The following is a 72,089-nucleotide window of genomic DNA, read 5'->3' as shown; positions in this document are numbered from 1 at the left end:
GGCGAATAACTAATCAAATAATATCCCACGATTTTAGGGGATTTATAGTAATAAATGTAAACCGCGTCTTGCTATTGATGATTTATCAGGATATTCAAAGTTATTATCCTATATAACCAAGGCCTTACTCTCCCAGGTCTCACATCAACTTTCGAGCTAATAACATCTCCCGAGGTCACATGGCTTCGAGCTCGTACGCGCATCAGATTCGGAGCCCCTGATCCGAGATCATCCAAGAGAACAGACATACCTTGGGCTTATCCCTTCAAGCTCGTGAATATTTCGAGGCTACCATCTCCGAAGTCGTCTCTGTTTCGTAGGCTCGTTGTTTAGTCTTGGAACATACTTCAGACTTTACGAGTTCATTCGCTGCGAATCCAGCTTTCGAGGTCACATTTATCATGGCTCGAAATCTGGGTATAACATCTTGCCCCCTCAAAAGTATTTGTTCGAATCCTAAGAGAAGGAAACTTTTGAACTACTTTCTTCGGGAACCGTACCATCACACTCGTGAGAATGGACACGCGTCAGTTGGATATTGCTCATTTATGGTACTTGAGTACCTTGGAAACCTGCCCACGAGCATTCGTCCGCCACCTTTTCGGTACCATCATGTCATCGACCCCTGACCGTTGGATTTCATGAGGATTCTGGCCAATGGCCCTAATTAATCCTTTTTATCACTTTTTTCCCTCTATGTATATAAGGTCTTCTTCTTCCTCTTATTTTACACGCATCAGAAGTGAAATAGAGGGGACAAAACCAGAGGCCATCCCAGAGAACTTATTGCTTGTGCATGTTCTCCCAGCCGAAGAAACAGAAGACCACCAGTTTGTTCGAGACTGTGTGCTCATACCTGCAGCCTCTCCTTCAATCGAAGATTTCTCTGCAATCGCCAACCTTGTGTAAGTGGCCGACTGTCTTTTTATTTTCCCTCATACCCGTTTCTATTCATATTGTTCTTGTTATTTCTGTGAATGTACTAGTTTGTTTTCTTAGTACGATACGTTAGGGAATTTTTTGACTGATAGGCTCTCACGTTTTAAGTCTCCGTACTGGGATTATATCACTGATTCCATACCCAGTTTTGGTGCTTGAGCAAGACCTCTTTTTTCTGGGTTTTAAAATTTTAAGAGACGTATCTTGCATATCAAGATATTTGGGTGCAAAACCTTGGTTTTGAAAAGTGCACGATACCCAATGTTACCTTTTCTGAATAACCGCCAATTCTTTTCCCAGATAATTCGGGATTTTCAAAATGTTATGCTCACTCTCCTCCTTTTTCCCGTAAGATACACGTTCTGACTCTTTAATAAGGGTTTTAATTTCGAACTCGCTTCGTCCATAAGACCCAAGCTTGTCCTGTCAAGCTCGTAACCTTTGAACTCTTGCATGCATGGCCCTCACTATTTTTTCTTTCTCGCTAGATGTCACAGAATCTGGAAAGACGGTGGGGGTCATTGCTGGCAATCCCTTACTCGCCAAAAACCCTGAGCCCGGAGTCGCTGTTTTCTCGGAATCAACATCGGATTCGTGATTACGAGCTTGCGCGCGAGCAGGAGGATATTTGAGCTCATTATCGCCGCCAAATAGACGAGGTCATAGAGAAGAAGAGAAGAACTCTTTGAGAGGCCCTTTATCCAGAGTCCAATTCAGGGCCTAGGCCGATCCCCCTCGACCCTGCATTAAAGGTCACCGTCGCGTATAGTTCAGGAGAACTCCAATTTTCATTGATGGGGGAGCCTTCTTCCTCGCTGCCGAGGAAAGAATTCTTTGAGGTCGAGCACTACTGGAGCTCGGTAACCTCAATAATCCAGGTAACTCCTGGCATTACATGGCCTGAGGCTGTCAAGCTCCTTGAGATGTCGAGCTCCGACCTCTAATGAACAAAGCTGCCATGCTCCAGGGGCTGGAAACCCTGACAATAAGCTGAGGTATGTGGCCTGGAGCCAGGAACACATGAAGGCAGGAGCTCTACTGCCTTTGAAGTCTTTCTTCAAGGACTTCACGGACTTTGTTGGGTTGGCCCCATTCCAGCTCAACACCAATTATTACAGGGTCCTGTCAGCCCTAAGGTCGTTATACCAAGAGCTGAAGTGGGAAGGACCTTCACCTCAGGAGATTTTATACCTCTTTTGTCTGAAAAGCAACCCCTCCCGAGCTCGGGGAGGAGATGGTTTTTACTACCTTTCGAGCTATCCCAAAGATAAAAAGGTCTTTGAAGATCTCCCTAATCTTCCACCTGATTTCAAAAAAGCCTTCTCCTGGACAGACGGCCTGTCCCCGTCTCGATGTTACTCATTCAGGCGGATTCGTAAGTATTCCAGTTTTCTTTATCTCTGTGCTCGGGCTTTTGTTTGTAGGTCTATACTTAGTTAAAAGGTGTCTTATTTTCCAGCCAATTTTCAACGTCCTACCCCCGACGTCGCGATGAAGGAGCATAGAGAGACCCTGCTCCAACTTCCTTACGGTCGGAGGTCTCTCTCATACCTCTTACATGAAAGTAAGCTCCGAGCTTGCGAACTCTTGGGAGATGGCCAGTCCACCTCAGACTGGTCCAACAAGAAGTATGATCATTGGGAGCAGGTGCCTTTGCCCACAGGTATCCTCCCCCCGAGGAGAGAAGTGAGGCCTCCACCCCCAGCTCGCCGAAGGAGTCCACCATCAGGGAATGAAGCTAATGACGAAGCCTCGAGTTCAGACTCGGATGAAGGTAAGGCCATCCTTACCTCAAGAATGTGGTCCCCCACCTTATTAAAGCATAAACTCGATAGGTTAGTTTCATGCCCGTATGATAGATACCACTTCTACATATGGACTTGGGTAGACGATCGAGTTCATAGGTTTGATAGTTGGCTCGGGAAAGTATGACACCATGTATACTTCAGACGAGGTGTGGAACGGGATAGCCGTCCAATATGGGACAAGCGACTATAGGGACCTTTCGAGGTTGACGTCCACCTATAGGGAAGGTACTCCCCCCGCTTCTTCTGAAGATGGGGGAATTTCATGGTCCCCGAGTTCTAGTTCGGGGGAGAGTTCCAGTTAGGTCTTTCTTTACTTGTTTTTTTTTTTCAAGTCTATCAGAATGATGTCTAACTTCGATTGGGACTGTGCAGTTGCCATGGACTCCGACCTCAACAACATCATCGAGAGTGGTGGCGCCAAAAGGAGCAAGCGTCCCAGGGCAGGGTCACGAAAGGTGGATCGGCCTACTAAAGTCCCCAAGAGGACCGAGAAGACACCTCCCCCACCCCCCCAGCTCCACCTATTTCCGGTTCCATACGGCGCCGTCTTCGCAAGTCGGTGCCTCAACCGTGGCACCGACTTCGCAGGTCGATGCCTCTATCGTGACCGGGCCCCAACTTCCTGTAGTGGTTCGGCCTACACTTGGTCCACTTCCTAGAAATCCTTCTACTTCTCGAACTCAGAAGCTGTCAGTTTCTACTCACATGGAGGAGTATGTAATTGACAATGCAGCTGGATCCCATGGGTCTACGCTGGGCTCGGATGTTATGTCCCGAATCGGACAGAGCTTTAGTAGTCTCGAAGCTCCTCAGTGGCAATACTTGAACAATGCCCGAGACTGAACTGCCCTATACGAGAAGAGTATCGAGCACACTGTTGCGGTAAGTTTTCTTCTACTTCTTAATTATAATCACACAGTCCTAGCGCTAATGACGATTTCTTCTTTTGTCAGTCTCTTGCCTTTACTGCCCAGCTCAACTATAAGTTGAACAATGAGATCCATTCGAGCAAGTCTTATGCTCAGGAGGCGAAGGATCTCCACCTCAAAGCGAGTGATGATCTGAAGGCAGCAAATGCAAAGCTTGAGGCAGGAGCTAAGGAGCTTGAGGCCAAGGCATCCGAGCTTGGGAAGCTGAAAGCTAGGCTCGAGGAGCTTGAGAAGGCCAACAAAAAGCTCAAAGAAGATAAGGTCGCCACCTTCGATATTATTGAGGGTGAAAAGGCCCATCTCCTTGCTGAGTATAAAGAGAAGAAGGACCAGGCGGTTGATTCGGCCATGTACAGAATGTGGGCCAACAACGAAGACCTGGATACCAGCTTCTTAGGCCCCCTCGAGGCGAAGCTTCTTGATAAGTAGAATGCTTGGCTTGAGAAGGAAGAGGCTTCTCGGGAGGCCGCCTCTGAGGGAGCCCAGAAGGATAATCATGCTATTCGTCCTGAGGGGTCCGGTGCTGCAGATGCTGAGAAGGCCAAGGAGACTCCTCCTTCTTGAACTTGATCTCGAGGAAATCTTATTTTGGGGCTGCGTCCCCTCATTTTTTTTTAATTACTTTAATTTATGCCCATAGGGCTGATACAGTTTCTTTTTATATTGACTTTTATATATGCTTTACACTTCTTGGCTCAAAATTTTTTTTTAATTACTTTAATTTATGCCCATAGGGCTGATACAGTTTCTTTTTATATTGACTTTTATATATGCTTTACACTTCTTGGCTCGAAATATTTTGCACATTTTATATTGATGAATCATTTATGTTTATTTATTCATACAAACATAGTGTGGATTTAGGCTCGAGACTCGATGCATTCATGCATCGCTTGCTCGAATTATCCGCTTCCGATCTCGTTATTCATCAAAGTCGGATATTACTTTAACCATGAACCCAAAAGTACTTATATGGTATGTAATGTGAATGTTTTAGTTATATCTTTTTTCTTAGTTGCTTTTTCTCGTCCTCGGTTTTTACTCCGAGGTTAAGAGTTCGAAACTATTTTCATTTAAGATATTCCAGCCTCGATCTCCACTTATCTCGAAGTAGGTTTAGGTTCCTACTTATCGTCGATTAGTTTTGGCTGGTTTGCTCCAAACCACATCTGGTTAAATCCAAACGTTATTATCTTTTGATAATTTGGTTGTCCAAACTATCTAAGCTCGCGTATTTGGTTACATCCAAATACTTTTATGTTTTTGATAATTCGGTTATGTCCAAATTATCTAAGCTCGCGTATCTGGTTATATCCAAATACTTTTATGTTTTATTTTTTATTTATTAAGCTGATGGTATATATACCAATGATGCCCCCTTAATATCCTATGAGTGTGACCATAGGTTATTAAATTAAGAAAGGTTGCAAAAATAAAAAGAGATAACATATTGCACGAAATAGATCTTTATTAGATGGAATTCAGAAGCAAACAAATTAGTACATATAATTAATCATGGTTATCAGCAACACACTTCCTATACCACTGATAGTAAGGTCTCAGGTGTTCGCCATTCCATGCTCGCGGTATCAGGCTCCCATCCAATCTCGCCAGCTTGTAAACACCAGTCTGGATGACTGACTCTATCTGGTATGGTCCTTCCCAATTCGGTCCGAGCACACCAGCTGCTGGATGTCGTGTTGCCAAAAATACGCGTCTTAACACCAGATCTCCCACACCAAATTTTCGATCTCGAACCCGTTTGTTGAAATATCTAGTAGCTCGTTGCTGGTAGGCAGCGTTCCTTAGCTGAGCCTCGTTTCTCTTTTCTTCAATCAAGTCTAAGGTTTCTTCAAGATGGGTGTGGTTCGAGTCTTGGTCATAAATTTGAGCTCGGACTGTTGGGATTTCGACCTCAATAGGCAACATAGCCTCACATCCGTATGCTAGAGAGAACGGGGTGTGCCCCGTTGATGTTCGAGCCGTGGTTCTATAACCCCATAGGACTTGAGGCAATTCTTCGGGCCAACGTCCCTTTGCTTCCTCCAACTTTTTCTTCAATGAACTCTTGAGAGTTTTGTTTACAGCCTCGACCTGGCCATTTGCCTGAGGATGAGCTACTAACGAAAAACTCTTTATTATTCCATTCTATTCACAAAAGTTGGTAAACAAATCGCTTTCGAACTTGGTTCCGTTGTCGGATAGAATCTTCCTTGGCACCCCATATCGGCATACAATGTTCTTTACCACGAAGTCAAGGACTTTTTTGGAAGTTATTGTTGCCAACGGTTCAGCTTTCGTCCACTATGTGAAGTAATCCACCGCGACTACAGCATATTTTACACCACCTTTGCCAGTTGGGAGAGAGCCAATGAGGTCGATTCCCCGTACCGCGAAGGGCCATAGGGATGTCAACATGGTCAGCTCGGATGGTGGAGCTCGAGGAATCGTGGAGAATCTCTGGCATTTGTCGCATTTCTTTACATATTCGAAAGAATCTGACTTAATGGTGGGCCAAAAATATCATTGGCGTATGATTTTCTTGGAGAGGCTATGCCCCCCAGTATGATCTCCACAGAACCATTCGTGAATTTCTTCGATGATCCTCTTGGCTTCGGGTGGAGTTACGCACCGTAGTAATGGCATGGAATACCCCCTTCTATATAGCTTTCCGTCCATCATGGTGTATCGTGGAAGCTGATACATTAACTTTCGAGCCTGGTTTCGGTCTTTTGGAAGGATGCCAGTCTCGAGATACTCTACTATTGGGGTCATCCACGTAGGCTCGGATTCAATCATACATACGTCTTCCTCCTCCAGCTCGTTAATGCTAGGTGTCGAGAGGTGTTCTATGGGGACAACGTTTAGTTCATCATTCTCAGCGGATGTGGCGAGCCGAGCTAAGGCATCTGCATTTGAGTTCCGCTCGCGGGGAACCTGTTTGATTGTGTAAAATTCGAAACACTCCAATGCAGATTTTTCCTTCTCCAAATACGCTGCCATTCTCGTGCCGCGAGCCTGGTATTCTCCCAAGATTTTATTAACCACGAGCTGTGTAACACCCCAACTCCAGGGACCGCTACAGTGTACATTGCAAACAGTGCTAAGCTCGCTAATCGAGTCGTTTGGCCATAAACGTGTAACTAAGCATGATTAGCGGTTTAGGGGTTAAAAACTTTGGTTAAGATATAACGTTTCACTAGAACGTTTACTATATACATGGGGATCCCAAAAATATAATTTCAGAGTCTATTACAAGAAAATGTTTACAACAGGCCGTTCTAAGCGGCAAAACAGGGTTCGGCCCTAGTTCCACTTTCAAACCTCGCCCAAGTATTGGTCGAGCAGCTGCATATGTACACTTTATCACCTAAGCTCTCCAACTCAAGGATGGTCCAGTTTCCTTTTGCCTTTACCTGCACCACAGAGCACCCGTCAGCCGAAGCCCAGCAAGAAAACTCATATGCTCATAAACAGTCATATTATGATATCAAATCATCTCTGGCATGCCTAGCAATCATAGCTCTACTCAGCATGCAAATGAATTCAAACAGATGCTGGGGTATCCGGAACAAGAAGTCCTGGCCTTATGATTGGAGGACTATCAAGTCAATCCTTCGTAACACTAGAGGTTCCAATAAACCATGCTGAGTGACCAACAAGCAAGTCACTAGGGGCCTCAGTGCCCAAGCCATGCATATGATGATCAAAACAATCATACAGAGCCCATAGCCCTGATCAGACAAGTGAATATCACTTGAGGTTCTAGTAAACCATACTGAGTGACTGACAACCAAGTCACTAGGGGCCCAGTGCCCATTTCCCGCAATGGCTCTACATGGCTAGCCCTTGGCTAGATAAATGCTGGTTTATATTCATCGAACTTGAGGTCGGTCCTGCATTAATGCTCTTTGAGTCATTCAATGCAGAGGGTCGATTAGGTCCAATCGACATAGCTTGCACTACACACTAGGGTTGTCATGACTAGTGAGTTAGCACAGTGTGACCAGTGCCCAGTACCACTGCCGAACCTGACTAGTGAGTCACGGCTTCACAGTTGATACTAACACCTTTGCCAATTCTGACTAGTGAGTCAGCCCTGTGTGACCAGTGCCCAGTACCACTGCCGAACCTGACTAGTGAGTCACGGCTTCACAGTTGATACTAGCACCTTTGCCAGATCTGACTAATTAGTCAGTGCGTAACCAGTGCCCAGCACCACTGCCGAACCTGACTAGTGAGTCACGGCTTCACAGTTGATACTAACACCTTCGCCAAATCTGACTAATTAGTTAGTGCGTGACCAGTGTCCAGCACCACTGCCGAACCTGACTAGTGAGTCACGACTTCACAGTTGATGCTAGCACCTTTGCCAAATCTGACTAATTAGTCAGTACCATGCACAAGTAAGCAATGCTATCAATGTGTATCATATGCCAATTATCCAAGAACAGGGCATTCAACATGCTTACTAAACAGTTGTTAGCATAATTATGATCATGCACAAACACAGAGACACAAGCTGTGACCAATCTCATATTCATCATTCATGGCATGCCCTAATCACATGTTTCTCGTGCATCACATGCATCACACTTAACCATCCAGCATGCCTCAACAATAATCATATGCAAATGGGCAAGATTGCCAAGCATTCATTATGCTTTCAATGTTTACATTTAAACATCCAACATGCATCCATCATATCCATGCATGTCACACATGGGGTGCAGTTTTCTTACCTTGGGTTCGAGCGAGAATTAATAAAAGAAACGACCTTTGAGAACGATCAGCTTTTAGTCCTTTAGCGGTCACCTAGTCATAATCAAACATATAGGATACCATTAATAAAAATGACCAACATAGGTCCTCAAACCAATATCTAGCCTCCGGGACATCAATCCCCACTTAACCGGGTACTAGGATCAACTTCGAGGCCTATGGCAAGCATCCCTAAGTCAAAAACCCCATTTTGGCCAAATCTGCCTTGATGAGTCGCGGCTCACCATAGCCATGTCGCAGCTCATCCCCCTGACAGAGGCATAATTGCCTCAGAAACACACTTAGGCTGCGGCACGCCATAGCCAGGCCGCGGCACATTACCCTGATCAGCTCAAAAACCAGCAACGCACCAACCAGCAAACTCCTCTGTGTTTTTCCCTTGGAACCAGCCCTTCAAACCAACTGAAAACCTCTCCCAAACACTCATTTAAACCTCCAAACATCACTCATAACTCACCCACATCAAAACCCAAGTTTCCAAACTCAAGAACTCCCATTAATTCACAACTAACACATCAAAATCACAAGCTGAAACTTAAAAGAAAACAGAGTATAACCAGACTTTCATGGCTGAGTTTCCTTACCTCAAGCTCGGTTTTCAAACCCCTTCAATGGCTGAATCAAGTCCCTAAGCCCAAACCTTGATTTTCCTAGCTTGTTCCATCAAATTGGCTTCAAAATTCCAAAAGGAGAAAAAAGAGAAATGGTGTACTGTAACGACCCACTACTCTAGACTTTTTGGACCATTAACGAAACTATACATAAAACTTACATTTTTGCGAAAATACCATAATTTATCAGAAACTTGTAGAAACAAAGTTTACTTTCATAAAATAAGTAGGATATGGGTACCCATTGTCTTTAAAACAAAAATAACTTAAAAAACTAAAATGAGTTACATAGAAAATGCGGAAAGTACATTTAAAACCATAAAAACATAAATAAGACTACATCCTCGAATCGAATAACACTCGGCTCCTTGACTCCATTCACCATCGATACACATCCTCTAAGCGTCACGAATCTTTCCGCCTCTAAAGCTTATTTCCTGCACATAAACAGAAAGGAATGAGCCTAATGCCCAGCAAGGAAAATCTAACACATAGTCATAAACATAAACATAACTTCATAATAACGTAAAGACATATCATAACACATAATTCACTTATTATAATGGCCATTATTACTTGGGGTCCCATAGACTAAACAAGCATATGCCCATGGAGTTAGTGGGGTCCTACTAGCTAAGTAGGTCATATGCCCATAACCCATTTGGGGTCTTGTTAGCCATATGGGTCATATGCCCAAGCCTACAAACATACATACATATCATAACACATTTAATAACATAAAACATATAGATAACATAAGCACATAACATATTGATTCTAGCCTATTTTCCTTACCAAAGTTACTGGGATTATGGACTGAGTTGGGACTTTTGGAACACTCCTAAAACCATAAGAAAGAGTGAGTCTAAGAAAGGAGATGAAATGAAAGAGATGGAAAGACTAAACCATAAAAAAAACATACTTACCGACTTATATGCTTAAGAGCTTGGATTCCCTAACCAAAATAAGAATAAGGTTAGGGGACTGAGTAGAAGGTTTTGAGAAAGGAAATAATATAAAATACAGAAAGGAACTAGAGTTTTGGGTTTACCTCAAAGATTACAAGATCAATCTAACCTTCACCGAAATACTATAGAACTCACTTCCCAAAGTGTTTGATAAGCTTATGATGTTTAAGCTAATAGTTTTTCCCCAAACCAAGTGTTTACACTCTCACACTCACTTAACACTAGCAGCTTCTGAACTTAGAGCAAATGGTGAATAATGGCTGGGTACTAGGTCCTATTTATAGAGTTTGGGAATGAAAATATCTTGATTTTACTTGAATAAAAATAATGGCTTTTTAGGTGAAAATCATTTGAATAATCGTTCAGCAGAGGCTGAAGACTCGTTCACAAGATGCTGGACTGTTGAAGAAGTTTGAATGGCTGAAAGGAAATGAATTCAAAAGAGTTTGAATCCATGCTGAAGGAGGCGATATATCGCCCCCTGTAGGCGATATATCGCCTGGGCCAGTATGCCCGAGGCGACCGTGCATCGTTTCGTGTTTTCCGTATCTACGTGATGCGACATATCGCCCCCTATAGCTGCGATATATCGGCACACGCTGAATATTTAAACACGAAATTACACATTTTTAGCTAAGTTTGAATGGAGTAAACAGCCTTGACTAAGCCCTCAACGTACACAAAGCTGCTGACTGACCCTATAACATTCAAACTTTACTCCTTATTATATTTAATCCTCAAAAATCTTTAATCCTTAATCACCATTCATAACATGTGCTTAAAATCCTATTGGTTGATGTCTAAACCTTATAATATAGTAAATATAATCCTTAATATCAGTCACATTAATCAAACCTTAGGTTAACTTAATATTCTTAAACTATAGATTAAACTTAGAAAATCTATAAGTACTACTATGAGTGTCCAATTAATTCCCAGTCTGAACCAAAAATCCATAGTAACAAAGATAATGCTATAAATACTATCATACTACTATCTATCTTAGCTAAGTAAAGTTCTTGGACTCTACATGTACGGGTGAGGAGAGAGAGAAGGTTGATGTCTCTGTTTTGGCTCTGTTTCTACAGCCTTCCAAACCCCAAAGTTGATATAAATCCTTAAGGTCAAAAGACCATAATGCCCCTAGGCCAATTTAAATATTCTAAACACTCCCAAGGGTAAATTCGTCATTTCCAACCTATACCGTTAATTATAATTAATGCTCTCCAATTACCGCTATTCTCAATATTCTCAAATGCCAATAAATCATACCCCATTATCGTTTAATTCCCGGTAATGCTCTAATCATCAAAATGACCCCGAAACTCACCCCGAGCCCCGAACTTAATCCTATTATGACTAGACCGAAAACTTGCATTCCCATGATCGTCTCATGTCGAATGGCTCGAACCAATCCACATATAATGTGGTAAAATTATAATTCACCCATATGCATAAAATTACACAATCACGCCCCCCCACGACCAAATTACCAAAATGCCCTTGCATTTAGAATATGAGCCCACATGCATGCATTCACCATCATATAATAATATAATTCACATAAACATGCATATAATCATTAAATACCATAATAAATCAATTATGGCCCTCCCAGCCTCCTAATCAAGGTCCTAAACCTTATTAGGAAATTTGGGGCATTACAAGCTGGGAGTCACTGTAGCAATGTATAGCTCTAGCTTTGAGCTCTTTTGCTATACGAAGTCCCGCGAGTAAAGCCTCGTATTCGGCCTCATTATTCGACGCTTTGAAGCCAAATCTTAAGGCCGAATGAAATCTGCTTCTTGCGGGGGTAACCAAAATGATCCCTACCCCCGCCCCATTTTCATTTGATGAGCCGTCAACGTAAAGTTTCCACAGCTCGTGGGCCAGGGTTATTACCTCGTCGTCGGCTATGCCAGTACATTCCATTATAAAGTCTGCCAACGCCTGTGCCTTAATGGTCGTTCTCGGGTGGTAGGTGATCTCGAACTGTCCGAGCTCAATAGCCCATTTAAGAAGTCGACCTAAAGCTTCTGGTTTAAACAAGACTTGCCTAAGTAGTTGATCAGTCAGCACATGGATGGGATACGCCTGAAAGTAGGGGCGGAGTTTACGAGATGAATGAATTAAACTGAGCGCGAGTTTCTCCATCAATGGGTATCTTGACTCTGCCCCCAGTAATCTTTTACTGATGTAGTAAACGGGTCTTTGCACCTTCTCTTCTTCTCGAACGAGCACTGCGCTTATTGCGTGTTCGGTGGTTGAAAGGTATAGGTACAGTATTTCCCCCGTTTCAGGTTTTGACAGGATGGGTGGTTTCGCAAGGTGCTTTTTGAGCTCCTGAAAGGCCAGCTCACATTCCTCCGTCCATTCAAATTTCTTACCTCCTCTCAATAGGTTGAAAAATGGAAGTCCACGGTCCGTAGATTTCGAGATGAATCTGCTTAGAACTGCCATCCTACTGGTCAAACTCTGGACATCTTTGTGCCTTCGAGGTGAGGGCATGTCAATCAGGGCCTTAATCTTGTCGGGGTTGGCCTCAATTCCACGAGAGTTCACGATAAAGCCCAGAAATTTTCCCGAAGATACCCCAAAAGTACACTTCTGAGGGTTTAGCTTCATGTTATACTTTCGGAGCACGCCGAAGCATTCTTCGAGGTCATCAACATGGTTCTTGTTGAGTTGAGACTTGACAAGCATGTCGTCAACATAAACTTCCATGTTGTTCCCTATTTGTTCTGAAAACATCATGTTCACGAGCCGCTGGTATGTGGCCCCAGCATTCTTGAGCCCGAATGGCATGACATTATAGCAGTATAGCCCCTTATCCATTATGAAGCTCGTATGTTCTTGGTCGGGGGCATGCATGGGAATCTGGTTATATCCAGAATATGCATCCATGAAGGACATCAGGCCATGCCCCGCCGTGGCGTCCACGAGCTGGTCAATCCTTGGTAACGGAAAACAGGCTTTCGGGCAAGCTTTGTTGAGGTCTGAATAGTCAATACAAGTTCGCCACGTCCCATTGGGTTTTGGGACTAACACCGGATTGGCTACCCAATCAGGGTAAAAGGCATCCTGAATGAATTGGTTTGCCTACAACCTATCAACCTCCTCCTTTAGTGCCTTCTTTCTATCTTCGTTCAGTTGTCTTCGCTTTTGTTGCTTCGGGGGGAAGCTTTTGTCTATATTCAGCGCGTGGTTAGCTACATTCGGACTTATTCCCACCATGTCCGAATGCGACCACGCGAAGACATCCTGGTTCTTCTTTAGAAAGCAAATTAGTTGTTATTTTGTCTCATCTGGGAGGTGTTTCCCAACCTTCACCTTTTTCGGGGGATCAGCTTCTTCGAGCTGAATTTCCTCGAGCTCCTCTAAGGGTTCGAGATCAGCTTTCTCCTCAACCCTTGGATCGATTTCTTCATCAATTTCTAATATTGTTCCGTCTTTATTTTGGATAATGACGAGTGTTTTTGCGCTCGTCTGTTTCTTTCCTCTTAGGGATATGCTGTAGCATTCCCTCCCAACCAATTGATCTCCCTTTAATGTTCCAACGCCGCTAGGGGTCGGGAACTTAAGGGCCAGATGCCTTACTGATGAGACTGCCCCCAGCCCGACCAGGGCGGGTCTCCCAAGCAGCACATTGTAGGCTGATGGTAAGTCTACTACCACGAACTCCATCATCTTGGTTGCCGAGTGGGTAGTCTCCCAAGGTCACGGGGAGCTCGATGGATCCCATGCAGGCGGTCCCTTCTCCTGAAAAGACGTACAAAGTAGTTGCACATGCCTTCGGGTCACGAAGGGAGAGTCCCATCTTTTCGAGGGTTGCTTTATAGAGGATGTTAACCGAGCTCCCATTGTCTATAAGAACCCCGTGGACCCTTTTATTGGCCAGCTGGAGAGTGATGACCAGCGGATCATGGTGAGGAAACTGGACATGAGACGCGTCTTCTTCAGTGAAGGTTATCGGTTGAGTTTCAATTCTCTGGCTTTTTGGAGCTCTAGGTTCGGGTTCGTAGGGAGTTTCTTTTGGGAATTTCTGCCCGTTCCTGCGGGGTGAGGCCCTCCCGAGATGGTTATCACATCCTCTCCATCAATCGGCGGGGGTCTGTCCTCTTACCGAGCTCAAGAATTATTGTTAGGTGCGGGCTGCGATGCGGCGACTCTCTGGTTTGCGGTCGCCTGATTAGTACTCTGGTTCTTGACATATTGTCTAAAGTACCCTCTCGAGATCAATCCTTCGATCTCGTCTTTCAGCTGTCGACATTCATCGGTAGTATGCCCGGTGTCTCTGTGAAATCGGCAATACTTGCTTGAATCCCTCTTGGACTTTTGATTTCTCATCGGGTCCGGACGCCTAAAGGGGACCTGGTTCTCATTAGCCAGGTATATGTTCTCCCGAGACTCGTTGAGCTCGGTGTATACTCTATACACGGAGAAATATCTCTCCCCCTTCTTTTTCTTTCCTCCTTCGGCCTCGGGATTACTTCCTTCATTCTTTTTTCTCTTGGAAGGATTTTCCACAGCAGGCTTTGAGGCTATTGGGTCCGCTGAGGTTGAGGCAGAGTTTACGATTATCGTTGTAATTTCGGGTTAGGAAGTCACATTAAGTGTCGACCTCGCTTCCTCTACATTGACAAACCTCTGCGCTCGTCTATTAAACTCGGTTAGGGACCTCACCGATTTTCTTTGCATATCGTCCCAGAGGGCGCTGCCTGGCATTACTCCGGCCTGGACAGCCATTAAGTGTCCACTGTCATCCACGTTTTGAGCTCGGGCGACTTCCAAATTAAACCTTGTAAGGTAACTTTTTAATGTTTCGCCTGGTTGTTGCCGAACATTAGTTAGGGTTGACACCTCAGGTCGAACCCCCATCATGACTTTGAACTGCTTTTTAAAGTCTTTAGACAGCTGCTCCCAAGAGGTTATTGAATGTCTCTTATATTTTTTGAACCAACTTTTAGCTGGTCCTGTCAATGATGCTGGGAATAACATGCATCTGAGCTCGTAACCCACGTTGCTTGCTCTCATTATGGTGTTGAACGTACTCAGATGACTATATGGGTCGGTCTTTCCCTCGAACGTCGGGACGTGAGGGATCCGAAACCCTTATGGAAATGGAGTATTGGAAATATGAGGAGCAAACGGTTCAAGCTCCTCATCAGAATCTTCATATCGATCATGCTCTTGCTCTTTTTTCAAAAGCCTAAAGGCCTTTTCGAGCTTATCAATTCTTTCTTGGACTGGGTCCGCAAGAGGTACTGTCTGGGGTCGGTTGTCATCGATCACAATTCCAGGCTCGTGCCTTCGTAAGGGATCTCTGCGCCTATTCAAGTGATCCCTCAAGTCCAGATTTATCGGGTCGGCATTACGCCGACTCTGATCCAGGTGTTCTCGCAGGTCAGGGTGATTTCTGCGGCTTCCAGTGTTCTTACGACCTCGGTCATGCTTGCTGACCGACCTGGTATCTCCAGAGTCATCGCTGGTAAAACTCGTCGCATAATTCTTTCGAGATGGATTTTGTAACGCCCCAAACTCCAGGGACCGTTACGGTGTGCCTTGTAAACAGTGCTAAACTCGCTAATCGAGTCATTTGGCCAAAACGTGTAACTAAGTATGATTAGCGGTTTAGGGATTAAACATATTGGTTAGGGTGTAATGTTTCACTAGAACGTTTAATATATACATTGGGATCCCGAAAATATAATTTCAGAGTTTATTACAGAAAATATTTACAACAGGCTGTTCTACGCGGCAAAACAGGGTTCAACCCTAATTCCACTTTAAACCTCGGCCGTGGCGGTCGAGCAGCTGCATATGTACACATCATCACCTAAGCTCTTCAACTCAAGGATAGTCTAGCTTCCTCTTGCCTTTACTTGCACCACATAGCACCCGTGAGCCGAAGCCCAGCAAGAAAACATAACACTGTACACAAACATTATCAAATGATCATCATTATAATCACACTGAGTGTAAAACTTTCAAACCAATGAGTGAACATCACATGATTCAAGAGGGAGAGTGGCTGCTAGGTAAGCCACTAGCCTCCAAGCACTTATTTCATTCATCGACCCTCGGGGTCGGTCTGGCATTAATGCTCCTTGAGTCATTCAATGCTAATAGTCGATTAGATCTAATCTTTGTTGGCTTGCGTGATCCACGCTAAGGCCGTTCTGACTAATGAGTCAGCGCTATGTGACCAGTGTCCAGTATCACTGCCGAACCTGACTTATAAGTCACAGCTTCACAGCTGATACTAACACCTTTGCCAATTCTGACTGATGAGCCAGTGCAACGTGACCAGTGCCCAGTACCACTGCCGAACTTGACTAATGAGTCACAACTTCACAGTTGATACTAGTACCTTTGCCAAATCTGACTAATTAGTCAGTACCATGCACAAGTAAGCAATGCTATCAATATGTATCATATGTCAGTTATCCAAGAATAGGGCATTCAGCATGCTTACCAAACAGTTGCTAGCATAACCATGATCATGCACAAACCCAGAGACTCAAGCTCTGACCAATCTCGTATTCATCATTCATGGCATGCGCTAATCATATGTTTCTCGTGCATCACATGCATCACACTTAATCACCCAGCACGCCTCAGTAATAATCATATGCAAATGGGCAAGATTGCCAAGTATTCATTATGCTATCAATGTTTACATTTAAACATCCAACATGCATCAGGAATAGCCATGCATGTCACACATAATAATCAACCGACATGCATCAATAATAACCATGCATGTCACACTCAATAATCAACCAACATGCATCAATAATAGCCATGCATGCCATACTCAATGATCAACCAACATGCATCATTAATAGCCATGCAGGCCATACTCAATAATCAACCAACATGCATCATTAATAGCCATGCATGTCACATATACACAGGGTGCAGTTTTCTTACCTCAAAGTCGAGCTAGAATGATTTAAAGAACGACCCTTGAGAACGATCAACCTTTAAGCCCTTAGCGGTCACCTAGTCATAACCAAATATAAAACCTCATCAAAATGGGTAATTAAATACTTCCAAACCCAACCCAAGCCTCCGAAACATCGAATCTCACTCAACTAAGTAGTAGGATCGATCCTAGGCCCTTAGAGTTAAGTTTCCATCACAAAAACACACTTTTGGGAAATTTTTCCCTTAAGGGCCACAGCCCTACATGGACCATGCCGCGGCCCGCCCCCCTGGCAGAGCCACCTCCACCTTCCTCAAGCTAGGGCCGCGGCGCCCAAGAACAGGGCCGTGACCCAACCTCGCACCAGCCATTTTTCTTCATTTTTCCACTTCTAAAACCTTCCAAAAACCCATCCAAACATCTCCAAATCATTAAATCAAAGTTCCCAAACTTCGCAATGGTCTAAAACCACCAAAACCTGAAGCTCAAACCAACTAAAAACTCAACAATTCACAAAGTCCAACTCTAAGCTTAAAAACTTTAGAAACTAAAAACTTCAAACTTAGATTTCCTTTGATTGGGTTGTTTTCCGTTAAATCCTTCGGTTAAGAAGCTTCTAATATTTCCTAGGATCGCTTTGCCTCGACCCTCGCTTGATTCTGACTCCTAGAACTCGAGATTCCTTCAAAAAGGCTTCGAACAGTAAAATAAGCTATCGGGAAGGAAGAGAGAGATTTTCTAACGTACGTTCTTATCTGACAAGCTACTTCAAGCTTAAGTAACCTCAAATAAAACCTAAGGCTCGGGGTCACGAAAACACCCTCGGGGACATTATAGTCAAAACTTCCAGAATTCCATCCTGATCTAGAATATTCTCAATTTATCATCAAATAAACATTTCTATTACCCCAAAATTGACCCCGTTATGACAAAACCGCTAACTCATAATCTAGGATCGTCTCATGCCGAATAGCTCAAATATATCTCCATAATAATCAAATCTCATTCACAAATTACAATATGCACCCAATTTACAAATATGCCCTCAACAGGCCAAATTACCAAAATGCTCTGATACCAAGTTACAACGCCCCAAACTCCAGGGACCGTTACGGTGTGCCTTATAAACGGTGCTAAACTCGCTAACCGAGTCATTTGGCCAAAATCGTGAACTAAGTATGATTAGCAGTTTAGGGATTAAAAACTTTGGTTAAGATGTAACGTTTCACTAGAACGTTTAATATATACACTGGGATCCCGAAAATATAATTTCAGAGTCTATTACATAAAATATTTACAACAGGCCGTTCTAAGCGGCAAAACAGGGTTCAACCCTAGTTCCACTTTAAACCTCAGCCGTGGCGGATGAGCAGCTGCATATGTACACGTCATCACCTAAGCTCTCCAACTCAAGGATGGTCCAGCTTCCTCTTGCCTTTACCTGCACCACGTAGCACCCGTGAGCCGAAGCCCAACAAGAAAACACAATCCAACATGATATAATATCAACGGATAACATGACGTAATATCATCAGGTAACATGACATAATATCAACAGATAACATGGTATAATACCAACAGATAACAAGATATAATATCAACAGATAACATGGTATAATACCAACAGATAACATGATATAATATCAACAGATAACATAACGTAATATCATCAGGTAACATGACATAATATCAACAGATAATATGGTATAATACCAACAGATAACATGATATAATATCAACAGATAACATGGTATAATACCAACAGATAACATGATATAATATCAACAGATAACATGGTATAATACCAACAGATAACATGATATAATATCAACAATAATTGTAACAGCCATTCAGGACCAACGGTCCAAAACAGATAGGTGACAATAGCCAAAAGTCAAAATAGTGAGTACAGCTTCCTCTAGCCATGTGACAATAGAATCACCAGGGCTTAATTGATAGGTGGTTCCTTCATAAGCTTGATTAGGAAAGGTGCATGTTGAATGGTCACCAACATAACCTTCCTCCTGACTCTAGAGTCGTGCTATGGACAGCGTCCCTTAGCCATGTGACAAACAGTCACCGAGGTCATATACCTTGGCTATAAACATCTGGTCATAGACCAGGCAAGCGCTTATAAATTTTTCGACCTTAGGGTCGGTCTAGCATTAATGCCATAGAGCCATTCAATGCGTGATTCTCGACTTTAGAGTCGGTCCCTGACTAGTCAGTGCCATACACAAGCAAGTCATGCCACCAATCATATACCACATGTTCAATATCCGTAAACAAGGTACTTAGCATGCTTACTAAACAGATACCAGTACAATTAGGACCATGCATAAACACAGAGGCTCAAGCTTTGAACGAAATCATACTCAGTATACAAAGCATGTCCTAGTCACATGTTTCTCATGCATTATATGCAATATATCCAGCAATCCAACATGCACCAATAACAGCCATGCATGTCACGTTTAATAATCAGCCAACATTCATCAAGAATAGCCATGCATGTCATACATAATAATCAACCGACATGCATCAATAATAACCACGCATGTCATACTCAGTAATCAACCAACATCCATCATAATAGCCATGCATGTCACATATACACAAGGTGCAGTTTTCTTACCTCAAAGTCGAGCTAGAATGATTTAAACAACGACCCTTGAGAACGATCAACTTTTAGTCCTTTAACGGTCACCTAGTCATAACCAAATATAGGATACCATCAATAAAAATGATCAACACAAGTTCCCAAACCATTATCTAGCCTCCGGGACATCAATCCCCACTTAACCGGGTAATAGGACCAACCCCGAGGCCCATGGTAAGCATCCCTAAGCTAAAAACACAATTCTGGCCAAATCTGCCTTGATGGGTCGCGGCTCACCATAGCCATGCCGCGGCTCATCCCCCTGACAAAGGCATAATTGCCTCAGAAACCACCGTAGGCCGCGACACACAGAATTTTGTGACATCTCACGTCACTATGGCTGCTTTCTGGAATGACGACTAGCCCTACAAACCAAGACAAGTCTTTCCAGTGTGCTTTGTCCTCACTCGCACACTTCCTGGGAAAACTTCCCAGGAGGTCACCCATCCCTAGATTACTCCAGGCCAAGCACGCTTAACCATGGAGTTCTCAAGTGATGGGCTACCAAAAAGAAGATGCACCTTCGTGATATAGGCAGTACCTATCAATCTATTTAAGCCATCTTCAATTGTGTAGTCCCATACCTACACAGTCTTAGAATCATTACACTTGACCTTCCCCAGGCGGTGTGGGATTGCACAGCTTACCCGGTCTTTCCCCTTACGGATCACGGGATTCTGACTGTCACAGATTTCTTCCATGCCGCCTCGTTTCTATCGTGCGAGACCGGGATGTTTGACTTTTTTCTAATGGGGCGCCTCTCCGCTCCTGGAAAGCTGTAATGACCCAACTATTCTAGACTCTTGGACCATTAATGAAACTATACATACAAATTCTTACTAAAACTTACATTTGCGAAAATACCATAATTATATCGAAAACTTGTAAAATAAGAGTTACTTACAAAAATATTAAGAAGGATATGGGATCCCATTGTCTTAAAAACAAAACATAATTTAAAATAAAGGAGTTACATAGAAAGTGCGGAAAAATTACACATAAACCCATAAATAAAAGACTACATCCTCGAAATCGAACTCTCGACTTCTTGAATCCATTCACCATCGATACACAATCCCAAGCATCCACGAACCTTACCGCCACTAAAGCTTTTTCCTGCACATAAAACAAAAAGGAATGAGCCTAATGCCCAGCAAGGAAAATCTAACACATAGTTCATATACATAATTTCATAAGAAGCAAAGAACATAACACTACATAATGTAACATAACATAACATAACATAACACTTACATCATACACTTATTATAATGGCCATTATTACTTGGGGTCCCATAGACTAAACAAGTCATATGCCCATGAGATTAGTGGGGTCCTACTAGCTAAGTAGGTCATATGCCCATAATCTATTTGGGGTCTTGTTAGTCATATGGGTCATATGCCCAAGCCTACAAACATACATATCATAACACTTATCATAACATAAGAAACATAAGATAACATATAACATATGCATTTCTATCCTATTTTCCTTACCAAAGTTACCGAGATAAGAGGACAGCGTTGCGACTTTTGGAACACTCCTAAAACCATATATATAACAGGGTGAGTAGATTTGAAGAAAAAGAAATGAAAGGAATGGAAGGACTAAACCTTGAGAAAAATGCTTACCAAAACCTTTTTGCTTAAGAACTTAGATTGCCTAACCAAAATAAAGATTAAGGTTAGAGGCTGAGTAGAAGACTATGAGAACTTAAAAGAACAAGTACAGAAATGAACTAGAGTTTGGGTTACCTTGGAGACTTGTAAGACCAATCTACACCTCAAACCGAAATACTATAAAACCTTACTTCCCAAAGTGTTTGATAAGCTTATGATGATCAAGCTTATGATTCCCCAACCCAGGTGTTTACACTTTCACACTCACTTAGCACTTGCAGCCTCTGAACTTAGAGCAAAAGATGAATAATGGCTGGGTACTAGGTCCTATTTATAGAGTTTAGGAATGAAAGGATCTTAATTTTACTTGAATAAAAATAATAGCTTTTTAGGTGAAAATAATTTGAATTATCGTTCAGCAGAGGCTGAAGACTCGTTCAAAAAGATGCTGGACTTATCAAGAGGTTGAATGACTGAATGGAAAACGATTTCAAAATGTTCCAAAATATGCTGAAGGAGGCGATATATCGCCCCCTGTAGGCGATATATCGCCTGGGCCAGTATGCCCGAGGCTGTCGTGCATCGTCTCGTGTTTTCCCTATCTACGTGCTGCGATATATCGCCCCCTATAGCTGCAATATATCGGCACACGCTGATTATTTAAACACGAAATTACACATTTTTAGCTAAGTTTAAATGGAGTAAACAGCCTTGACTAAGCCCTCAACGTATTCAAAGCTGCTGACTGACCTTATAGCATTCAAACTTTTACCCTTATTAAATTTAATCCTCAAAATACTTAATCCTTAATCATCCATACATAACATGTGCTTAAAATCCTATTGGTTGTTATCTAAACCTTATAGTATAATAAATATTATCCTTAATATCAGTCATATAATCAAACCTTAGGTTAACATTAATATTCTTAAACTATAGGTTAAACTTAAAAAATCTATAAGTACTACTATGAGTGTCCAACTAATTCCCGGTCTGAACCAAAAATCCACAGTTACAAAGATAATACTATTACTACTATAATACTACTATCTAACTTAGCTAAGTAAAGTTCTTGGACTCTACAAAAGCCTCCTCGTCTTCCTCTCTCACGTCTTTCGCCCTGACCTTGAACTGGTTGAGCATTCCTGCGAGGGGGCGAAGGATATCTTATTGGTGATGGCGGGAACCGTATGGGCGACGGTGGCTGCCACCCATTTCTCGGCCTAGATGGTCCGGAGTTTGCCCGAGATGGGTTGGTTGCGTGTGGTGCATTCCCAGGGGCTTGAGTCCGAGCCTCTGTAGGGGCTCGGTTGTTCTCAGTTCCCCCAGGCGCTTCCATAGATGGATTAACCGAGGCCCGTGCCTAAGTACTCCTCTGGGGCCTAAGTGGAGCGGATGGCTCCGCGGGTGCCGGAGGTTGAGCCGGCCTCCTCGTGGTAGCATCTTTTCGTGGACGCCCACGGGGTCTACGGGGAGGAACTTGTACGTCCCTTGGAGGAGGGGCTTGGTTTTCACGCGGAGGCGGGGGCTGAGCAACCTGCGCCTCTGCGGCTATCCTTGCCAACTCCTCATTCCGTTTGTTGGCCTCCGCCAACTGCTGTTTCAGTTGCCAGTTCTCGAGTTCCACTATAGGAACATATCGCTCAGGATTGTAGTACATATCCTCATCCCTTGGTGGAGGAGATGGTCCCCTAGAATCGGAGGATCCACTCCTTTCTTCGGCCTCTGGGTTTTCCATCGGCTGTTTCCCAGGACGTCTTGGATAATTCTCTTCAGGTGTATTCTGATTATTAGCGGTCGTGACTTTTTCAGGAATGAATGCTTAAGGCTCTCAATGAAAGCCCAAACTGTTGACGCCGTTTCTCGCCAAAAGTGAAAGAAGAGCACGTAAACAATAATCAGTAATGGCCAACTTAAATATTATAACGCAAAACACGATTTTTTACGTGGTTCAGCAGTTAAATCTGCCTAGTCCACGAGTCTTTCTTATTGAGTTTTAAGAATATCTCTGAAAATCCTTTAAGAATGAATTCTCCAGAGTTTCTCCTTCAGATTACAAAAATTCAGTCCCTTGTAATGGTGCATGACTTCTCTATTTATAGAAGAGGATGCTGAATACTATCCCACATATTTCGGGTAGTTACTCTATATTTGCAAATAGATTAAATGGCATTAAATGCCTGAAATCTGATGTAAAAGGAAACGTTCCCTGAAGACTAGGGGCGAATAACTAATCAAATAATATCCCATGATTTTAGGGGATTTATAGTAATAAATGTAAACCGCGTCTTGCTATTGATGATTTATCAGGATATTCAAAGTTATTATCCTATATCACCAAGGCCTTACTCTCCCAGGTCTCACATCAACTTTCGAGCTAATAACATCTCCCGAGGTCACATGGCTTCGAGCTCGTACGCGCATCAGATTCGGAGCCCCTGATCTGAGATCATCCCAGAGAACAGACATACCTCGGGCTTATCCCTTCGAGCTCGTGAATATTTCGAGGCTACCATCTTCGAAGTCGTCTCTGTTTCGTAGGCTCGTTGTTTAGTCTTGGAACATACTTCAGACTTTACGAGTTCATTCGCTGCGAATCCAACTTTCGATGTCACATTTATCATGGCTCGAAATCTGGGTATAACACAAAGAATAGGTGCCAACAATTCTCTATTTTGGGTTTACAAATTACAAAAATAAAAAGCATATTCATATGACATAAAATGAAGATTTTTTTTTTATTATTATTTATGTGCTCTCTAAGTTAGTAAAGTGAATTGATGTAGGATTCTCTATTTAATTTAAGACACCAACCATTGTTAGCATTGTTAGCCATATCTATAATTCTCTTAAAATCATATTAATTACAATCAAAGTTCTAATTACAGACTAATTACTTTCAACTCAACAATTTTTAACTTAATCTAACAAAAAATATTAAGTAGAATACGACCGTTATTTATTAATAATAGCTTGTCTTATTTATTAATATTATATATATAAATATAAATTATTCAAGATTATACTCTGTGTCCGTATACAAAGAAAATCACTCAAACTCACAGCACAGGAAATTTGTCTCAGGAAACAAAGGAAAAGCACTTGTACAAACCAAACTATCTGTTCATATTTAACAAACTTGATGCCATCATCTCCTATGTAAAAGCATATATATATATATATATATATATATATATGTGGTGAACTGATCATGGTGAACAGTTTCTGAATCCTAATATCAGGCTTGAATGAGATTTTATTCTCTTAGAAGCAAAATTAAGCCATTAAATTATTGCATCCGCACAAAGAAATGGTGCCAACAATTCTCTATTATGGTATGGGATTACAAATTATAAAACTATATTCACATCACATACATATATCTCTTTTATTATATGTAGATAACATAAATTTTTTGTTTTAACGGTTTTTTACTTTTGTAAGGTTAACTTTAACGGAATATTCTTATATTTAACAGAATATTCTTATAGCTAAGGGTAGTTTGTAAATGCTTAAACTTAAATAAAATAAAATAAAAAATTAAAATAAGATATTTTTGAAAAATTTTACAATGATAATTTTTTTTAAATAATAAATAATTAAACAAATTAAAATATGATATTTTTTAGATATTTTACAATGATAATTATTTAAAAATAAAAAAATTATTTTAAAAATTTAAATAAAATTTAATTAAACTTAAACTCACTTATTAGAGTAATATCATATTAAATATATAATATAACCTACTGTCAATTAGTAACAAATTGATTTTTTTTTTAAAAATTAGGAAGAAACTTAAATTTAAAATACATGTATAAAATTTAATATTACATTAAACATATAATATATAATTATCACTCCCAAATTCAAAAATTAGAACAAACATAAACTTAAAACAAAAATAAATAAATTATTTAATTAAAATATGATATTTATTTGAAATGTATATGACATTAATATAAATTTAATAAAAATAATTAATAATTTTTATAAATAAAACTAAGCAAACGTGTATACACGTTGCTTGTATCTAGTATTTATATAATAAGTGTGTAGATAGTGGAAATTCTTGATTTTAACAGTTTTTTATTTTTTTAAGGTTAACTTTAACGAAATATTCTTATATTTAAGAGAATATTCTTATATTTAACAGTAGTTTCTAAATACTTAAACTTAAATAAAATAAAATAAATAATAAAAAAATTAAAATATGATATTTTTGAGATATTTTGCAATGATAATTATTTAAAAATAATTAATAATTAAACAAATTAAAAATAAGATATTTTTTTAGATATTTTACAATAATAATTTTTAAATAATAAATAATTAAACAAATTAAAATATGATATTTTTGAGATGTTTTACAATGATAATTATTTAAAAATAATAAAATCATATATTTTATAACTTAAATAAAAATTTAATTAAACTTAAACACATTCATTAAAATAATATCATATTAAACATATAATATAATCTACTGTAAATAGCACCAAATTGTTTTTTTTTTAACTTAGAAAGAAACTTAAATTTAAAATCCGCGTATAATATTTAATATTACATTAAACATATAATATATAATCTTTTGTTGTCAATCCCAAATTCATAAACTATAACAAACATAAACTTAAACAAAATAAATAAATTATTTAATTAAAATACAATATTTATTTCAAAATTTATATAACATTAATATAAATTTAATAAAAATAATTAATAAATTCTATAAATAAAGCTAAGCAAATATACTAAGTATATTCTCTCTCGTTTAGTACACTTTACATAGCCTCAGTGGAGGTATATATGACATTTGTAGATATAACAAACTTAAAAGATAATTATGTTTAGATTTCATGCAAATGAGTTTTAAAGCATTGATTGTATACTTACGAACATTGTTGAACTCATTCGATTGAAGTCTAGTCTTCAGATCCACCAGGTCTAACCATTAATAAAATTAATTGAAGAAAACCATATCATCATAAACATCAATAAATTGAACAAAAATAAAAAACTTATGATGTGAAGATCTTCACTAATTTCTCTGTCTCCACAGATTTCCATCGATAAGGAAACCGTTTATATTTTCTTATACACTTTTCCAACTCCGAACAACCTTCAACTCTAGAAGTGGTACTTTTAGTTTAAGACAACCATCAAAGTACAAAGATTGGAGGCATGACATTATTCAACAACTATTATGTAAATTTCCACTGTTCCAGTTCAAGAATTTTATGAAGCGCAATCGTTTCAATTTTGGGAATGATTCAGCTGTCATCTCCATTGTGATTGTGGTGTCTTCTATTCTCAAAAATTCATTGCCCACAGTTGTCAAATAATCTAAAAAACCTTTGAGAGTAAGCGATTCGAGGAATGGAAGTTTTCCAAAAGGCTCCAACTGATTTGTGCTAATATTGCATTCTACCTAAGATAGTAATAAGGAATCAATTGAGATTGATTAAAATTGGATATACCTAAGCAATAGAGAATAAAATCCTCTAGGATAGTATATAATATCTAAGTTGGGTTGGGTTACAAAGTTATTCTTGTAATAATAATTAAGGCGCTCTTAGTTCAGTTTGGTAGAACGTGGGTCTCCAAAACCCGATGTCGTAGGTTCAAATCCTACATAGCGTGCTTCGATTCTTCTTATTTGTTAGGTCGAAAATAACACTAAAATAATTTAATAGCAATCTGAATTTGACCTCCACCTTAAGTTTGTTCAAAGTGATCAGTGTGTGTGATGTCAAGAATGCAGTACTAAGATACAAATGCAATACTAAGATCATATTTTTTTTTTAAAATATGATTGTTTATTTTTAAGTGATTTTTTTTTGCATATATTTGATTTTTTTGCATATATTAAGATCTATGACAATTCTCAAATGATCACATGAATCGGATAATATATGTCTATACTATCCTAATTCAAGCTTTCTTTAATGGGTGTCGAGCAATTGAATTATAAGCTTTCTTTTACAAAACTGATGATCAATAGGAAACTTTACATCTCTTGATATTAAAACAAACAAAAACACAAAAACAAAAAACCACTCATAAGCCTTGTAATATAAAACTTTACAAAACTAATAATATGATCAAAATAGTTAATATGCTGGTAATAAAAGCAAAACATATGGTGAGTCAGGAAAAGTAAGGAATTTTTATTGATAGGATTTGAATTTTTTTTCTTGTATATTTTTCACAAATGATAGCATATTATTCAATGCTCACTTTGCTCAGGCTTTCTTTTCAGATGGGCAGGGACCTCCCCCATAGCTACCTTCCAAGGTCCAGAATAGAACTTTGGCTTCATTATAGGCACAACCTCTCCAGGATGATCTTCCCAATATTTCTCCTGCAACGAAACAAATCAGAGATACTTGAATAAACAAGAACCAAGTCTACTCTTGTTTACTATTGAGACTTTGGAAAACCAAACTATATATGACATGTTATATAGGTATAGCCAAATTAATATAAGGAAAATAACAATATAGTTTCATCTTCTAAATATTTTTCCCAAAATATCATGGACTAAGTTTGAAAGATCAGACTATATCAGCATCTCTTAAAAAGGCATCAATGCCAAGAGTTGGACACAAGGGGAGGTGAGCTACAGAACACAGTAAGATTGAAATCACTGTAGTAATCTAACCAAGTAAAATTCTACTCCTACAAGCCATGCACAGAAGCTACTGTAGTAATCTCTTCAAAACAGTTGCAGTTTAATCAAAAAGCACACTACATAAGCAAAACATAATTTTCTCTCATAATAAGAGCCAAGCATAGAAATCTTGGATACAAAATATTGTTAGAAATATCGGTCCAACATCCAAAGGGTATGAACTATTGGCACCTTGGGTTTTATTATTTTATCTTATTGTAACTCTATCAGAACTTCTGTTTCACAACCAATCCTCTAAGGCAGTGATCAACAAGAATTTCCAAATCAAATAGATAGGTTACAACAATAATAAGAGTATCAAGGAGTTGCCACTGTCAATAGTATACTGAAGAGAATTAAACATGATGTATGTAATAGAATCTTGTAGGTAATACCTAAAGGAACTAGTCAAAAGGATAGAGATTGCTTTATGTCTTTGCATTGTATTTGAGGGAAATTGTATACGAGTGATTTTGTTTGGCGCTTGCTGGTTTGAACCACAAGTGTCTTGTTTTGTATTCTTTAAGGAGTTAATGCAATGGCTTATTACCAAAAAATAATAATACGAGTCTTTGTTGTTGAGTTAGCTGATTGCCGAAATAGAATAAAACTTATAATCTTATGAAGTCTACCTCTAAATTATCAATCCTAAATTCTACAAGTGCGACTATATCATAGATTATAACCCAGTAAGCTAAGATACAAAACCAGTGCACAGAATGCAATAACTTATCCATATTGGCTAAAAAAAAAGTAAAGACAGAGAAGAGAGGTACCTTGTAGAGCTGCTCAGTAATGGCAGCCCCAACAACCCCAGTGTAAAAAGCAGCAACATAGATAGTAACCACAGGTGTGAACGACTTGGGCCTTGTATATGGCTCGACCATATTCCAGAGGAGAAATCTTTCCCACTTGGTATATACGTAGTCTGCGTATTTTCTCCATATATACGTAGACACTTTTTCTAATTTGCCCATTCTGGACGCTTTTATAGCTTTCTGTTAAGAGATGGCTGTAATACGATGTTTGGCAACCAATAGAGAAATGAAAACTGAATTATATTACATCAATGAAAAAAGAACAAACTCAAAGTGCACTATTTTTCACGTAGAATGCCTAAGTCCTTTATGAGCAAACAAAAGAATGCTATGGGAACTGAAAGTAGAAAAATAATAAACTTTTCTCAATAAATTCAGCAACAATGGAATCAAAGACTAGAAATATCACCGACCATTACAAAGCACCCAAACAAGGAAAATATTGTTATCAAAGAACAAGCAGCAGTACACAGCAACATATAGAAGAATAACACAAAGTTGCAAGCTAATTTCACAGCAGTAGTCCACTGAGGCATTTTCACAAACACATGGTTTGCAACACAAATTAAAGAAGAACCCCCCAACAAATACATTAGGATATAACACACAGCCCGGCTGCCCATTCATTATTGTTTTATGTGTGTTTATTACAATGGTTTTTGTTGGAATTTTGGCCCCAATAATCCCAGCATATAACAAAGAATAAAGACATGATTGGGTTGAGAATGAAGATTGGGTGAGTAAAAGTAAAAGATACAAACTTGAAAGTCAAAGCTTAGTGTTAGTGATACCTTGGGTGATGGCAACGAACACAAGAGGAGGAGAGGGAGACGAAGATGGTCTGTCTTGTGAGCTCAGAGCTGTCTTTCCATGGCCTCAATGCTCTGTTCGTTCGACGTTTAAAAATATTTATATATGTGAAAATAAAGTCCAATTTTACACCACACACTAGAAATGATTAATTATTTAAGGGTCTATGGGTAAAATAGTTTTTTTTTTTAAAAAGTGATTTAGTATTTTAGTCTAGTTTTAATAATTTTTTTACAAAATAACTTCCTATAATTTAGATAGCTAGTTGAAAATTTAGATATGTGATCGAAAAATTTAGACAACGGATCAAATTTTAGACAGATACTATTTTGTAAAAAAATTATCAAAAATAAATAAAATTGCAAAATCATTTAAAAAAATATAAGCTATTTTCACCAATTTCTTATTATTTAAATATAATTACTTTAATACTATAAAAATAATTTATAGTAGGTAATTTACGTGATAACTGGACCAATACGTATCACTTCGGTACATCTTAACACGTGCCACGTGTCACCTCTTTCATCTCAACAACAGAGATGGCATCTTCTCCTTCTTATTGTTGAAATTTATTCTTCCAATGCTCTTGAATTTAATTTATGATTTCCAAATTTAAATTAGGGTAGACTTGTCCCACTTGGTTGTTGTTCGTCATGTATCGTTATTTTTTTTTATTTCATTTCAAATAAGAAGATTTGTTGATAATTTTATTGGTAAAATTAGGGCCTTTTTGGCATACAGTCTGAAATTCAACTTTTTTCTTCTTTGTTTGTGCATTTGTTGTTGTATGATGATGTTTTAATCTTTGTTTTCATATTGCTCGTTCTCTTCATAAGAAGTTTTTTAATACCAAATTTATCAACTGTAAAAATAGTATCCCATACATACATATTTATTTATATATATATATATAGCTGGTAGTATAATCATTGTATTAATTATTGAGTAATCAAAATATTATTCATTGTTATTATTTTGATTTGTAGACATTTTAGGCATATTTGTTGTATTTTCATGAGTTTTGATACGTACCCATCATACGTTTGTAATAATGTTCTAATGAAAATATAAGTTTATTATTGTAGTTTTATAATTCTATTTACATGATCTCTTTGTTCGAGTTTGTTTTGCACATGAATATTAGGGGTGTTCATTGGATGACATCCAATGTTTTTAAGCCCATCTGATCCGATCCAATCATCCAATTAGATGTTGGATTTTTGAAACCGATTCGATCCAATCATCTTGAACCAACCGATATGATCCGATCCAATGGATGATTGGATCGGTTCGGTTCCATCCACTGGTTATCCGTTGGATCGGATCAGATCCATCCGATCTTTTAAAACCTTTATTTAGGCTGATTTTAAAAAAATATATATTATTTCAATTATAAAAACACTAATTACTCATCCAAATAATAAAAATACAGTAAATGTAATAAAATATAATATATATTTTATCTGAATATTAATTGGATAGTATTGGATTATTATTGGATTGGATCGGTCGGTTGGATCCATTGGATTTACATGTCATCCAAGAACCGACCGATCCAATATTGGATTTTTTTTAAATGTCATCCGATCCAATCCAATCATGATTGGATATCCAATTTTTAGCGGTCGGTTGACATTGAATCAGTCGGTTTGTTATTGGATCGGATCGTTTCTACACAGCCCTAATGAATATATTAATATTCGAGGGGGTGTTATTCTTTCTGCTCCTTTGGGCCTTGACGGTAGATGTGATTCTTTGTTGTAAACTTGTAATATACATGATTTGATGTTAAGCAAGTATTTTTTCTTCTGTCTTTACTGAATGATAAGTATGTAGTTTTACTACATGATTTAAGGATACGCTATAAGGTTTTGATATGAACTGAAATCTGAAAACCACCCATTCCTGAGTCCTGAAATGTTAGTAGATTTCGTTTCTGTTTGTTTCCTTTTGTTTTGTCTCCTTAGGAAGTCCCTCGTGATTTTTGTCAATGAACAAAACCACCCATATGGGCATAGGATAAATATGTATTGGATCTATTTTATGAGAGAAGGGTTCACCTGTATTGAGAGGTTTGATGTTGTTTGGATCTAGTGATAAAAAGTATGGTTAGGCATGATTGTCATTGTTTTTCACCATTAAATCAGGCTATTTTTTTTTCTATTTGATTTGAAACTCCATTCGTGTTCTATGTGGGTTTTAGCTTGAACAAGGATTATGAATGGTTTTTATTAATCACTTAAGTGATTAGGACAGTTTGTGTGGGAAATGAGGATAAATTTCCCAGTTCAAGAACCTCAGATGAATCTCGGAAAACCAGAGATGAATCTAAGAACTTAAATCAGTAAGACTAATTATCAAACAATTAGAAAACGAAAAATATGAAAGCATAAATCAATACAAGTATATATACTGGTTCAGAACAAGATCAGTGTCAGGGGAATGGTTTCACGTTTTCCCATACAAAACCGCTAACTCATAATATAAGACCGTCTCATGCCGAATAACTCAAAAATATCTCCATAATAATGGGATCTTATTCACAAATCACAATATACACTCAAATACACAAATATACCATTGACGGGCCAAATTATCAAAACACCATAATATTCAAATGTGGACCTACATGTATGCATATAATATCATATCATAATATAATTCACATATACATGCATATTATCAATTAATGGCATAATTAAGCAAGTATGGCCCTCCCGGCCTACTAATCCCGCCATTAAACCACATTGGAGAATTCAGGGCATTACAGTTTGATCGCTACAACAAGAGTATCGTTTACAGTTAACATTATTGTCCAAAGACTTGATATTGATGTTGTAGTTGGTATCTTGAGATTGGATTAACCATTATTTGAATTTATTGTTTTATATGGATTCTTATGTAAGCTTGTTTTGTTATTTTGTTATATATTCAGTTAATTCATCTACTCCTGCCACAATAACTGCCAACATTAACTCTATTCCCATGCTTAATGGGACAAATTTCAAGAATTGGAAAGAGAAATTACTTGTAAACCCTGGTTGCATGGAATTAGACTATGCATTAAGGCAAGAATAACCTTCACCTCTTACTGCAGAAAGCACTCCTGATGAAAAGATAGAGTTTGAGAGATGGGATCGTTCTAATCGCATGAGTCTAATGATCGTGCAACAATGCATTCCAGAAGCCTTCAGAGGCATAGAATCTGAAGAGATCACTAAGGCCAAGGATTTCCTCGATGCGGTTGAGAAACATTTCGCTAGAAATGATAAGGCTAAAATGGCTTCACTTCTGGCTTCCTTGATGTCCATGAAGTATAAGGGTCGAGGAAATGTTAGGGAGTATATTATGGAAATGTACCAAATGGCTTCAAAACTTAAGGCACTTAAGATCGAGCTTTCTGAGGATTTGCTTGTTCTTATGGTTTTGGTATCGCTTCCTGCACAGTTTAACCAATCCAAAATTAGTTATAACTGTCAAAGGGAGAAATAGACTCTAAATGAGCTCATTTCTCACTATGTGCAAGAGGAAGAAAGGTTGAAGCAAGATAAAACTGAAAGTGCTCACTTGGCCAATGCCTCTAAAGATAAGGACAAGAAAAAGAAATCTGAGAATGAAGCTGCTAAGGGTCCAGTCCAAAAGAAACAACATAAGGATTCAGATAGTTGTTTCTTTTGTAACAAGCCTGGACATGTGAAGAAAAATTGTATTAAGTATCATGCATGGCATGTAAAGAAATGTATGATTCTTACGTTGATCTGTTATGAGGTTAATTTAGCTTTTGTACCTAGAAACACTTGCTGGATAGATTCTGGTGCTACTACTCACATAAGTGTTTCTATGCAGGGTTGCCTGAGCTACCGAAAGTCAAGTGATGGTGAAAGACACATATTCGTGGGCGATGGAAAATTAGTGGAAGAATATTTCGTTAAAGTTAACGAAAAAAAATAAAAAACTGTTAAAACCAATAATTTCTGTTATCTACAAATTTTTATATATAAGAGATATGTGGTGTGTGTTATATATAAAAGATGCTATTAAATGATCTAAGAATCTACGAGAATTTTCATCCTCAAAAACATAATACATATGTATATTTATATTGAAGGATTTTGTTTGATCTTGGAAAATAAGGTTTGATATGCTATTTATTTGGTATATGTATTTGTAAAAATGGGATTTTATTCTTATAGATTACATATATTAATATAGTTCAACTAGCTAGACGTGCGCATAATACAAAATATATACCAAAAAGATTTTGTTATTATATAATAAGACTACTACATACATTATTATAGTTCGTGCATCCACGATAACAAACATAAATATATATATATGTTCGTATATATGATACTATATAAATATATACATGCCACTTCACATAACATGTTTGTTCATTAATTATATCAAATGATGCATTGAATAAAAATGTTATTATAAATAGGTGGTTTTGTTGGAAATCATTAGAACTCATCACAAAGAAAAGAAAGGAGTCACACTTGATCCAAATATCATTAGAAGTATAGTTACCATTATTAATACCATACATATTACATCCACAAAATGAGTAATTCTTATGGTCCAATAATGGTTTTGGTGTCGTTGATGCTCATTTCCACAATGAGCTCGACTACTTCTACGTTGCCAATCAATGGCACAACTGTTCCTACCATCATCACTGGTGCACTGCCCAAGATTACAATCGAGATTAATGGTGTCTTAAGATGTGGAATTCCTCCACCTAATCCTCCTAACAACGCACCGGTGCTTCCACAACTCAACAGTGTCAATATCAACTTCTCCTGCAACGACGGTAACACCACCCTCGCCAAGGCTCTCACCGACCCAAATGGCGCCTTCAAGATTGTCGCCAAAGTTGTAGAAACCTCGGTATCCATTCTCCTTCAGCAGCCTGGTAAGTGTTCGGTAATTGCCAGACTTCCTATTGCTGGCTGCCGAGTGTTTCCACCTAATGGCCTCATTCGTGCTCATCTTGTCCCTCTCCACGCTCGTGACCATGATACATATCGCTATAATACTGGCAAATTTTACTATTATCGTACCTATTGAGTTTAGAGTATTGCTAAGCGACACCTTAAGATATCTAGCACCATTTAATGTGGCATACCGTTATTAGTGTGAAGTCTCACATATGTTTAATTTAAGATATGTGATCGAGACCCAATATTAATTTACATTAATAACATTATGTCACATTAAAATGCTAATAACAAAGTTATTAATTTTATTTATATCCATCTATATTTTTATATGACATTCTTGTATTATTATAATTAATATGATTCCATGTTGTTATTTTTTTTCTCTTGTTTGTACTTTTACTATTTATTATTAATGAAATAAATGTGCCATTCCTTTTTTCTTTAAGTTCTAGTTTGTTCGTATTGTATTGTTTTGTGTTGTGTTATTTGTTCGGATATTTGGATTATTAATATTTGATGGGGCATGTTTAGGAAAAAAATAAAATAAAAATAATCTATTAAAAATAACAAAGTAATTAGTATATAAGTGATATATTAATTTTTTTTTAAATATGTTAAAAAATATATAAATGTGAGGAGAGGAAATAGAAGGGGTGTCAATAGCACACTTTTAACATAAATTTGTACTAATAATACAAAGTGTTTCTTTTTTTATATATTTAATATGAATAAATAGAAAAAAAAAGCCCTACACCAATTGAACCAGAGATAATCTATGACTTCTTTTTTTAGGGAGATAAACTTTAACTTGAATCTAATCAAATAATTGAAACTTCTAAAAAAATCAAAAATACCCTTTAATTGTTTAAATCTTCTTAAATTTTTCAGATTTTTCATTTTGGAAAAATGTTTAATTGTTTATTTTTAGGAAAATTAAAACATTGATTTTTTATGAAGAGCAAGTAGTAAAACTGAAATGAAAGGAAAAATTGATGCCTTAAATTTGAAAAAGTAAAAAGGTCAACCGTAAAAAAGTTAATTTTTTATAATAATAAAAAAATTTAAAAAAATCCGAAAGAAGGAAAAAAAAAAAAAGTAAAAAGAAGGAAAAGAGAAGGAAAATGTTAGAGAGATACATACAATTGAAATCATCAACAGGATCAGTATTTGGAGCTTTTAGCATAATGGGGCTTAATACATTGCCCGGTTTCAGTGCTCCACGGCCCATTTTAAGATATCTTAAAAAGGGGCATTTTTTACCTAAAAAATTTCCTATAATAATATCACATATATTATTTACAAAATTAAATACAATATATACTATTTTATTAAATATAATTATATAAATACAATCCCACCAATTAAGTCACTTTCTTAATTTATTTTATATATATATAACTTCTAATATTTAATATTATAGAAATTCAATTAATAAATCAAATAGTAATTATATAATATACAAATTATTATCTCAATTAAATGAGATACCACAATTAATTAAGTGGTGACAATTCATGAAATATTTGAATAACTATCTTCATAAAATCTACTATAAATTGTTTAATCTGATAAACTAATATAGTGAAGAAAAAAAAAACATACAAGTACACATTGAACAATAAATTAACGAGAGGTTTATACAAATATAACATGCTATTCTACTGTACTATTTTATTAATAAATATTTTTTTTAAAATACAACTATGTATAATTAGAAACTCGTAGAAATAGTTATGAATTTTATAAGTTTAACCTATGGTTTAGAAATATTAATTTTATCATAAGGTTTTATTAATGAATATATTCCTAAGAATATTATTTATTATAACCTTAGGTTTAGATAGAATAATTAAGAACATGACACTTGTCACAAGCATGTTTATTAAGGATTTAAGTATTTTTTATGAATAGTTTAATTAAAAGAAAGATCTAGAAGCTCTAGAACCTTCCATTATCTGTTAGGATCATGTTTTACTCAGTCAAAGTAGTTTTAATCAATTTCAAATTATCCTGAAATGTGCAAAAACGTGTTTCAAATATCAGTGTATGCCGATATATCGCAACTATAAGGGCCGATATATCGCCTATGATTGATACGGAAAACACGTCGACTTCGCACGACTGAAACCACGGACCCTCAGGATCATGGTAGGGGCGATATATCGCCTACCCTAAGCGATATATCGGCTCCAATGACCAATTTTTTAATTTTCGTAGAATTCTGCACTAGAAATCACCCTCAACAACCTTGACTCGTTCCTGAACGTTTTTGACCGAGTTCTAGGCATCTGCTGAACAGATAATTCAAATTTATTCATTTTTAATAATTTATTTATTCATTTTAAAGGAGTTAGTTCCACTCCTTGAACTCTATAAATAGGATCCTTCACTCAGCCATTCTATTCATCATTCAAGCACAATTTAGAGCCTCCAAGCTGCTAAGTTCGTTCTAGAGAGAAACACTAGGGTTTTGGGGTTAAAGCTTTCAAATCTAAAGCTTTTATAAACACTTGGGAAGTAAGGTTTTGTGTGATTTTCGGTGTTTGAGGTATAGATCGAGGTTCTAAGCTATCCAAGGTGTTGACTGTGTTTTTAGCCAACGACGTGAGAACGTCAAATACGATAAACCTTCAAGAGAATTTAAACAACACAAACGGTATAATAAAGAAAATAAAGAACACACAAGATTTTTATAGTGGTTCAGCCCCGATAGTCGGTAATAGCCTAATCCACTTAGAGTTGTGATTATAGATCTGTACTCAAGATCAGATGGACTGAGCCAACTGAGTTTCTTCAGTACAGATTGCAAAAATACAAGAATCCTTTCAAATATCAGCACTTTCTCTCTCTAGAATACTCAGACCCAAATTTTCTCTCTCTAGAAAGAAGAAGCAGAAGAAGACCCTCTCTCATCCCATAAGCCCTCTATTTATAGGCTTAGGGTCATACATACGGTATCCCCTAGAGCCGGGATATTTTATTATATTTATTACATTTAAATTACAGAGAAACATTCAAAATTCAAAATGTAACAAACCCCCCATTTGTGGGAAGAATGAGAGATTCCCGCATATCTTGTTGAAGTTGTTTCTGGGAATCTTGACTTAGTCCTCCTCGTTAAACACATGCATGTTGATTACATGCAAGTATTGGTCAGATATACTCCTCCAAGCTTTCCTTGGCTCAAGGTGATATATGCATGGGTCTCCTCGGACCAAGGTCATGCATGCTTGGCTCTCCTCAGACCAAGGTGGTCCGAGCCAACTTCCTTGGCCTCTCACCACGGATAGGTCCGAGGCAATCTTCTTGGCTTCTTACCTCGGATAACTTCGAGCCAACCTCCTCCAACTAAGGTCCGATCGAACCTTGTGTGGCTTTCTCCTCGGACCAAGGTGGTCCGAGCCAATCTCCTCTTGCCTTCTCCTCGGACCAAGGTGGTCCGAGCCACTCTCCTTGGCATCTCACCTCGGACAAGTCCGAGGCAACTTCCTTTGGCATTTCCAACTAAGGTCCGATCGGACTGTGTGTGGCCTTTCCTTGGCCAAAATCTAAGTCCATCTCTTGGCATGCACGGGACTTCCCCTCGGACTTGGTGTCTCCTAGGTCCACTCTCTTGAGTTCTCCTCGGACCAAGGTCTCTTAGGCTCTCCTCCTCGGACCTCATCCTTGGGGTCTCCTAGGATCACTCTCTTGGGATCTCCTAGGACCACATCCTTGGGGTCTCCTAGGACCACTCTCTTGAGTTCTCCTCGGATGCACTCTCCTTAGCTCTCCTAGGATGCACTCTCCTTAGTTCTCCTAGGATGCACTCTCCTTCTCCTTAGCCTCCTAGGATGCACTCTCCTTAGCTCTCCTAGGATGCATTCTCCTTAGCCTCCTAGGATGCACTCTCCTTAGCTCTCCTAGGATGCATTCTCCTTAGCCTCCTAGGATGCACTCTCCTTAGCTTTCCTCGGACCAAGGTGCACTTGGCTTGGTTATGACATCTTTCAAGCAGTCCAAATTCTTCGTCAGTCTATCGGGTCACCTTATCACAACTCTGAGGAGTCAATGTATTTATTGACTATTTAATATGTCTTTTACGGACCATGTAATGCCATTTGTCACCATTATTTCCACGTCATTGATCTCCAATTTTTAGGTCTTCAGGTTTAGTTCACTATAGTTTCTATTATTCTTTCATTTTTCTTCAAATCCTAACTTGTGATAATGACTTTTGGTTAGGTGTTCAATTTCTTTTAAACATAAAGTTTTTGGTAAGTTCTTATCTTGATGGGTTAGATCTTCTTTTCAACTTCATTTCATTATAGACTTGTGGTTTTCTTATGTTTGGTTTTAGGAGTTTTCAATCCCGCTCTTGTCTCCAATATTCCAATTTTTGGTAAGGAAAATTAGATAGTTTAGTATTATGACTTAGTTTATGTAGTTTATGATATAGTTTATGTTTGTATGACCTAATATTTCAGGTACAATAAAGGGGTAAGTGTGTCTGGACCTAAGGTGTCCAATGATGTATGAAGGACTATGTCCGGTAGGCTCGGTTGCCAAAACTTTATGACAGACCTAAGTGATGTCTGATGTATGATGGACTTATGTCCGGGGCCTAATTGCCACCCCTGTATAAACACTTGTCTTTTTATTATATCTGACTTGTTATTATGATCTATGACCTATAGTTATGATTATGACTTATGACCTATGATTTATGACTTAGATTATGATGTAGAATTATGACTTAATCTATGATATGACCTAGATATTTGTGTTTGTATGACTCTTGTGAATTTATGTTATGTTTGATTATATGACTAACTCTTGCTTGTATTTTCCTTACTGGCTTAGAAGTTCACTCCTTATGATGTTGTTATTTCAAGAAATTGATGATAGAAAGGTCGGTGGCAAGTGGGACCTAAGAGCTTCGTGATGTACTCGTGGGGACCATATAGTCGAGGAAAATCAAGCGAGCCTGATTATTTATTTTTTTATTAAAGAAAGTTTATTTCAAAGTTTTATTTAAATGTTGCTCATTTTTATGTTAAAGACAATTATTTTATTTTTGTAAAACCATGGATCCAAGTATGTATTTATTTTCAAGTTTTTATTCAATAAAAGAGCAATATTTATGATTATGACTCAACGCTGTGTTCTCGGTAATCTATGAGAAATTAGTTCGTTACACTTCTGTTGAGTGAATTCTCTTCTGGTCGATGGTTGAACAGGACATACCCACTTGAATAGTCACGTGCATCCCATGTGCTTATTAATTTTGCCACATCATCAGGTGAATTTTTTTTGGGTAAATATTTGCCCCCAAGTTTATTTTACTGCGACCAGCATTTAATAAACTTACTTGACTAGCATTTCATCTGACCTATCACATCTATTAGCACATTTTCGAAAAAGTAAGCAATCATGACCGTTACAGTTTCCCGAAAATATTTCGACGAATAATACGATTTCCCATGCATCGAAAACTTGCCCTCATCATTACCTCTTTAACTACACCACAATCTATATAAATACATCACCTCTCCCACTTTTAACTTTTTACCGTATTCTTCTCCTTCTTCAAGAACTCAGAAAAACTTCCTAAGAGTAAACCCAGAAAACATCGGGGATCCGAGAAGCGTTTGATCATATCCGAGCAACACTTCTGTGATTTCTCTGAAAACCGCAATCCAAGTAAATTCCAGAACTCGTTTTCTTTGTTGTATAATCTAGAATAAATTTCGTAAGTTTTCTGGTTTGTGTTCTTAGCGTCCTTGAGAAAAATTTTGGGTGATCGAGTTTGTATGCAGAAACAAGATAGAATAAGAGTTTTAGGTAGTAGGAAACATTAGGTGAGGCTTAGAAAGTATTGTGGGAAATAGGAATACTGTTTTAGGGCCCAAAATCAAAGTAAAAACTCAATTTTACTGTTTTCTGAAAAAATTGGGTTTTTCCCGCCTTTTTTCGGAATCAAAAAGTTTTCCTAAAAAAACTTTTCATTTCCACTTTTTGATCTGCTTTTCGAAACTGTTTGCATGTTTTTAGTGTTTATGCTAGGATGTTGCGGGTCGTATAAAAGCTTAACTTTTATACCTGAGCAACATTATCCTTACATTTCTTCTTCTTCTATCTATTGGTCGTAGATTCTCATTTCCCATTTACTCTTCTCATATAATCATGCAAGATCCTTGGGGCGGTGAGAGGCCAATAGATGACGATCTTCTCGCGTTGCTGTTCGAAGATCAAGAACAACCGCCACTTCCTTTTTCTGACCTTCCATCTTCTCAAAAAAACCCCACTACCAGCTCCCAGACCGTCAACCACACAAGGGTCGTGTTAAACACACAGCTCGTAGGAAAAAGAAAACCACCACATCTCCTTCTAACCAACCAGCAACTGACAACGCGGGTTTGTCAAATGATCCTCAACCTATAAATGTTGCACCACCAGAAATTCAACCCAAAGCCCGGCCTCGCGACGACCTTCGACCAGAGGTAGACTGGTATGTCGCTCCTCTTAGTGTCATATCAGCTAGGACGGTGACAAGATACCTCAAGAAGTACGGTCTTCCCGGGGTTACCTTAGTCAAGCCTAAACCCAACCAAAGGGAAAACGTGCCTGGAGGCGCCTTCAGCGCCTGGTCGAGGTTCCACATTTGCCCCTGCATGAATTTTTCCAAGGGGTGCCCAATTACTTCAAGGTCGCCCCCTTCCAAATTACACCCAACGGATATAAAGTACTATCAACACTCTATATCCTTTACAACCATAAGAAGTGGCATGTGCCTACACCGCACGAGATCAATTACCTGTTTGATCTCAAGTCCAACCCCAACCAGAACAACACGGGGCTCTTCCACTTTTTCCATCAGGAATCTACTCGCATATTCCTGAGTGACGTAACCTACAAATCCAATGTAGGAAAGTACTTCCTTACGACAGACCTCGTCGCTGACAACCTGGCCTTCACTCGAGGAGGTAAATTTCTTAATCTCTGGTCGTTTCTTTTTATTGGTTTTTCCTTTACCATCCTTAGAACATTAATGTTGTGTCTAGGTCCATGGTACCGACCAGACCCTTCTCCATAGATGGAGATGAGGATCACAACTCTGGCCAGCATGACGAATATTGAGAAGTGCGTTAAGGAGCTGGTCACTGAGAACAATCTGAGGCTAGTCGGCCTTTTGGCACCTCACCAGGAAGTGAGGGAGTCCACCGCGGGGAGTGCCACTGGAGAGGAAATCCCAGAGAAATAGCAAAATGTGTCACAACCCCCGAGAGGCGGGAAACGGGAGTTACCATCCGGGAACCCTCTAGCAACCCTCGGGCTGCAGCTGCCTCTGCCCAACATGGGAGGGGCAAGCAAAAACTTTCGGAGTACACCGGCCATGTACTTGAATCTTCGGACGAGAATGATATAGATTTCTCACTCTTAGATAGCTTGCCCATCCTCTGTCATCTATTTGACAGGGAAGGCAACTTTAAATTTATGACCAGTTATTTTAATTCAGACTTCTTCGAGGTAGAGAGTGAGTGTAGCAGTAGTTCTATAAATAATATATCGACCAGTAATAATAGCTCGAGTATATTACTTAGAATTTCCCCTCTTCATTATTTCCTTGCTTTTTTAAAAAAAAATTATATTGTCTGATCGATTATTTTTATCTTGCAGTCATGCCTTCTGAGGAAGCCTTCGACATATACACCAACGCCGAAGCTCCTGCAAGCAAAAAGAGAGCGAGCAAAAGACATCGAGGGGAGAGGATACCTTCAAGAAAAAGGCTCGAATAGAGGATCCTCCAGCGCCTCCCCCAGCGCCCACTCCTTCCAGAAATACGACACCTCCTCCTCCTCCTCCCTGCAGTAGCCTCCCCCCTGAGCAGGCGAGGAGACCCTCGGGCAACGACCCACTGAGTAGCGCCTTCAACGCTACTTATGAGAAACTGCAAAGGCTTTCAAAGCACCGCCATAGACAAGAAGCCTTCTCTCATCTTCCTCCGCTATCGCACAGCCAGGTCATCAGTCGCAGACTATCTGAAGTCCTCAACATAAGTGTGTTTCTTCTTTTTCCTTTAATCGAACAATACTTTCTTTAATAGCTCCTGACTGGTTTACTTTTCTTTTTCTGGTCGCAGGGTATCCTCACCATAGGACACAGCAAGCGCCGAGTCGAGGAGACCGAGGCCAGATTTGCTGAGGAGATCAAGGCGGTCGAGGCCAGATACGCCGAGGAGATGAAGGCGGTCGAGGAAAAATAAGAAAAGAAAAAAAGCTGAGGAAAAATATTTACCCTTTTCGTCTTCTTCGAAAAATTTTGAGAAAAGCAAAGCTTCCTCATAAAAAAATATATATATGAGGAAGTAAGGCATTTTGATTTTCTTTTTGGGAATTTTCAGATGGTTCGAGCTGTGTAGAATAGACATGGAGTTCAATTATGGGCTCTCTCACGTTTGATGGTATTTATTAGTGTTTTGGGTTTACATTTTGATTGAAAGTTATATTGATTAAAACTTGTATAAGCGTTTGATGTTTGGTGCTTTTGGTATGTCCGATTATTGATGATGATTTGCATTTTTTATGGATATAAGTGGATGACCAATCTGGGCTTCGATAATATTGTTGATTTGGTCTTAAAAAGTGGTTATTCCTAATGATGGCAAACTTAGGTTGTAACGCCCTGGATAGCCAAGACTGTTACACTGTGTGTTTACAAAGTGCCAGACTTGCTAGTCAAGTCATTTAAATTAAATCGTGTTATTGAAACTTTAAAGGAACTAGGGTTAAAAACGTTTTGGTCTCAAAAAGCTACATTTTCATTAAGAAGTATCATCCGTTACATGGGATCCCAAAAATATTAAGTTCAAAGACCATTTACAAAAGACACAAGTTTTATGTACGACAACCGGCCATACTAAGGCAAAACAACAGTTAAGTGATCCCTGTCCTGGTCCACTCCTTGACCGTGGCGGTCGAACCGCTGGCTATGTACATTCCACCTCGGAGCTCTCCACCTTAGGCTTGGTCCAGCTTGCCCTTGCCTTTACCTGCACCACGTAGCACCCGTGAGCCAAGGCCCAGCAAGAAAACACAACAACAACAGAGCATGAACAACTAACAGACAAGTCAACATCTCACATAGCATCACATAAACTCAGATATATCATCAGTCAGTATAATCAAGTATTCCACATACTAGGCATATCAGTTCATCACATACACAATTCACAAATGATAACTAGGGCTAGCGCCCTCGGGCTGCTCCCTCTGTTATCCCATTATCCTTGGCTACCAGTGGCCAATCTGCGCCCTGTGCGCTAATATCATGTACGGTACTCTTAGACCGCTTTTACATGTCCCATGGCGTAATACCAACATTGACATGGCACAATTCCTGGGAGCACTTAGTCCCATCTCAATCATACAACTGGGTGCAATCTTCTTACCTTTCAATTCACTAGTTTTTGATGCCCCAAAGCCGCGAGCACAGTCCTCTACCCCGAGCCTCTCCAAAGACCTAATCACAACACAAATGAAACATCCTTTGTCACTAATCAATCCAAAACTACTTCCCGGAACCAATCCCACACTCTCGGAACCCCCAAAACCCTAAAACAATGCACCGAAGGCATCCCCCGAACCCCCGGAGCAAAGGCTCAAAATTGCAAATTCCCATGTCCTGAAATTGGCCTAACGCCGCAGCGCAGCCCTATAGGGCCGCAGCGCCCAGCAAGTCAGAGAACACACTCTGCCCAGAAACAGCCTTGCGCCGCAGCGCGCAAGAACAGCGCCGCAATGCTCCTTCGCGAGCCCATAATTATGGGTTTTCTCTTACGTTTTTCCCGAACCCAAACCATTCCAAATCATTCCAAACTCATACCTAAGGCCCAAAACCAACTCAAAACCCCTAATAAACCTCACAACAACCTAGAAACATCATACCCTAGCTCAATTACACAATCATTCCCAAAATTCACTCTTGAGTTCCATGCCTTAGTAACTCAAACCAGAAAGTTAAAAACTTAAACCTAAACCCAAACCACACTTCAAATTCCCTAATCCATAATAGAAATAAGCTTTACAATTACACAGAATCCTTACCTTGAATGGAGAGTCCAACCTCTAGCTTCAAACCACCTTCTCTCTTGATTATTCCAACTCTGAATTCATGCAAAACCAGCCACCAACTTGTTTCAATTTATGCTTATCCTCTAAAAACCAGACTTGAAACTTAGACAAATCATAGATAAATCCTTACCTCTGAGTATTCCTGGCCTAGGCTTGATTGCTAACTTCAAATCCCCTTGATTCTCCCTCCAAGAGCCAAATTCAGCTTCCCTCTTTTATCTTTCTTTTGCTCTATTTCTAGGTCTCCAAAATTCAGCATAAACCAATTTCCCAAAGTGTTATACGTAATTGTATTTTCCTTCAGCTGAAACTCACCCATTCACTGCCAAAAGACCACTTTATCCCTCCATAAATATCCCTTTCTAACTAAACCTCAAGGGCACACTTGTCCTTTTACTAACATTACAATTCTACCACTTTTCCAACAAAACCTGTTACTCTCTATGGTTACTAACAGTTATGCAGGTTACCAAATCACCAGTTACCATTATCTAACTTTCTAGGACCGTCTCAGCACGTGCACCACATTGATACCACCACACCCATGTGGTACAAATCACATAGCATAATACACATAGTCATATAACATGCTTAAAATCATAATCATGCATCTTAATCATTAAAACGGCACAAAATTCCCATTATGCCTTCCAGGCACACTAATCAAGGCCCTTAAGCCTTATTAGTGAATTTGGGTCGTTACATAGGTGGTGATGACCCTAAGTTTTTCAGTCATCCCTAAATGAGTGTTCTTTTATATTAAATGTCATAAATTGGGATTTCACTTTTACTTTTTATCTTATTAATCTCATATTAGTGCCCATTAATGAAGATATGGACCTGTTTCATTTTGTTAATTTCAAATTTAGGCACTGCTTGGATGAGCTTCTACTTCTGCTTTTAACTTTTCAGGAAGCTTTTCCTGATAAAGCTGCTAAAGTTGGCTTTTGTTAAAAGAGCATTTTAAAGGTAAAAGTTGAAACTCGGTGTTTACCCAACCAGTAGCAAAAAGTCTTTTGGAGTTTCAGAAGCCCAAAAACAGCTTTTAAAAGCCCAGCCAACCAGGGCCTTACTCTGGTTGAGATTCCTGCTTTTATGCAAATCAAGAAGCTTGTTAAATGGGTTGTTACAGTCAATTTTTTCTACCTTTTACTTTTTTTCCATTCCTTCACTGGTGAAATGTAGTCATTTATATTCATGTCCTTTATTTTTTAATGTAAATCTTGGAGCTCGCTAAGTGAGTATATTGGTCAATTTTAGGCACTTTGTATGTTTCTATAAAACAATCCTAGTTGTTTGTGATTTAGGTGCATTTGAGTTTAGAGTTTCTGTAACGCCCCACGTTACTATAATTGCTACTTGGAATGATGACTAGCCCTGCAAACCAACACGAGTCTTTCCAGCGTGCGTTGTTCTCACTCGCACGCTTCCTAGGAAAACTTCCCAGGAGGTCACCCATCATGAGACTACTCCAGGTCAAGCATGCTTAACTTTGGAGTTCTCAAGTAATGGGCTACTGAAAAGAAGATGCATCTTGTTGGCACAGTTAATACCCATCAATCTATTTAAGCCATCTTCAACTGTGTAGTCTCATACATACACAGTCTTAGAATCATCACACTTGACCTTCCCCAGGCGATGTGGGATTACATAGCATTTACCCGGTCTTTCCCCCTGCGGATCACGGGATTCTGACTGTCACAATCACCCCCCCTTAGGGGTCCGACATCCTTATCGGCCACACTTCCGGCTGGGTCAACCTGGCTCTGATACCATTTGTAACACCCCACATCACTATTGCTGCTTCCTGGAATGACGACTGGCCTGCAAGCCAACACGAGTCTTTCCAGCGTGCTTTGTCCTCACTCGCACGCTTCCTGGGAAAACTTCCCAGGAGGTCACCCATCATGAGACTACTCCAGGTCAAGCACGCTTAACTTTGGAGTTCTCAAGTGATGTGCTATCGAAAAGAAGATGCATCTTGTTGGCATAGGTAGTATCCATCAATCCATTTAAGACATCTTCAACTGTGTAGTCCAATACCTACACAGTCTTAGAATCATCACACTTGACCTTCCCCAGGCGATGTGAGATTGCATAGCTTTTACCCGGTCTTTCCCCCTGCGGATCATGGGATTCTGACTCTCACAGTTTCCTACTTCATGACTTGTTTGAAAACAAAGCATAATATATATTGATGTTAATTTTGTGCTTGATTTTATGCAGGGAACTAGCAAAAGATTTTGTGGTTATCGGTACTGCATCTAAGTCTCTTTTCTAGTACTTGTGAGGCAATGTTCAAGCTTGACTTGGTGCGTTTTCTTCTTAACTTAAGAACGAAGAGAAATCGAGGGGGGGAAGAGATAAAAAAATAGAAAAAAATTAAGAAAAGAATGGAGGTTGGTGGGTGGTTGTAACGCCCCAAACTCCAGGGACCGTTACAGTGTGCCTTGTAACCAGTGCTAAACTCGCTAATCGAGTCATTTGGCCAAAATCGTGTAACTAAGTATGATTAGCGGTTTAGGGATTAAAAATTTTGGTTAAGATGTAACGTTTCATCAGAACGTTTACTGTACACATTGGGATCCCAAAAATATAATTTCAGAGTCTATTACAAGAAAGTATTTACAACAGGCCGATCTAAGCGGCAAAACAGGGTTTAACCCTAGTTCCTCTTTCAACCCTCGGCCGTGGCGGTCGAGCAGCCGCATATGTACACATCGTCACCTAAGCTCTCCAACTCAAGGATTGTCCAGCTTTCTTTTGCCTTCACCTGCACCACATAGCACCTGTGAGCCGAAGCCCAGCAAGAAAACTTAATATGCTCATGAACAGTAATAACATGTCATCAAATCATAAGGCACACGCCTAGCAGATATAGCCCTATTCAAGCAGGCAAATGAGTTCACGTACTGTTGATTTAACACATCAACCGATGACCATAATAATCATCCAGGGCTTTTAGCCCAATATAGAAACGTAATGTTGAGTATAACACATCAACCAATGATCATAATAATCATCCAAGATTTTTAGCCCAATATAGAAACGTAATATTGAGTATAACACATCAACCAATGATCATAATAATCATCCAGGACTTTCAGTCCAAACAAATAGGTGACAGTCGCAAAAGTCACTAAGTTGGGTATAGCCATTTCTAGCCTTGTGACGATAGGGTCACCGGGGCTTAATAGACAAGTGAACTTTTTATTAGTTCAAACAGGATAGGTGCATGGTGACTAGTCACCAACATAACCTTCCTCATGACCATAGAGTCATAACCTTGGAACATCGTTCCTTAGCCATGTGACAAACGGTCACCTGGGCCATAGGCCCTGGCTCTAGTAACTAGTCTTAGACTAGGCAAGCGCTTATAAGTTCATCGACCTTAGCGTCGGTCCAGCATTAATGTCGTAGAGCCATTCAACGCTGATATCGATTATATCTAATCTTCATTTGGCCTTGCGTTCATGACGCTATGCCATTTCTGACTCTTAGGTCAGTATCCCTGACTAGTCAGTGCCATAAACAAGTAAGCAATGCCACCAAACATATATCACATATTCAATATCTGAATACAGGGCATTCAGTATGCTTACTCAACAAATACTAGCACAATTAGGATCATGCATAAACATAGAGGCTCAAGCTCTGAACAATCTCATATTCAATAATCATAGCATGCCCTAATCACATGTTTCTCGTGCATCACATGCATCATATTTAACCACTTGACATGCCTCAACAATAATCATGCATGCCACATTTAATAATCCAACATGCATCAGGAACAACCATGCATGTCACATATACACAGGGTGCAGTTTTCTTACCTCGGGTTCGAGCGAGAAATAATAAAAGAACGACCCTTGAGAACGATCAACCTTTTTGTTCCTTAGCGGTTACCTAGTCATAACCAAATATGGAATCCCATCAATAAAATAAATAATAAAAAGGTTTATAATTTAAAACCTCACTCCCGGGATCCATCCCACACTCTCGGGAATCTTAATATACTCAAACGGGGCAAAGGAACCCATCCCCGAGCCTTAAGAGTCATTCCGAGCCCTAAAATAGGCTTGCTGGAAAATGGACCAGCACTACAGCCCTATCAAATGGCATTGAGGTGCTATTTCCAAGTCAGAGAGGCCCAGCTCTCTGCCCTGCCTAGCGCTGTTGCCCCCTAAATGGCGTTGCTGCGCCAATTACAGACCAGAAACTTTCTGGTTCTTCCTCCTTGCGATTTCTCTTGAAACCAACCCTCCAAACCAATCCCAAACATCACCCAAACATCCAATTCAACCCCTAAACTTCATCTACATCACACCCTCATCAAAACCCAATCAACTTTACACAAAAACATCCCTTAATTCCAACTATCCACATCAAATTCTCAACTGAAAAACCAAAAGGAAAAACAGAGTATAACTTGAAATTCTTGGATGAAATCCAACCCAAGCTAGTTTTGAATCCTCCTCAATGGATGAACTAAGTCTATAACCTCCAAGCTTTGATTCCTAGCTTGGTTCTTCAATTTGAGGTCAAAAATCAGAAAAGGAAAAGAAGAGAAGGAAAGGTACGGGAGAGAGAGATGAGATAGGATGATGATGCTCTGTTTTTCTTACATTTTCTACATCCTTTAAATGATACATATCGTTTGATAAATGACCATACTGCCCCTAGGTCAAATAAAAGCTTCTAAAGACCCCCAAGGGTAAAAACGTCATTTCCTGCCTATCTTGTTAATTATAATTAACACCCTTCAATTCCCGTTATTCTCAATATTCTCAAATACCAAATATTCAAATCTCGTTACCCTTTTATTCCCGGCGACATTCTAATCATTTCAACATCCCGAGACTCACCCTGAGCCCCAAACTTAATCCCGTTATGACTAAACCGCTAATTAATATTCAAAGATCGTCTCATGCTGAATAACTCGAACAAATCCACCTTATAATATGGCTATATTAATTAATCACAAACATGCACCAAAATACACAATTATGCCCTCAACGGTCAAATTACCAAAATGCCCTTATAATTATAAATACACCCATATGCATGCATTTACCATCATATTATAATATAATTCACATAAACATGCATATGATCACTTAATATCATAATAAATCAATTATGGCCCTCCCGGTCTCCTAATCAAGGTCCCAAACCTTATTAGGAAATTTGGATCATTACAGTGGTGATGGAGGTACATCAGCCTTGGCCATGGTGGTAGAGGGAGGAGAAAAGGGAGCTAAAAAGAGTGATGAAAGAAATAATGAGAAGGGCATTTTTGGAAACAATGAACTTTTTTTTTTTGAATGGTAATCAGCAATTTCATTAAGCCATATCAAGAAAAAGTACATCAATCAAATTATTCGGAGCCGAAGCTAACGAATAACTGCAACCAACATTCAAACATGAGGCTCGTGCCAAATGGTGAGCAACACGATTAGCAGATCTCTTAACAAAACATAAAGAAACATTATGTAAACTAGAGACTAGTGCCCTGCACTCATCAATACAGAAACCGAACATGGAGTGCATCTTAACCGCATTTCTGCAAGCCTGAACTGTGACTAAGCTATCTGACTTGACAACTACATCATGGAGACCAGTAGCTTTAATCCAACTCAGAACCTCCCTCACGCCAATCGCCTCAGCAAGAACAGGATCAATACTCCCATCTTTACTAACTGTATGAGCATTAAGAAGAGTAGCAGAGGCATCCCTAACCACCCATCCATAGCCAAACTTATTTAGATCAGGAAAGACAGCTGCGTCAACATTGATTTTGATCGTGTTGCCTGCTGGTGCGGACCAATGCTTAGTCCCTTCCCCATGAACATACCTCCATTGATCAAAACTACCTCTAGCCAAAGCAATAACTTCTTTCACAGATCTATTTTTATCCTTCCAGACTTTCTCATTTCTAACCTACCATAATTCCCAGCACACCATAACCGCCATATGCCTCATATCGTCACCCCAAACTTTAAACCGGTCTTGCAGCCACCCATCAAACGAATTGTCACCGATTGAAATAACTGGTAGACCAATATACCGCCAGCAAGCCATGGCGAATTAGCAACCCACCAGACAGTGGGGAATGGTTTCCGCATAGCGCGAACATCTTGGACAGAAAGAAGATGGGAGGGTTATCTTACGATAGCCAAGTTGGAACCGAGTTGGGAGGCAATTTAAAGCAGCCCTCCAGACAAGGTCTTTCACTTTAGGTGGGATTTTTAGATTCCATAATTCCCTCCAGAAACCAGAATTATTGTCTCTATGAACAACCCCTTTCAAATCTTGAATAATACAATAGGCGCTCTTGACTGAGTAGATACCAGAATGTTCACCCTTCCATTGCCAACAATCTTCCGTAACAGAATCAAACAAAGGGATATTCAAAATTAAATTCTTTTCACGTTCCGTAAATAGGTCCTTGAGTACATCTTCATCCCAAGCTTTTTCCTCAGTCTTCATCAAACTGTTAACAAATTTCCCCTGTAACCCCGGATGAATAGACATGACAAAAGGTTGATCACGATCCGGAAGCCAAGGGTCTCCAAGAATATTAATATTTTCTCCCGAACCAACAACCATTGTACCACCCTTTCGAACCAATTCTTGAGCTTCGTGAATACTTTTCCAGATTACACTAGGATTATTCCCCAAATCCGCTCCAAGGAAAGAACCCTTAGGATAGTAACGAGCTTTGAACACACAGCTAACCAAAGAATCTTTCCGAACATGGAGTCTCCATCCTTGCTTTCCTAAAAGGGCAATATTGAAATCATGCAACCGTCGAAAGCCAAGTCCGCCAAATATTTTTGGTTCACATAAGCGATCCCATCTCATCCAATTTATTCCCCTGCTTTGCTTAGAGGATGACCTTCAGTAGTAATTACACATTAGCTGCTCCAACTCATTACACATTCCTTTAGGCAACAAGAAGACACTCATAGCGTAATTCGGAATTGCTTGAGCTACTGTTTTTATAAGAATTTCTTTCCCTGCCTGAGATAAAAGTCTCCCATTCCAATTTTCGATCCTTTTCCTCAATTTATCCTTAAGAAAACCAAGCACAGCAGATTTTGTACGACTCATCCTATTAGGCAATCCTAAGTATAAACAATGAACATCAGCCTCCGTCATACCCAAGATGGAACACATCCGAATTTTAACATCCTTCTTGGTGTTTTTGCTTAAAAAAATAGAAGATTTAGAGAGATTGATCTTCTGGCCTGAAGCACTTTCAAAACACTTGAGGAGGTTCAAAACTTGAATAGCTTCTTCCTCCAACGCACGACAATACAAATAGCTATCATCTGCGAAAAACATATGGGATATACTTGGTGCGCCTCTAGCAACACGACAGCCATTAATCAACTTTCTACGAACAAAAATATTAATTAGGGCAGATAAACCTTCGACACATAGAATAAATAAATAAGGGGATAATGGATCCCCTTGCCGAATCCCACGAGTAGGAATAATAGGACCCATTGAGCAACCTCCAGCTTGAATCCAATATTTCACCGATGTAACTGAATTCATAATCAGTTGGACCCACCATCGATCAAAGCCCAATTTCAAGAGCATAGCTTCCAAAAAAGGCCACTCAATCCTATCATAGGCCTTGCTCATGTCGAGCTTCAACGCCATCTGACCAACTTTTCCAGTGCTCTTTCTTTTGAGATAGTGCATGATCTCAAATGAGACCATGATATTATATGTAATCAAGCGACCCGGGATAAAAGCACTTTGAGAATCCGAGACAATAGTATCCAGCACTGATAAGTATATTTTTGTATAAAGTTTACCTTTCTACTTATCAGATTTTGTGTTCATAAGTAGTGTGTTTGGGGATAGTTAGAATCGTTTTGTTAATTTGTTTCATTTAATCTAAATCATTATTTTTAAGGATAATTGTATATTTTTGATGATTTTTGGTTGAATGATGATTTTGTAGGATTCTAACCATTGGAGTAAAGTGTTAAAGAGAAGAAAAATCGAGAAAAGAACAAAAGTACGAGAAATCTGAGAGCTTGCCGCTACAGGGAAAAGTCCCTGCCGTTACAAGAGAAACAGAGAGTCTCGTGCCGCGGCAAGGAAAGTTACATACCGCGGCACGCAAAGCCTATATCGCATATCTGAAGCCTCGTGCCGCGGCAAGGAAATATGGCTGCTGCGGCACGCGTTTGAATTCAAATTTAAATTCGATTTTTCTTAATTTTTGGACGGGAAATAAAAGGGGGATTAGGTCATATTCGTGAAGGAAGTTGGAGATACAGGATTTTAGAGAGAGAAACACAGAGAGAGCGCATGAGAAGAAGGACGATCGCATTCAACTTTTTCAATAGTTTTCTTCTTCTCTAAACTCTTCTATTCTTTGATTTTGGTTATGTTTTTCATCATGATTGTTGGCTAAGTTTCTTTTAGGTTTAGGGTTATTTAAAACCCAGACATGAATGTTTGATTTGAGATGTGAATATTGTTCTTGATTTCCATAATGTTAAATTGCTTCTATTCTTCTATGCCTATTGTATGAAATATTGTGATTCCTTGTTAGGGTGTACAAATAATTAGGGCTTGCATTATTTTACTGTCATCTTAGAATTTCTATTCACCTAATAGTTTAGGATTCTAAGTGTTTGTGATAAATTGCAATTGATGATGTGGTCAAAAGCGTTGTTGATTGTGATGAAGAATAGAACCTAGGTTAAATGAATTAAATGCTTCATTGATTTATTGCCTAGATTAACCTATCTCCACTGTTGTTAATGCTTTTACTAAATTGAATGAATTGTATGCTTAATAGGTTTGTTGTTTGGTAAAAAGAATTGATTATTGAGCGCTAAGTCGTAATTGATTGTGATAGGGAGATTGGGATAATTGACTGCTTAAGCGTTATCTGCGGGGTTAATAGTTTAATTGGAATCAGAATAATATTTATTATTGATGATCATGCATGATTGTCTAAGGTGGAGAATAATTCTTAACCGTCTTTAAAATCATTGTTAATCTCTTCTTGCTATCAATTGTTTTCTTAATTCTTGCTTTTACTTTTACTTTTCAAAACCCCCTTTTTCCAATTTAACTTTGTTAAGCTTTTGTGAATAATAAACTGAATATAGTTCCCTTGGGTTCGACCTCTATTTGCCGTTATACTAAATAATTGGTTTTAGAGTAAATAAAATATTTGTTAAATTTGGTACGCAATACGACACGCATCAAATTCTTGGCGCCGTTGCCGGGGAACTATTTAATTCTTTTTATTATTCATATTGGTTTACGCTTACTAACTTGATTTCTCTTGGCATCTTAGAGTTATATGTCTGGCGAAGACACTCAGAACAGGTTGGAGGCAATCAAACAGTATCTTGCTACTTCATCTTCTTCTCGGACTTCGCGGACTATTACTGATAATCCACTCTTTCAACGTCTTGCTCATCAAGTGGATCCTGTGAAAATGCCCTTATTGTCTCACGACTCAGATTCAGACGATTCTATTACATCTTACAGAGATATGGCACAAAATAGGACGTTGAAAGAGTTGGCTGCGCCAGATATTGATCAACAACCGCTATGCATTCAATATGCACCCCTTGATGTGAACTTTGAACTCAAGTCGGGCCTCATTCATCTATTACCATCGTTCCATGGGCTGCCTGGTGAGGATCCGAATAATCATCTCAAGGAATTCCATATTGTATGCTCCAGTATGAAGCCAGCCTCAGTGACAGAAGAACAAATAAAACTCCGAGCTTTTCCTTTCTCTCTAAAGGATTCAGCAAAGGAGTGGTTGTATTATCTCCCCCCTGGTACTGTGGAGACCTGGAACACTATGAAGACCTTGTTTTTGGAGCGGTATTTTCCAGCATCTAAAGTGGGGAGTATAAGGAAAGAAATTTGTGGCATCAGGCAGGCTGTGGGAGAATCACTCTATGATTACTGGGAGCGCTTTAAGCGGTTGTGTGCTAGTTGTCCTCACCATCAGATCAGTGAGCAACTATTGATTCAATATTTCTATGAGGGATTACTGCCGTTGGACAGGAGTATGATTGATGCAGCCAGTGGGGGTGCACTAGTTGATAAGACTCCTGCTACAGCCAGGAGCTTGATTTCTAATATGGCTGCTAACTCACAACAGTTTGGCATTCGTCAAGATCCTGTTCCACCGCCTAAATCAGCTAATGAAGTGAGCACCTCTAATGCTAATCAGCTGGGTCAACAATTGGCTCAATTAACTGCCGTGGTACAACAACTAGCTCTAGGCCAACAGGTGCGGCCATGTGGAATTTGTCAGTTAGTAGGGCATTCAACTGATGCTTGTCCTACCCTTTTTGAAGTGTCAACTGAAGAAGCCAATGCCGTTGGAGGATTTCCAGGTCAACCTAGACCGAGGTACAACCCATATTCAAACACTTATAATGAAGGGTGGCGTGATCATCCTAACCTTCGTTATGGTAATCAACAAACTGCGCAACCAGGGCCCAATATGCCACCAGGGTTTACCTATCAACCGAGACCTCCACAGAATTATGCTCCTCGACCACCACCACCTGCTCCTACTCAGAGTCAAGGGTCCTCTATTGAAGATTTGATCAAGGCTCTTGCAAGTAATACTATACAGTTCCAGCAGCAGACCCAGGCTTCATTGAAGAATTTAGAGAACACCATGGGGCAGATTGCAACATCCTTGAGCAGGGGTGAGACGCAGAACACTGGCAAACTCCCTTCTCAGGCTGAAAAGAACCCTAGAGAGAATGCTAGTGCAGTAACCTTGAGAAGTGGCACCTCTTATGACCCACCTAAAGTACCATCACCACCTCCTGTACCAAACACACCACCACCACCCACAAATGACAATGACCCACCTATCACAGCATCTTTACCTAAACCCACCGTGACCTCACATATCACCCCTCCACCATTCCCTAGTAGATTGCGAAAATCCAAGAAAGTAAAAAAATTTCTTGCATGAAAATAAGTGTGGGGGAAAATAGAGAGATCAATAATGTATGAAAACTATGAGGGAATTGGGGAAGAAGATCCAAAGTAGAAAACGAGAAAAAAAAAAAGAAGTAAATAAAGTCTATATTAGGTATGCTATGGTGTAATATGAGCCTAAATGTATCCTTCTCATCTACCCTGCACCCTAGCCATACATTACAAGCTGGTAAAGACCTTTTGATTTTTGATTCTGTGTGTTTATATTAGTGGAGAGTAATTGGTTATTGTCTATGGAGTGGTTGTCCTTTATATATATATACTCATTTTCTGATGAGGGGCTAATTTGCTAAAAAAAAAAAATGAATAAAACGACATGTATAAATTCATCTTGATTCAAGTGAGCTAGTAAGTATGACTGTTATAACTCGTGGTTTAAGACAAATTTCAAGTGGTTCATCAATTTAGGAGTTGAAAATCTGATGGTTATGAAATTCAAAGTCACTATAGCATAATATTTTAGTGTAATTCTCTGAGACAATCATCGTATTCAGTGAGACCGCCTTTGTGTTAGTTTTTAGTTTTGTTTAGAGTCTAGTGGGTTTGCTAAGGGACTAGCAAAGTTCAAGTGTGGGGGAATTTGATAAGTATATTTTTGTATAAAGTTTACCTTTCAACTTATCAGATTTTGTGTTCATAAGTAGTGTGTTTGGGGATAGTTAGAATCGTTTTGTTAATTTGTTTCATTTAATCTAAATCATTATTTTTAAGGATAATTGTATATTTTTGATGATTTTTGGTTGAATGATGATTTTGTAGGATTCTAACCATTGGAGTAAAGTGTTAAAGAGAAGAAAAATCGAGAAAAGAACAAAAGTACGAGAAATCTGAGAGCTTGCCGCTACAGGGAAAAGTCCCTGCCGTTACAAGAGAAACAGAGAGTCTCGTGCCGTGGCAAGGAAAGTTACATACCGCGGCACGCAAAGCCTATATCGCATATCTGAAGCCTCGTGCCGCGGCAAGGAAATATGGCTGCTGCGGCACGCGTTTGAATTCAAATTTAAATTCGATTTTTCTTAATTTTTGGACGGGAAATAAAAGGGGGATTAGGTCATATTCGTGAAGGAAGTTGGAGATACATGATTTTAGAGAGAGAAACACAGAGAGAGCGCATGAGAAGAAGGACGATCGCATTCAACTTTTTCAATAGTTTTCTTCTTCTCTAAACTCTTCTATTCTTTGATTTTGGTTATGTTTTTCATCATGATTGTTGGCTAAGTTTCTTTTAGGTTTAGGGTTATTCAAAACCCAGACATGAATGTTTGATTTGAGATGTGAATATTGTTCTTGATTTCCATAATGTTAAATTGCTTCTATTCTTCTATGCCTATTGTATGAAATATTGTGATTCCTTGTTAGGGTGTACAACTAATTAGGGCTTGCATTATTTTACTGTCATCTTAGAATTTCTATTCACCTAATAGTTTAGGATTCTAAGTGTTTGTGATAAATTGCAATTGATGATGTGGTCAAAAGCGTTGTTGATTGTGATGAAGAATAGAACCTAGGTTAAATGAATTAAATGCTTCATTGATTTATTGCCTAGATTAACCTATCTCCATTGTTGTTAATGCTTTTACTAAATTGAATGAATTGTATGCTTAATAGGTTTGTTGTTTGGTAAAAAGAATTGATTATTGAGCGCTAAGTCGTAATTGATTGTGATAGGGAGATTGGGATAATTGACTGCTTAAGCGTTATCTGCGGGGTTAATAGTTTAATTGGAATCGGAATAATATTTATTATTGATGATCATGCATGATTGTCTGAGGTGGAGAATAATTCTTAACCGTCTTTAAAATCGTTGTTAATCTCTTCTTGCTATCAATTGTTTTCTTAATTCTTGCTTTTACTTTTACTTTTCAAAACCCCATTTTTCCAATTTAACTTTGTTAAGCTTTTGTGAATAATAAACTGAATATAGTTCCCTTGGGTTCGACCTCTATTTGCCGTTATACTAAATAATTGGTTTTAGAGTAAATAAAATATTTGTTAAATTTTGTAACGCCCTACTTCCTTAGAGCCGTTACTAAGTGAGTTTTTAAGACAAAACAGTGTGCAATGGCCTCGCTAACCGAGGTTTTGAAACAAAAGTGTGACTAATTAAAAGTTAAGGCTGTAATCTTTGAAAATACGTCATTTCATTAAAACTTCTATTATTAAACATTTGGGATCCCAAAATAAGGTTTGAAAACTAATTACATCTTGAAATAAGGTTACAGTTGAGAAATCATAAAATCATAGATTATTACAGCCATTTTCGATTAAACCCCCAACCAAAGCAGTCGGGCAGACCAAACATGTACACGTCGCTTCACGCTCTCCGTACTCATGGTTGGTTGACTCAGTCATTGCCCTTACCTGCAACACAGAGCACCCGTGAGCCGAAGCCCAGCAAGAAAACTCATGCAGAACATAACATATGCAATGTATACAGTTTTATCATAACAGATAATCCACAAATAGATAAGTCAACCATTTAGACTAAGCAAACACATGTATCCACCGGGCCCCGCCCTGATTATAGCATAACACATGAATCCACCGGGCCCCGCCCTGATTATAGCATCCCATGTGCTAGGTGTTACTTTCGGCCCACGGCCGCCCCGGCTTACGCCGTACTCGGCCCACGGCCGCTCATTTCATCATATTCACACATATAGTACATTCGAAATAATCATTCACACACATCATGATTCATTTAAGGTTTAAACATTTGCACATAATACAATCTGGGGCCATGCCCTAACCTCGGGTGTTATAGTTTTATTACCTGTATTCCGAGCCTCCTGATGCACTAAAGCTGCGAGCACGGTCCTCTAGCACGAGCCTCACCAACAACCTAGTCACAACACACAAGAAACATCCCTCAATACTAATCAACCCAAAACCACTTCCCGGGACCAATCCCGCACTCTCGGGACCTCTAAAACCTTAAAACAACACCCCGGAGACATCCCCCGAACCCCCGGAGCAAAGGCCTAAAATTGCCAAAAATGTGAACCTGAAATTTGCCTTGTGCCGCGGCACACATCAGTCAGGGACTCCCTCGCCGCGGCACGAAAAACCCGTGTCGCGGCACGCCTTCGCAGACCCATAATTCTGGGTTTTTCCCCTGCATTTTCTCCGAGCTAAAACCTCCCAAATCGTCCCAAACTCACACCCAAGCTCCAAAACCAACTCAAAACTCCAAATAGACCATACATCAACCCATAAACATCATAACCCAACTCAATAACACAATCACACTCAAAATCACCCATTTGATTCCAAATTTCAGAAAACTCAAACCCAAAGGCCAAAAACACAACCCAAGCTTGACAAACCTAAACCATGGCTTCAAAATCTTAAACCACAACAAAAAAGAAAACCCAAGGATGTTTAAAACTCTTACCTCAATCAAGAATCCAACCTTAAGCTTCCTTGGTTCATCCCCTTAGTCTTCAAGTTTCAGCTCCCTTCTTCTTCTTCATGCCCTAGCTTTTTCCCTCTCCTTCTTCTTCTCTTCAAATTATCAAAGCATCAAATGACCAAGCCCCAAACCGTGTACCCCTTAATACCCAGCTGCCATATATCCAATTCCCAGCCAAATGACCATTTTACCCCTCCTTGCCTATCATTTCCCAACTAACCTCAAGGGCACTTAAGTCCTTTTACTTCTATTTCATTTCTACCATTTTCTATCTAGAACTTGTTACTCTAAGTAGTAACTAATGGTTACCCAGGTTACTCAATCACCAATAACCATTACCCGCTAAATCTCAATCTTAGCCATAAAATTCCCGAAGTACCCCTAGGCTCCTCCCGAGCCGGGTATAGAAATCCCGTTGTGACTTTTAAGTTAATTTGCTCTCTAGGACCGTCTCGGCACGTGCATCAAAATAATACCACCACACTCACGTGGTACAAATCACGGAATACAATTATCACATATATGCCCTCAGCGGCTAAAATTACAATTATGCCCTTCAAACACAATCAGGGCCTACATGCATACTAATACACATAGTCATGCATCTCAGATAAACAATTAGTCAAATAACATGCTTTAAATCATAACCATGCATTTAACTCATAAAATCACACATAAATCCCAACATGCCCTCCTGGCACACTAATCAAGGCCCTTAAGCCTTAATAGCGATTTTGGGTCGTTACAAATTTGGTACGCAATACGACACGCATCAAGCACCCTCTTCAGTCTATTTGCAAGAACTTTAGAAATTACTTTAAAAACCACATTGCAAAGAGAAATAGGCCTCAAATATCCCGTAGTGACAGGGGTCTTCTTCTTAGGGATCAAAATCAGGTTCGTATCATTTAAACCACTAGGGATTTCTGCTGTTTGAAAGAAGTGTTGCACTAGAGTAATAATATCATTACCTACCATTGACCAACACTTTTGATAGAAGCCAGGGGTCATCCCATCTGGTCCCTTATCGGGGTGCATCTGAAACAGCGATCGGCGCACCTCTTCATTAGAAACTGGACTCAATAACTCTGTATTCATTTCGGTAGTAACAGAGCGTTCAATACAGTTCACGACTTCAGAACAATCAGTAGCAAAGGCTGAAAACAAATCAATGAAATAGCAGACCATAATATCTTTTAACCCCGAATCCCAATCAAACCACGAACCCTGTTCATCTTGCAACTTATGAATTGTATTTTGTTTTTTCCTAGTACTCACAGAGGCATGGAAATACTTACTATTCTGATCCTCTTCTTTAAGCCACAGCTGTTTAGACCTTTGTTTCTAGAAAACCTCACGTTTAGTCAGAATCTCAAAAAGGTCTTTCTCAGTCTCTTTATATTGCCTCACTCCATCTTCATCCTTCCTCCATTTAAGACGCTTCAAGATAGATTTGCAATTAGCAATTTTACTTTTAAAATTTCCAGTGACTTCCTTTCCCTAGACAGCAAGAACTTCACCAAAATGGCAGATTTTTCCTTAAATACTAGCATCAATAGCCCAACAATCCTTCACAATTTGAGTATAAACCGGTTCTCGCAACCAAGCATTCTCAAAGCAAAAACTCTTAGTTCCAACGAAAGTATGTTTAATAACTGGTTCTAATAAAATTGGGCAATGATCCGAATAAGAGATATCAAGATTGAAAAGCCTAGCAGATAAAAACGCATCGACCCAAGACTGAAAAGCTAAGGCTCTATCCAATCGCACCTCTATCCAGCTAGAAGTACCCCTTCCTTTTTCACATGTAAAGGGATAACCATTCAAATCCAAATCAACTAAATGACAATCCGAAATAACCTGGTTGAAACCTTGGATAAGACTGTGAGGATATGGCCGTCCACCTTGTTTGTCGGATTGGCTTGTAACATTGTTCATGTCGCCTATAGCAACCCATGGCCATCGACTATCCTCCACACAATTCGAATTAGCTGCCATGTCTGAAATCGCAGGCTCCTCTTGGCTTCCCCATACATTCCTACAAGTTTCCATTCTGGCAAACCAGGAACACGAGTGAGAATAGAAATATGCCTCATAGAAAAATCAATTAACTCAGCATCATCTTTGTCTTTCCACATCATAGCCAACCCACCACTATGACCTTGGGCATCCACATAAACCGAACCCTCATAACCCAATTTAATTCGGTCCCTTTCCACAGTGTCTGTACTACAAATTGTTTCACATAAGAAAATAAATTTGGGCTTCTTTTGGATAACTAGATCCGCAAGGAATTGTAAAGCCCGCGGGTTCCCAAGCCCACGGCAATTCCAACTTAATGTAGTCATAATCCCTGGCGGGCCTGGTCGCCAAGGCCCGCCTTGCTCAAGTTTTTTGAGTGATCAGTACCCAAAACAACACTTTCCACTGACTTGTTTAGAGGAATACCGCATTCCAAAGAAGTAGGCATACCAATGGGCCCTTCATTGGCAACCTGTTTCCTCTTTAATTCCATCACAGTCAATTGGTTATTCAAACCCCCAATCACGTTGTCCTCTGAGTTGTCCATAATCATAGGGATATTCTCCACGTTATCATCCTCAAAATCAAGGCCATGTATTTGCACAAGAACAGTTTCTTGATTCCCACGATCTCCTCCACTACTCCCAATGTTCAAACTTTCCGATTTGTGGCTCATCGAAACCCTCCCTAAATCGCCGCCCGACGTATCAGATCCACTTCCCGAAAAACTACCACCACTGGGATCAACTGGTTTTTCCACCCTTCCCGACCGCAACCATTGTGAACCAATCAGGTTCTTCTGTCGACAAGGGGCAGCTTTCATGAAAACCCCATATGGTTTCTCAATCTCTTCCAATGGAGTATCGAAAAGCTTCCCACAAAACAGAAGGTTGGGACAGACTCATACTTAAAGTTTACCCAGAACCATTCGCTGCTTTCAAGCCTCCGGATCTTCATTCTTCTTTTTAACAGTTTATCAATTTCCACAGTGACTCTAGCTCTCAAATATTCACGCCAAACCCCAGAAAAATTATTAATATCAGATCCAACAAATGTCCCGATATAATTCCCAATACTCTGCACGACAGAGAAAGAACGAAACCCATGTTGTACATCAAACAATTGAACCCATAAATCTAGTTTATTAAGAACCACTTTTCGTGGATTATCCCCCACCCTCAGATGATGGAAGATCAACTGTTTACGCTCATAGGTCCAAGGGCTCCCAGCAATAACTCTTTGGATATCGATCTCGTGATAAAATTGAAAAAGAAAAAGATTTTTTCCTAATTCCTTAACATAGAGTCCCTTACCTGGCTTCCAAAGAAAAGCCATCATGTGTTGCATTTCTTGAACGTCGATAACCCCAGCATTAAGAAAACGACCAACTAGACACCATCGCACATCGAAACCATCATCTTCCTCCTCTACCGCCAGTGACAGCCCTCCCACCTCCTCACCCTCCAAGACAATACTTGCAAAATCATCCTCCAAATCTCTATTAGCGCTTGACGAAGCCATAAGGAACAAACGGACAAAACTACATTTTTCTTACGGTGAGAACAAAATTGACCATGTCAAAAAGACAAGACATATTGAAAAGTTAATTATTAAAATGGAGAAAATATTTAATTTTACTTGCTCTCTATGAAAATACATATGTATTTTTGTTGGACGTAAATAATATTAGTAATTCCGGAAACAATGAACATAATAGCATGAAAACATCATATGCACATAGGACTACATTTTTTTTCCTTTTTTGTATATAGTACCTCATCATAAAAGGTCAAATTTCCCTCTTTATAGGCTTTTCAAACAATCTTGCATAGATCAGAAATTGTGTGCAACATTATCAATATTTTATTACTTTAGTGTCTAACATGTACAAATTTTAAACATTAAGCAGTTTTTTTTTTAATAAAAACTTGTAAAAGATATTATAAATCCATAATAGTAGTTATATTAGTATGTAATAATATACTAAATGATATTAAATTAGTATAAGAATGCTTCTATATACATTACTGATTTATCTCTCCACATCCTTTTCTTATTAAACTCCTCATAAAGTTTTAAAATTTCTTTTTACACTATTCAAAATATAGTTTTAGAATAGTTTTGTGAGTTAAATAATTTTATTTATATTTTTTCACCACTATAATTTATTATTTAAAAAAATTTAAAACATCTTTGACACTCTTAATTAAAAATTAATAACCGTTTTTAGAATAAAAACTTAATCACAATTTTCAATTTATTTTTTAACTCAAAAAAAGAACAAAATATAAACATAAATATATAGTTTACAATTAAAAATATATATTGCATTATAATTAAAATCATTAGTAAAATTACAATATTTAGTTTTTATGCTTCAATTAAAGTGGACTGGAGAATGCTAGAGATTGTTGAGGCAATATTTTGTGGTTTGAAGTTTTGAGTTTGATTACTAGTATTGTATATCGTTTCATGTAGTATTAGACACTTTTAGGTATTATGTAGCAACTTGCTTAAAATTTTAGTAATCAAAGGTCTTAATTATCATGAAACTTTTAGCCATCTTAATCTAAGAGAACAGTATTTTTGTATGAGTTAGCTCTCAAAAGTTCACCCTAACAAAATAGTGTTGGTGGAAAAAAAATTACAAGAAACAAATTCTTTATGATGTTGAAAAAGGTGTACACAAAATTCTTTATGAAATTTGGAAGGATTAGAAAATGAAAATGAGTTATTTCCATATTTTTTTTATGATGGTAATTGTGTTGATAAATGTAGATATGGAAAAAGTGATATATTGCATTTATTTGTTACTCCATGAACTCTGTACAAATAGTATAAACAGAACATATTATATATATATATATGTGGCCTGTGTTATATATATAGGATGCAGAACATATTATATATGTATATTTATGTTGAAGGATTTTGTTTGATCTTAAATTCTCTAAATAAATTAACCTTGGAAAATAAGGTTTGATATGCTATTTATTTGGTATATGTATTTTATAAAAATAAGATTTTATTCTTATAGATTACATATATTAATATACCAAAAAGATTTTGTAATTATATAGTATGATTCATATATACATTATTATAGTTCGTGCATCCACGATAACAAACATAAATATATATATATGTTCGTATATATGATACTATATAAATATATACATGCCACTTCACATAATAACATGTTTGTTCATTAATTATATCAAATGATGCATTGAATAAAAATGTTATTATAAATAGGTGGTTTTGTTGGAAATCATTAGAACTCATCACAAAGAAAAGAAAGGAGTCACACTTGATCCAAATATCATTAGAAGTATAGTTACCATTATTAATATCATACATATTACATCCACAAAATAAGTAATTCTTATGGTCCGATAATGGTTTTGGTGTCGTTGATGCTCATTTCCACAATGAGCTCAGTAACCCAATGCCATGAGACTACTTCTACGTTGCCAATCAATGGCACAACTGTTCCTACCATCATCACTGGTGCACTGCCCAAGATTACAATCGAGATTAATGGTGTCTTAAGATGTGGAATTCCTCCACCTAATCCTCCTAACAAGGCACCGGTGCTTCCACAACTCAACGGTGTCAATATCAACTTCTCCTGCGACGACGGTAACACCACCCTCGCCAAGGCTCTCACCAACCCAAATGGCGCCTTCAAGATTGTCGCCAAAGCTGTAGAAACCTCGGTATCCATTCTCCTTCAGCAGCCTGGTAAGTGTTCGGTAATTGCCAGACTTCCTATTGCTGGCTGCCGAGTGTTTCCACCTAATGGCCTCATTCATGCTCATCTTGTCCCTCTCCACGCTCGTGACCATGATACATATCGCTATAATACTGGCAAATTTTACTATTATCGTACCTATTGAGTTTAGGGTATTGTTAAGCGACAATGTTGACCGCGTTTTTGGCCAACGACGTGAGAACGTTAAAAACGATGAAAGCTTCAAGAGAAAATAAACGACACAGACAATTTTATAGTGGTTCAACCCCAATGTGATGGTAATAGCCTAATCCACTTAGAGTTGTGATTATAGACCTGCACTCAAGATCAGATGAACCTGAGTCAACTGAGTTTCTTTAGTGCAGATTACAAGAATACAAGAATTCTCTCAAATGCAAGTATTTTCTCTCTCTAGAAAATTCAGATCAAAAGCTTAAAAATCCCCAAAAGTCTAAAAAGTAGAATCCTCATTTTATGATGCCATAAGCCTTGTATTTATAGGCTCAGGATCGTACAGATGATATCCCCCCATAGTCGGGATATTTTATTATTCTCATTATATTTAAATTACAACAATATTCAAAATGTAACAGTACACCAAATTTGTGGGATAAATGAGAGATTCCCGCGTATGCCAAGACCGATTCTTGTTGAAGCTGTTTTTGGGAATCTTGACGTAGTCCTGCTCTATCTAGTTGATCCATATCACCTTCAGTCTGGTCGGCCACACCTCTACTGGGCAGTCATGCACTTGACTGGGCAGACATGCACTTAACTAGGCAGACATGCACTTAGCTAGGCATACATGCACTTGACTGGTCGGACATGGTCATAACCGATCGGCCAAGTTCATGCCTGGTCGGACAAAGTCATTCGTGGGCAGACAAGGTTATTCCTAGGCAGACAAGGTCATGCCTGGGCAGACAAGGTCATACCTGGGCAGACAACCATATGACTGGTCGGACAAGGTCATGCCTGGTCGGTCATGACATTTGACTGGCCAGTCAAAATTCTTCATTAGTCTACCGGGCCACTCCCAAGCCAGATTACTTTATCACAACTCTGAGGAGCCAATATATTTATTGACTATTAATGTGTCGTTTATGGACCATGTACTGCCACTTGTCACATCTATCGCTACGTCATCGATCTCCAATTTTGGGGATAACAGACACCTTAAGATATCTAGCACAATTTAATGTGGCATACCGTTATTAGTGCAAATCAATATGAAGTCTCACATATGTTTATTTTAAGATATGTGATCGAGACCCAATATTAATTTACATTAATAACATTATGTCACCTTGAGATGCTAAATAACAAAGTTATTATTTTTATTTATATCCATCTATATTTTTATATGACATTCTTGTATTATTATAATTAATATGATTCCATGTTGTTATTTTTTTTTCTCTTGTTTGTACTTTTACTATTTATTATTAATGAAATAAATGTGCCATTCCTTTTTTCTTTAAGTTCTAGTTTGTTCGTATTGTATTGTTTTCTGTTGTGTTGTTTGTTCGGATATTTGGATTATTAATATTTGATGGGGCATGTTTAGGAAAAAAATAAAATAAAAATAATCTATTAAAAATAACAAAGTAATTAGTATATAAGTGATATATTAATTTTTTTTTAAATATGTTAAAAAATATATAAATGTGAGGAGAGGAAATAGAAGGGGTGTCAATAGCACACTTTTAACATAAATTTGTACTAATAATACGAAGTGTTTCTTTTTTTATATATTTAATATGAATAAATAGAAAAAAAGCCCTACACCAATTGAACCAGAGATAATCTATGACTTCTTTTTTTAGGGAGATAAACTTTAACTTGAATCTAATCAAGTTATTGCACTACAAGAAAAATTGGTTTTAGAGGCGACTCTATTAGGGGCGACTATATGTCGCCCCTAATATTCTAAAAATTAGGGGCGACACATCATTAGTCGCCCCTGATATTGGTATAAGTCGCCCCTGATGTTGAGAGATTTTCGCCATTTGTGAAAATTATTAGGAGCGACACGTCGCCCCTAATATTATAGCATCAGGGGCGACACATCATTAGTCGCCCCTGATATTGGTATGAGTCGCCCCTGATGTTTTGAGATTTGTGAAAATTATTAGGGGCGACTATATGTCGCCCCTAATATTCAAGAATCAGGGGCGACACATCATTAGTCGCCCCTGATATTGGTAAAAGTCGCCCCTGATGTTTTGAAATTTTTGTTACATGTAAAAATTATTAGGGGCGACTATATGTCGCCCCTGATTCTAGAATAGTAGGGGCGACACATCATTAGTCGCCCCTGATATTGGTAAGAGTCGCCCCTAATGTTTTGAAATTTTTGCTACTTGTGAAAATTATTAGGGGCGACTACATGTCGCCCCTGATTCTAGAATATTAGGGGCGACACATCATTAGTCGCCCCTGATATTGGTCTGAGTCGCCCCTGATATTTTGAAATTTTTGCCAATTGTGAAAATTATTAGGGGCGACTATATGTCGCCCCTAATAGTCTATAATCAGGGGCGACACATCATTAGTCGCCCCTGATATTGGTATGAGTCGCCCCTGATGTTTTGAAATTGTGAAATATGTCGCCCCTAATACTCTAGAATCAGGGGCGACACATCATTAGTCGCCCCTGATATTGATCTCAGTCGCCCCTGATATTTTAAAATTTTTTCCACTTGTTAAAATTATTATAGAATATCGCCCCTGATACATTTTATCATTCTCCTCCACTGCATAAAACCTAATTACACAGCCATAGACCCTCATTTTCCTCTTTACCTTATAGTTTCGATTTATTTATTGTCGCAGACCTCACCCTCACTCTCACTCTCACTCTCGATCTCAGCCGCCGCACCGCCGCTGCACCCTCACCCTCACTCTCGATCTCAGCCTCATCGCCACCATCACCGCTGCACCCTCACCCTCACTATCACTCTCGATCTCAGCCTCACCGCCGCTGCACCCTCACTCTCGATCTCAGCCTCACCGCCACCGTCGCTGCACCCTCACCCTCACTCTCGATCTCAGCCAGCTGATTGTAGCCGCACCGCCACCTTCCCCGCACCCTCACTCTCACTCACTACTACAAAACTGGGCTTTTCGACACCCAACCATGACAGTCAACTTTGTTGACTGTCGTAGTTGCTTAGTGTGACTCTACGCCGACAGTTAAAAACTGTAGGCATAGAGACCAACGCCGACAGCTAATAACTGTCACCGTTGCTTTTGACTGTCGCTATTGACCCCAACGCCGACAGTTAATTCGAGACCAATGCCGACAGTTAAAATGTGTCGCTATTGACCCCAACGCCAACAGTTAATTCTAGACCAATGCTAATACTAGATTAAAATTAAAAAGGGGTTTTAGTTTTAATAGCTAAAAACATAAAATGAAATAAATATCAATGATTGAATAACTAAGGATATAACGATATTAAAGAAATAGTCAAGAATTACTCTCCACCTTCAACAATCAATCTATCAACAATGATGAATAATATTCCCTATTCCCAATTAAACTATTAACCCCGCAGATAACACTTAAGCAGTCAATTATCACAATTTGCCTAATATAATTAATTAAAGCTAAGTGCTCTTAATTAACCCTTTTTACACAGCAATAAACTCATTACACTTTGTGGAAACAGGTTAATCTAGGCAACAAATTCATTAAGCATGCAATTCATTTAACATAGGTTCTATTTCTCATCACAATTTGAATACCCGTCACAATACCTTAATTGCAATTTATCACTTTACTTAGAATCCTAAACTATTAGGTGAATAGAAATCCTAAGATGATAGTAGAACAATGCAAAACCTTAATTAGTGGCCATCTAAACAAGATTTTACAAGATCCATGACATTCAAATAGAAAGATAGAAGCAATTTAATATAAGGGAATAAAAAAAATAAAATTCATCAATGCATTCAAGATATCATGTCTAGGGTTTTGAAATAACCCTTAACTATAAAGAAAACTACTCCATAATCTTAAAATTTTAATTAAAGAGATAATTAATGTAATAATATAATTTCATATGTCATTCTACCTCGATCATTATCTTTTTCTACCAAAAAATTTACAGGATTTATACTCTTATTTGTTGGCAATTAAGTTTCAAAATTTTCCACATTCCCACATATTGTAAACTTTCATTCACAATTTCGATTGATTTTATGCTACTCAAGATCAATATTAGTCGATCTACAATTCTATTAAAAAAATTGAGACCAACAATTAATTTATTAGTTGAGAATTTGAATATGAAATTGTCATTTTTTTCAAAATTTTATTCAGGTAACCAGCAATGAGATAAATTATAACCGGTTACAACCTTTTCAAGTTTAAAACTTGTAGCAGGTTACAAGTTTTAAAACTGGTAACAGGTTACAAGTTTGGGAAAACTTTTTTCTTTTGGTTTCAAAATCGTAACCAGCTACTACTCTTGAACTAAGAAAAAGTTGTACTCGCTCCAAGTGGTTTCTTTCCGAAATATTCTTGGCGAATGTGGTGGGAGCCTTGACTGTTTCAAGGTCCCTGACTGACTGAGCGTATCCAGGTTCATGTTCGGGTATTGTTTTGGGCGTTTGGATGATACATTGTATACGCGAGCCCACTTACATGAGTTTGGGCCTTGTTGGCTAATTAGGCTAGCTCATTGGGCTGAGTGATTGCTTGTTGGATTCTTTTTTATTAAGGTCACTGATTTTGCCCACTACAGTTTGTCCCTCACTCTTTGGTATGGAATTCATTCTTTATCAAAGAGTAAAAAATAAATTAATTCTATCGTGTTTATCCAACTTCCCCATGGTTAGAGAAAATTATTAGAGTATGCCTTGACTCTATTTACCCCTTTCAGTAATTATTCACGGGGGTCTCGCTGTACCGTAATATAAAATAAATGGAAAATGGTTGTAGGGATATTTTTGCCATTTCATTGTTATTATTATATTTCAGTATTTAATAAAAAAGAAATAAAACCCTAAATCGTTAATCTCCTCCACTCTCCTCGTTTCGTTTTTTGCATTTTTCAGTTTGAGATCTCTGCATCTTCGTTTCAAAATCGAAGAGGAGATTATTTCCCCAGCTTCTCTCCGCTCTCTGCATCGTCTCCAGTCCGCCAGCCTCCGACTCTGACGATCTTGGCGTTCTTAGTAGGCGTTCTCAGTTCGCCAGCCATCGACTTCGACAACAGTCGGCGTTCTCAGGTTGCCAGCCTTGTACTTTGACGATCTTGGCCATTCTTAGCTTCACCTTCGATCACCGATAGGTCTGCTCACTCTCGGGTCTCTCTCCCTAACGCCGACGGTCTGCGACTCCCTCTCGGCTCTCTCTCCAAACGGTCGACGACACCCTCTTGGCTATGAGTTGCTCTCTCTGCCGAAACACAGGTAACCCGAAACCCACCCAAGTTTTTGTTTGAGTTATGAGTTTTGAGGTTTTGGTTTTGAGAAGAGAGGAAAAGAATACACATGGAAATGCAAGTAACGGTTTTGGTTTCTCTAGCTATTATAAACATTTGAGCTTTCTCTGTGATCATTTTCTTGGTTTGTTTTCTTTATTTTCTTATATATATGTATATATTTGTTTATTTGGAAGATTGATTGTCTTCTGTTTGGCTGCTGAGAGAATTGAGGGAAAGTCAAGGAATGATTTTTCTGGGTTTTATGCTTCTTTCGGTTTGGGGTCTGGTATTTCAATCATTCAGCTTGAAGGTCTTTTTTATTCTTCCCCTTTTAATCTAGTCTTCAAGTCTTTAGATATTTGAGCTACCGTGTACATATTCTGTTCTAAGAATTTTTTGAATCATCGGCTATATGCATATTGAAGAAGGAAAGTTCATCGCTGCCTTCCTTTGTGTTTGTCTAGTCTGTCAGAGAATGGGTCTGGATTATTTGTTGAGACTTGCTATATATACTAAAGGGCCTTTGATATTTGCATTTATCTCTGATTTATTTTGCTGGACTATTGAGTTGAAAGATTCAAATATGCCTTAATTTTAGCTATTCCTAATTTTGGAATTTTTCTTGTTTTAGCATTTGATACTTTTACTCAGTCAAGGTTTTGTGAATTTTATACTGAGCATAAATTACAGATGTCTAGTAGTGAGTTTTTGTAGCTTTGTTGAAGGGTCTGATTCTTTTATTGGTCTTTTCTGTTGATTGCCTTTTGTGATATATCATTGAAAAATGAACCTGAGGTAAAACCAATTCCTTCCATTGATAGTGAATCAAAATAGAGTAAAGTATATACATTGCTAAAGCTCTTCTAAAAGTCCTTGAATCAAAATATATTCCTTCAATTGCTTTAATATGGTTTAGTAGTATTCCCATATTACTTTTGTGAGCTTTAGCAATTGAATCAAAATAGAGAAAAATCCAAGTAAAGAGAATCCAGCTGATATGGGAACCAAAGTTCTAACACTTAGTAAGTTTCAACATCCTGAAATTACTAAGTATCGATTGAAAAAGGATGATTGTAGAGTAAAGTTTGAGCAGGGATCTTTGAGAAGCTTTTCTTCTTCTTCTAGTTTATATGAATTGTCAAGTGGAATTTGTTGTTGAGTCAGACCTCATATAAACCAATTAGATGGCACAAACACAAGTCACGTAGTGGATCACTCAAGATTCCAAGACCATTATATTAGTTATTTAGGTTCTTTATATATATATATATATATACTAATACTTACTAAAATGTGCACCAACTTTTTTTTAGAAAGTATTTTTCTGTAACACATGTATTGACAGTTGCTGAGTTGTAAGGTGAGAGAGAAGAGAGGTTAAGGTGAGAAGGGGTTTTATTTGCTAAGGGACTTCAAAGATTACTCTACCTTTGAAGTGTTGATACAAAAACTTATAACAGAGGAATGTTGGTGTACCAACAATTATTAGTGATTGTAACTTGTGCCATTGATAGTGAAACAAATCTGTTGTGTTCCTTTTCATTATTTTTCAATTATCTGTTGGCTTATAATTGTGTATTTATATATAAATATATATATACTCAATCAAGGTTTTGTGTATTTTATACTGAGCATAAATTACAGATGTCTATTAGTTTAATTTTGTACTTTTACTCAGTCAAGGTTTATGTTTGTTTAAACTTAATTTTTTGGGTTGATTTTGTGTAGAAATTGAAAGAGTATCTATTGGAAATTTGGTCACTAGAGTATTGATAATTTTGTGGCATCAAGGTATTTATTTTTTAATTATGTTATTATTTTAATTAATATGTGAATGT

General features: G+C 38.5%; 2 protein-coding genes and 1 non-coding gene across 4 annotated transcripts; 2 read left to right on the top strand and 1 right to left on the bottom strand.

Annotated features, from left to right (window-relative positions):
* The first annotated feature begins 26,813 nt into the window (after positions 1-26,813).
* On the top strand, positions 26,814-26,887 carry TRNAW-CCA (transfer RNA tryptophan (anticodon CCA)). The gene has a single exon. It is a non-coding gene; the product is annotated as a tRNA-Trp (tRNA).
* A 396-nt stretch (positions 26,888-27,283) lies between these two features.
* On the bottom strand, positions 27,284-29,680 carry LOC133824619 (uncharacterized protein At4g29660). Of its 2 annotated transcripts, none has more exons than XM_062257565.1 (3): positions 29,527-29,680; positions 28,694-28,929; positions 27,284-27,608 (listed from the first exon to the last, which is right to left on the bottom strand). In XM_062257565.1, exons 2-3 carry the CDS (start codon positions 28,892-28,894, stop codon positions 27,474-27,476), a joined length of 336 nt encoding a protein of 111 aa, XP_062113549.1. In that variant the 5' UTR covers positions 28,895-28,929; positions 29,527-29,680; the 3' UTR covers positions 27,284-27,473. The 2 variants fall into 2 exon arrangements, with proteins under 2 accessions (XP_062113549.1, XP_062113550.1); XM_062257566.1 differs by having other exon boundaries at positions 28,694-28,911; positions 29,527-29,657.
* Positions 29,681-53,949: 24,269 nt separating this feature from the next.
* Positions 53,950-55,602, top strand: LOC133825777 (uncharacterized). Its single transcript, XM_062258679.1, has one exon. It carries the CDS (start codon positions 53,950-53,952, stop codon positions 55,600-55,602), a length of 1,653 nt encoding a protein of 550 aa, XP_062114663.1.
* Positions 55,603-72,089: the final 16,487 nt, after the last annotated feature.

This window comes from Humulus lupulus, chromosome 3 (genome assembly GCF_963169125.1).
Source record: "Humulus lupulus chromosome 3, drHumLupu1.1, whole genome shotgun sequence".
In the NCBI taxonomy this organism is placed as follows: Eukaryota; Viridiplantae; Streptophyta; class Magnoliopsida; order Rosales; family Cannabaceae; genus Humulus; species Humulus lupulus.
This window is presented reverse-complemented; position numbering and strand designations above follow the sequence as displayed.

Bases quoted from the DNA above. Each gene is read 5' to 3' on its own strand.
- LOC133824619 (XM_062257565.1), bottom strand. From the start codon at position 28,894: ATGGGCAAATTAGAAAAAGTGTCTACGTATATATGGAGAAAATACGCA. The intron at 27,609-28,693 runs GTACCTCTCTTC...GTTTCGTTGCAG, and splicing joins TTACTGAGCAGCTCTACAAG to GAGAAATATTGGGAAGATCA.
- LOC133825777 (XM_062258679.1), top strand. From the start codon at position 53,950: ATGTCTGGCGAAGACACTCAGAACAGGTTGGAGGCAATCAAACAGTAT.